The sequence below is a fragment of the Mirounga angustirostris genome, unplaced genomic scaffold (assembly GCF_029215605.1).
Source record: "Mirounga angustirostris isolate CCGP_5_RB_7025 unplaced genomic scaffold, mMirAng1.0.hap1 SCAF_2, whole genome shotgun sequence".
NCBI lineage: Eukaryota > Metazoa > Chordata > Mammalia > Carnivora > Phocidae > Mirounga > Mirounga angustirostris.
In genome coordinates, this window is record NW_026991710.1 from 104,295,846 (window position 1) to 104,367,934 (window position 72,089).

Below are 72,089 nucleotides of genomic sequence, written 5' to 3' on the forward strand. Positions count from 1 at the left end.
AGAGCTAATACCTAACAAAGGATTTCAATCTAGGTGTCTCATCTCTTTTGCCAAGTAGTGTAAACATCCCTTAACAAATAACTCCAAATGCTGGTATGGGTCCATGGGAGCCCCAGCTTGAGGAGTTGGATCTTCTAGCCATTTGGAATGACCTGTTCCAGTTGCAGACTGTTTCAGGTCTGTAACAACTTTAGCAAAAAATGTATAGTCAGGGCAACTGTGAAAACATAGCTTCCTTGCAGGCTCAGTTTTAGCTTCTAAGACAGAATCAGAGTTTTGCTGATCTGCCAGAGTCATGTGCTTCTATTTAAGGAGGCTTGGATTTAGCTGAAGAGTAAAGTGGTATGCATGGGGCAGAGGAGGTAGTTAGAAATGTCCCTTTAGCCCCCTTTCAAAGCACACCATTCTGCCCAGATAAGGTCTCTGCAGTTAGAGGGACCAAACCAGAACAGACCACCAAATTCTCACCATCGTTTTATGTAACATAGACAATTGGGGGAGGGGGTTAACTAATTGAAGTTGGCATAAATCACAATCACATGCATATTGAGACTAGTGGAAAAAAAGATTACATTATTTACATTCTGACTTTGCATCTTTACTACTGACATTTTATCACAAAATTCAGTGCTATTCTCAAATCCAGTCTTCTATTGCCACTAAAATGAGTTTCTTTAATGCAACTTGTGAATTCTATTATCTATCATAAAAATACTTCTGAAACAATTGTTTTAAACATACAACTTGGGAACTATTTTGCATTTCATTTTTAACTCTGAAATTGGTCACCATTTTTAGAAACTCTCAACGCAGAGGCCCATATAATCAAGCGGTGCTTATGCTTTCTCTGTAATCTTATAGCAGTTGGTAGTTGTAAGTTAAATTGGTAGATACAAACTATAAACTCAAAAATTTTGATAATTTAAAAAATATCTTTTCTGTAATCAACCACAAAGGAGATTAATGTACAAGTATAAGTGGTGGCTAACAGAATTTGGATATTGTTTTGTAGTGAGTGCACTTCGCATATCTCTTTATCTCTGATACTATGTGTTACAATTAAGGAAGGAGATTTGGTGACACTTAAGTTCACTGTATCTGATCCTCAGTTTTTGGGGTGAGAGACTAAAATCTGTAGTGTAATCAGAGTTTACCTGGATTTCACATCCTAAATAATTCTAACCAAACTCAATCATGACTGATTCATGTAGCAAAATGCCAGTAAAATTTGTACCTCAAATTTTTGACAAGGGTTACATGCTTGTATGTACAACATTCATGCCATCCCCTTCTTGGTGTCAGGCTATCTGGAAAGCAAACTAGGAATTAAAAGACAGCTGGGTAGCAGCAGGGAGAAAAGGAGAGAGTGAAATGGCTTTGCACAATAAATAAATAGAAATTTAATGGGAACAAGCGTGAAAGCTAGGGTGTTTAAGGATGTTGGGGTTATTGAAATCAATGGCATTGATTGTATAAATTCTCCTGTATTGTTGATTAACTAGAATCTCCTAGTCTACTGTAAGTATCTCTAATTTACTTTTTTGTCTTTTACACAAGGCAATGTGTTTGGATCTAAGTAAACAATGAATACAACCTGTTCACACATCGTGGACTCTTGTCTCGTGAGAGCTTCAGTTGTCCTTTGTCCATTTTGTATCCTGTGTCTTGTTTATTTTAATAATGAAATAGAATAACCCAAATCTAAAATTAGACTAAAGAAGAAATTGTTCTATGGACATTTATTAAAAAATGAGATAATCTTATTTAAATTAGAGATCACTTTACATGACCAGATTCTCCTCACTTATCTTTTTTTCATTCTTTGCTATTGCCTTATCATTTTCCCCCTTGTTTCAGCTTGTTTTGATTTAATCATGAATATTACTAAAGATTCTTCATTATTTGCAATTAATGTTTATATTTATTTTTCTGTTCTAAAGATGCATCTAACTTAAAACCAAGCATGTGAGTTACCTAGACTCCAAACTGCCTTCTTAGAAATACCCCTATTTTCTAATAAGATGCTACACTAAATAGGTTATTTGCTCCACTGCTTAGCTGCATTAAGCAGTAAAGAGCATTTGATTCACAAAGGCAGCTGGTGATACGACAGCAATGTAAACCACTATCATGACTATAAAAAAAGACAGATTAAGTTCATAACTGTGGCCATAACCTTGGTCTAATAAAATAAACCAAAATAAGGCCCATTGTAGTGTTTTTATTGCCATCTGTTACTAAATACTTCTTTTAGATGATTCTGGAACAGGTTTGTAGCTTTCACACTGAGCCGGCTGTCTATGAAATGCAAAACTCAGAGGAATTAGAGAAACATTAAATGAATTCACATAACAAATGCAAATCCTCTGTGTTCAGACATGCTATACTCTCAATTTATACTCTCTGCATTTGCTCTGAATGTGATTGCTATCCTGGTAAGAAGCCAGCAAGAGTCTGTGGATGATCATTTGCTATACTCTACATTTATATGGGACTTATGACCTTTATATAATTTAAACATAGCTATTCTTCATCACTCATCTTTGAAGAAGCCACCCCTCTAGTTTATGGAGGATTAAATTGAAACACAAGAACTATGCAATATATTATAGCTTTGAGCTAGAACAGACCAAAATAATTGTATCTTCATGGTGCTAGGAATAATGGTTCACCAACAGGGCAAGAGTAGACTCAACACAATTATAACCCACTCACAGGAGAGCCTGTGAACATTGATGAGAGACAGGACTATTGAATTTTGTCCAGTCATTTGAAGAGTGGTAGAGATGGAATGAAGGAGAGAAACTAATTTCTTTCCACAGCAAATTTGTATACTTCCCCCCTGCCCTTGCTCTGTACCCCTGGCAGTGGACCTTGTCCATTTTCCTAACACTGCAAAATGCATGAGTAAAGCAAGCATATAAATTCCTATCCAAAATAGGACACTTTCAAGAGTTAAAAGATGGGCATTATTAATAATTATACTATGACAGCAAGACTATTGGTGCTATCGATATAAGATGGGTGGCATTCTGTTTTAAATTATTTTAGATTTCATCTTTCTTTATGCTTAGTATGTATCTACTTTACCTCCTAGCCAGCTTCCATTTATCATTCTTTTCAAAATATAAACTATGCTAAAATATTTATGATTTTTTTGTTCCAAAGAATATTATCTATTAAATACCCCAGAATTTAAGAAGAGTGAAAAAAAATCAATGATCATCACGTTTAGTTTTATTTAAATTTCTGATTAATATAAATATACATATGTGTATGTCTATGCATGTATATTTCTATATGTGTGTATATGCATGTATACACATATATATGTGTGTACATACTTAATTTTTCTGTCTTGCATAGATGTCATTGCTTAACAAAATATATTTTGTCATTTACTAAATGATCTTTTACACTCAGTATTAACCTTTTCAAAAATCATACTCTCAAACAAAATAATTTATTTAAACTCAGGAGTCATCTGGGATATCTTCACAGAAAGAGATACAAAATATTTGTTTTTTAATTAGAACATGTGGTTTGAAATGGGGCAAAAAAATCAAATTACTGACTCTAGAATCTCATGGGGAAACAAACAAAACCAAAAACAAACAAAATAAATAGACCCTTTTGCTAAACCTGGAAACATGGCAGGAGAGGAATTGGATAAAATTGAATTCAATTCTGAGCCACCTGACTTTAAAAATTAATACATATTTCATTTCTCCTGATTAAGTACACAGTTGGTCCCCATACCTAAGACAGATCCATTTGTAGAGGTAAGTCAATGACTATGGCTTTGGAGAGAGGATGCTATAGGGCCTGATGACAGCAAGGTTAGCCTAATCATCTATTATGCATTGTCAAATTTAAATCTGTTTGCCAATTTTGCTTTATTCACAATTTTTTTGAAATTTATTATTTTAAAGCTATATTGGTAATCATTCATTTGCCCATTATAAAAAATAAGGATTATGATGTATTTATTTTTACTTCCTTGTGCTGTATATTGTAATTTTTTCCCCAGCTTGTCATTTTCCTTACTCTTTATCATACTTTTTTCATAGAAAATTAAATTTTTTCCTGTATTCAGTAAGTTGTTTTCTTCGTGAGTTTTACTTTGATAGAAAAATCTGTCCACAAAAAAAGTAAAAAAAGAAAAACCTGTGTTCAATATTATAAACATTTGCTTTCATTTAGATATGTTAAATATTTTTAACATTCACATATTTACCATTTAAATATCATTTGAAATTGATTTTATATAAGAAATGATAAAGGATTATACCTTTTTTCAAACTGGAAAGAAATTAGGACTATGGATTAACAAGATTAAAGGTGTTGACTAATAAGATTAAAGTGCAAATATCCATTCATGCTTGAAATAGTTAAACTGAATTAAGACATGTTTGACATTAAAATTTATTCTTATTTTAAAATTTTAAGCTAAAGAATGAGTAACAAAAATAATTATTGACTATGATGTGATTCTTGATGAAAGTAGTTGGTCCTACAGAGTAGGGGTTCATTACAAAATTATCTACTCTGCATGTAAAATACTCTTTTCCCTGTAGCTTAGAGAGCCTCTAAAGGGATTTAGTACTTTTGCAATCTTGTTACTGTTTTTTTTTTTTTTTAACGTTTTATTTATTTTTTTGATCGAGAGAGCACAAGCTCTCAGGGGGAGGGGCAGAAGGAGAAGGAGAAGCAGACTCCTGGCTGAGCAGTGAGCCTGATGTGGGGCTTGATCCCAGGACCCTGGGATCATGACCTGAGCCGAAGGCAGATGCTTAACGACTGAGCCACCCAGGCATCCCCGCAATCTTGTTACTATTAAAAATAAATGGAACAGAACAAAATAGGTTGCTAGAAGTCCATTTAAGAACTTATCCTAGTAGATCGTTTAGAGAGAAGAGGATAGCTTGGGCAAGACTGGTGGTGGTGCTGATGGAGAGGAATAGAGAGTTTTATAAATTGAAAACCTAGAGTTTCTATTAATTGATTGAAAAAGGTGAAGGAGAAATAAAAATAGAAAGGTGTCAAGGATAACCAAACGACGTATCTATACTGACGTTTTTTGACATGCATCTGTTGTATGTCATATGTTATATCAATGGTGAAGAATTGACAAAGAACAAAGAGAAGATTTACATGTAGAAAGAGCTGAAGAAATCTCCAGGCAGATATGATATGGCAAAGTGCAAGTGTAATGATATATAGTACATGAAGATTATCTTAAGAGATGCTCTTCCAATTGAACTATATCGTTTCTGAAATGCTACTTATACACTTCATATGTTTTCAGAAATTGTCCTTTAGAATGTGAAAAATTTCACAAAGACTAAAATATTAGTTGGTAGCAACTAATATTTGATTTTCTAGTAAGAATTATTTTTTACATGGTAGAAAGAAAGTGTGTCAATAAAGCACTCAATTAACTAAGAGCTTTCTCTAAGAATAAAGCCTAAGACATGGACATTTTAATTGGTTTGTACTTAAGGAAGAAATTTCTTCATATATGATTTGTCTTATAGGACTTTGGCCTTTTAATAGGACACTGATCCATGTAGCAGGAGAAAAAGATAACACAAGTAGATAAAGGAAAGAGAATTAGGATAAAGGAAAGAGAATTGAAGAAAATGTCACTTGCATCATATTTTTCCCAAGTCTGACACTGATTCTATATTTACGTTGTTGTATTACAATTAATTATTGAATTATTAAATAAATTATTGAAATAATTAAAATCATATTTTACCAAGTATGAAATTATAAACTGTAGCAATAAAAGTGGGTTTAACCAATATTTAATGTTTTCATTTTCATGCATTTGACTCAATACCATTTCTACCTATCACAGAAGCAGACTGACCACGCAAGCAGTTTACAGCTCATGCTGTGACAGACACATGGAGAAGATTGAGCTGTCAAACTCCTTCACAGAGATCACTGAGTTGAGAGGGAAAAAAAAGTACTGGAAGACATCTCTGAGATTTTTTTTCAAGTGCTTAATTTTAGTACTAGCTAGAATAAAAATAATAGTACAAAGTGTTACTAAAATTTTGATTTTGTATATATCTTCTATATTCAAAGTATAAGAAAATGCTTTAAAAGTAAATTGTGTCAGAGAAAGACAAATACCATCTGATCTCATTCATATGTGGAATTTAAGAAACAAAACAAACAAGCAAAGAAAAAAAAATGACACAGAGAGAGAGAGAGAGAGACCAAGAAACAGACTCTTAACTGTAGAGAACAAACTGATGGTCACCAGAGAGGGGGGTTGATGGGTGGTTGGATGAAATAGATCACCAGAGGGGAGGTGGGTGGGAGGATGGGTGGGAGGATGGGGATTAAAGAGTACACATATCATGATGAAAAAAATAAATACATAAAATAAAAAACAATAAATAAAATTGCAGTTTCCTTAATAGTTCAAAAAATTATGTATATTGGAGCAATGTCCATTCTGCATACATATATTCACAAACTGGAAGAAAATAAGTGGAAAAAAATGTTTTAACTACTCTAAAAAACAAAAAAACCCACCCTAAATTAATTCTAAAAGTGAGCAGGGAGCAGCTGCTTTTCCTAGTCAGTCCACTGAAGATGGGTATTTCAAAATCAATGGTGCTTTTTTTGCATTATTTATTTAAAAAAACAAACAAACAAACTTAAGTTTTCATAAATATTTACCAGTGACTATAGAATGCTTAAAAGCAAAGAGTAAATACTTAGCACTGCCATGGAAAATGAGCATTTCCATTTATTTATTCATTCACTCATTCATTCATTCAATATCATTTTTTCCTAGAGAAGTCCATCACTCACTCATATGCATAATTACCATGATAATAGCTAACACATGTACCATGTGTTACAAACTATTAATGTATAACTTTAATGTATAAATATATGTAAAATATATATTTAAATATTATATTTATAAAAATAAAATAAGTAAAATTAAATTAATAAAAAATACAAGCATTGCAACAAATATTGTCCACAATTTTTAACAACCAAAGTACACCCTAATACCTCATGGTCATCTTTAAGAAATGTTTTGATGAATAATAATTTTTCTTTCATGTAGATTTAGAGTTTTAAACTTAAAGATTCTAGGATTACTGTAGAGGTGACAAGGTGGCACAATTGGATGGGGGCCCAACTCTTGGTTTCAGCTTGGATTATAGTCTTGGGATCATGGGATCAGTGCCTTGCTGGGCTCCGCATTCAGCTCGGAATCTGCTTGAGACTCTGTCTCCCTCTGTCCCTCTCCCACCCTCAAATAAATAAATGAATCTTAAAATAATATTCTAGGATTACTCTATAATTATCACTTTATATTTATAGGAAATGTCAATGTCATCTAATCTGGTTTATTTCTCAACATCAATGAAAGTGATGTTTATTTACCAGGGCTGTTGTTACTGAGTTTATATTTCGTTCTCAATAATATAACAATAGGGGTGCCTGGGTGGCTCAGTTGTTAAGCATTTGCCTTTGGCTCAGGTCATGATCCCAGGGTCTTGGGATCGAGCCCCGTATCACGCTGCCTGCTGGGCTGGGAGCCTGCTTCTCACTCTCCCTCCGCAACCTCCCCACCCCCCGCCTCCTGCTTGTGATCTCTCTCTCTCTCTCATTCTGTGTCAAATAAATAAATAAAATCTTTAAAAATAAATATAACAATAAATATGAAATTCACACTTACCTCCCCAAAGCATACACACATACACATATACTCACAATGATTCAGAGTATAGAGACTATTATCCTAAGTTTTTGTGTGATAACAGTGCTCTTGGAAGCTAAATTAAGAGGTAGAAAGAATACAAACTGTTTTTTTAAAGAATTTATTTATTTATTTGAGAGAGAGCAAGCTAGAGAGAGAGCACAAGCAGGGGAGTGGGAGAGGGAGAAGCAGGCCTCCCGCTGAGCAGGGAGCCTGATGTGGGGCTTGATCCCAGGACCCTGGGATCGTAACCTGAGCCAAAGGCAGATGCTTAACCATCTGAGCCACCCAGGTGCCCTGAGAATACAAACTGTTTTGTATTGTTGAGAGTACTACAGCTAAAGATCTAAATAAAACTAAAGTCAGGAAACACTGAAAGACATCTAGAATGTATTGACATTCTAGAAATTGGTGGTGTCACCAAACACCTGATAAGGAGTCTGACAAATACATCATTTGTATGTAAGATAAAAGAAAAGCATGTTTACGGAGTTGGTTTAGTTTTGTTGTAGTGGGAGGTAATTTTTATGAATACAACAAGATATGGCATCAAACTCCAAAGAATATATAGTTGGCCATTGTCCAGGTATCTACATAGATTATACTGAGTATATCACAGATGTTTAAGGATTAAAGAACATTTTATTGGGAAAGGGCTTATAATCCTATATCTACCACTAATTTGACTGGGTTCAGGTACTAGACACTTAAGCCCTCTGGAACAAGAAGGCCTTTGACTGGTATGATCTCTTCTCTCTCAAAATTGTTATGATGTAGAGCAATCACTATCTGAGTCATAAGATGGGCTCCACTTGAAAGAGTTTCTTCACAGTTGGTTTTCAAGCAGTCTATTCACTGCATCACTCTCCTGCCAGGCTGAACATGAAAGGGAAACAGGTAATAGTGGGCAGGACCAGAAAGGTTTTATACCCCATCTTTCTGATAGTCTATGAATATTTTTGAAGGACCCTGAGTGTACCTGAAGACAGTGAAGGAACACTAGGCTACTGGCTTCTAATGGCCCTAGGCAATTCAGCCCTAACCCCAACTTGCAAATCTCACAGTAGTGCTGTTCATTTGAAAAATGCAGGTCCTACTGGCAGGGAATTCTAGAAACGAAGCTCCAAGTTTTCCTCTGCAATCAAGGAAGCATCATTCCAATGGCTCTTGGGGAAGGAAATAAAGCTGGGGGGAAGAAAAGGCAGTGAAAGAAGAGCTCTGTCTCTAAGAGGTTTTACCCTTGGTGGAAAACAAGTGATTGACCAGCTACCAGTTTTAAGCAAGTCTCTGGGTAATCTGATCCTCTAACTAAAGGGCTTGTCAAGGTTTTCCTTCCAATTCGGTGCTCTTGCACACTTCTGGGGAGGAGTTCTGGTAAATACAACTTTCTCTTTCGAAATACATTCCTTCAAGATTGCTGCCTCCAGGCGTCTGCCTTACTGACCCACTCCTTAATCCATATCTGCTGACAGAAAATCAAAGCAGCTCACAGGAATTAAGTTGAAGGAGAGAGGGAGAGAGAAAGGGCAGACATATGTTCTAATGACATAGAATCAGGGATGAAGTGAGGTAGCATGCCTGGGTTCAGGGAAGAAAAGCAGTCGCGAACAACTCACAAAGCAGTAATGGAATTGATCTATTTGAATGGAAATCTTGTGCAATCTTTGAAGTAGAGTCCAAGGGAAACTGATGGAAGACAAGGGGACTCTCACTCCAGAGTATTGAGCCTTAGCTGAATCCACTAATGGAACCATTAGTTAATGGCGTCAGCACTGACAGGATGGACAATAAAATAAGGTTAAATTAACAGGCATTGTGATCTTTCACCTGAAAATATATACGTACATATATTTTGATGTCTGCTTTCTGTTTTGTCAAGAATAAATGTACCATTAGGACAACGGAAGAAAGAAAGGCTAAAGGGAATTCAGTTACCTCTACACTGAGTGTTACTTTAGAATCTGGAAGAGCACCTTTTGACACAAATTCAAATAATAATAGCCTGTATACTTTGCAAAACAATCAGCTTTTTACATTATCCTTGAGATTCTGCATAGGTGGTGCTAAACTTTTATAATGTTTTACTGATCTAATCTCTTAAGTGCAATTCTGTTTATTCTTCTTCTCAGTATTCATTTCCAAACTACCCTGAAACGTGACACTTTCTTCCAGCACTTGATCTTTCTAATACCAGTTCTGTCAGTCTCAAAGGCAGCAAAATGTAACAGCAGTTTACAATTCTTAGTGACATATTGAGAAGATTAAGCTGTCATACTTTTAATGCTTTTTTGGATAGCTCTTTTCTTTTGGGAAATTTCAAAATAGAAATTCAGATTTTAGTAAGTAAATTAATTATAGCCCTTCAGTTAAAGGAAGTATTGTTGACACAAGTTTGTTCAGTTTATATTAACTATTTGTGTAATTTAATTCTGAGTAAAAGAATATTATTTTAGACAGGTAGATTTTACAGCATAAAGAATGTTACAACAGAGGTAGACTATAAAACCACATTGAGATATTGAGCTTTCTTATTTCAGACTTATCAAAAAAAAAAGGAGTGACTTCAAGTTGAGAATTAGAATTTAAATATTCTAGAGACGTCTTGTAGTTGTGATCTTCAATGCTAGTTTCAAAGATTTGGCCAAGGAATAAATCTATTTTATTTTAAATAGTGTTATAAGTTTAATTTAAAAATATATGCTAAGGGGCGCCTGGGTGGCTCAGTCAGTTAAGCGTCTGACTCTTGGTTTCAGCTCAGGTCATGATCTCAGGGTCCTGAGGTTGAGCCCCACATTAGGCTCCGAGCTCGGCGTGGAGCAAGCCTGACAGGGGGCGTGGAGCAAGCCTGACAGGGATTCTCTCTCTCCCACTCCTTCTGCCCTTCCTACACCCATTTGCATGCTCTCTCTCTCTCTTTAAAAAAAAATAAATGAAAAATAACTAATAAAATTATATACTAAAAACTATTTATCTAGTACTGAAATGGAATACCTAGTTTGTACTTTATATGTGATATGCTCCATGCATTGCTTCAGATTATTAAGTAGGTAATGCAGTGCAGAGAAGAAGCCAACACAGAGGAGACATTCTCAGTGACCTCTCTGCTGTAAGATTTCACTTGGAAGCCATTAGCAAAACCCCTACCTACTGTCTATTCATTCTCACATTTCTACCCTGAAGTACTCAGATTGGTCTCCTCTTCCACCTTGTAAGTCTCTCAATAGGGCCACTAACTGGAAGAATGGGAGTCCTACCGGAAAGGGATTCTAGAAATGAGGGTCCAGCTTTTTCCTCTGCGGCTCAAGGGAGCACCATTTCTAGTGGCTCTTGTGGAACGAAATTGGCTGAATTGGCAGCAGTCTAGCACGATTGTGCTGGCAGTTTTACGTTATGCTAGGGTGATTAAAATTTAAGTTAGAAATGATAAGGAACAACCCATTCCATATTCTTTTTAAGTGTTAGAATGACAAATAGATTTGTTTTCCAGGAAGTCAGGATTTTTCCTTCCAGTGGTCGGTTCTGCTCATCACTTTAGAGATAGAGGTCAAAAGCCTCTTCTTTCCTGATGACTCCAATCTTTTTCTGATGAGCTTTTCATTCTGCTCATTCAGAGTTTTATATTCAGTTCGGTCTATCTCCTATGTGTCAATTAATTAATTGAAAGATAATTCTCTTCAATAAGTACATGTAAATCTCCTACCATGGAATTTACACTTGCATAAACTCAAAACAGTAGATAATCCTAAAAATATTTTAAAAATATATGATCTTGAGTCTTTTAAGATAGATTAGATTTGCAAAGATGGAATAATTATATATGAAATCCTTTTATTCGAAGAATATAAATTAAGTAATAAATTAAATCACCTCATCAATCCTCTAGCCCTCTGGAGAACAAAAGTCATGCTAGCCCTGATCTTTTTTTTTGCTTTGCATTTAGCATCTTCTAATTAAGCCATTTAAAGTTTTCTTTTGGTGGGGTAAGAGAGAGTGGTATATGAACTTTCAATTCACTATAAATGTAAACAAACCAGTTATAAAGAACGATTAAGGCAATAAATAAGAATATGGTATAAAATTGTAGATTGTACTTCCACAAACTTCTATTCAGAGTCCTAATTTCCAGGTGTTGCTAGTTTTAATCATTGCACATTTGCATAATTCTGCTGGATTTTCTGTTGCTCCAAGTCCATTTCTTGTTTTATTATTTTAAAATCATATCTTTTGATTTTCTATCATGGAAAATCAGGAGTATATCCAACATCTCTCTATTCTAATGTCTTTTCCCCTCTTCCTTCAATATTTTTATTTTGTTTTGCCATTCATAAACTTCATAACTGAAATCTCTCTTGATTCATCAAATTCTGAAAGTTCTTATTATCCCTCTATTAAATGCAATGACGAAATTATTCTGCCTTCAATTCTCTACCTAACTTAAACACTTAGTTCTATGTCATCGTTATTTGTTACATTGTGAAAATTATGTGATTTATGTTCTAATCTATAATCTTATTAAACCATCCATCACCCATTTATAGTTAATTCTAAACTTATAACGTTGAAAATGCATTTGAAATATTATGACTGTTGGAAGATTAATCTTTAAAGAAATAAGTCATGTGATAAAGGTCTTAAGATACCACTAGTGTGGGTAATGTAATGAATAATGTAACAATATGGAGGTAAAAATATGAATGTTTTCTCCAAATTCTATCAGTTATGTAAAATAATGCCAAATTTTCGCTAGCTTCACATTTTGCACATTTTGTTCATGGTTTCTCCATCATTTGTTTACTTTGAAATTTCTAATCATGTTCAATTTTGTTGACAAGAATTGTCTATGTGCTCTGTGCTTACTTTATTACTCAAATTACTTTTTGCTCAGTTGAATTAAGTTTTTTCTTGAGGTATTATTCTTGGAGCTTGTTGAATTATTGTTCTAATTTACATCAGTTTATTTCTTGGATTATCAGATGGCATATCATCTTGGGATGTTTTTCATAGTACTTATAGGTGAGGTCCACTGTTTCTTGAAATCTGTGATATCTACTGAATTGTAACCTTTTATAATTTTTGTGTTCTATAGGAACCCATCCTTCAGTAACATTTTAAAAAGAGGTCAAGAAAGGAAAACTTAACTGATTAATTACATGTCTGAAAAATATCTTTAATTTGTCTTTTACTTGTTAAATAATTTTGCTAGGCATCGGCATCTTTTTTCTCCCCTGTCAATTACTAATTAGAATTCTGAAGTCATTCTTGTTCTCTACACTCTGTGCTGATCTCTTTTTTTGTTCTTACATATTTTTTTTCTATATCCTCTCTTACTCTTGAAGTTTCTGTGATTTCATCTGCTTGGAGGTGGCTTTTTCAGCCATTGAGTGGGTATTCATTCAGTGTGATATTCCCACCTTAAAGCTTATATCTTGCATTCTTCTTCCAGTAATTTCCCCCTCCATTTTGTTTATTCTATCTAGGATTTTGCTTAAATGGATATGACACTGATTTCTTAGGTCCTCATGATAGCTTACCTTTTCTCTGTTATTCTTAGTGTCTGTAGTATGGCTAGTTTCCAGGTCTTTACATTTTAGTTTTCTTGTTTAAAATTTTACAGTTAAATTCTGTAACCTATTTAAGGTCTTTTTCAGTGATTTTTTTTTTTTTTTTTTTTTTTTTTTTTACTGTCAGAGAATCCATTTCTTATTTTATGGGTATATCTTCTCAAATTACTGAGAGAAATTTGCTCTCTTAAGTAATTTCTATTCCATTATTTTGGTCTTTCTGTTTTATAATGATAGTTTTCTGATTTGTAGGATAAACATTCTGTGACCCTTTCACAATTAAAAATAATTAATGGAATAGCTGCTAAAAATTTCCTCTGTCCTTCAGTTATATAGAATATCTGATACAGAGCTCTGTGTATGTGAACAGCGTCTATTAAATACACACTTTAGAGTAAGCATGTGTGAAACTACTTACCAGAAAAGGAAGAGGACTTAGTCCCTGGGACATTATGGTAGGCAGAATTATGGCTGCTCACAGATACCCAAGTTTTGATCCCTGGAAACTAAATATGTTACTTTTTTTTTTTTTAAGATTTTATTTATTTATTTGAGATAGAGAGTGAGAGAGAAAGAGAGTGCATGCACGCACACGAATGGGGGAAGGGCAGAGGGAGAGGGAGCAGGCTCTCCACTGAGCAGGGTGCCAGGTGCGGGTCTTGATCCCAGGACCCTGGGAGCCAAAAGCAGTTGCATAACAGACTGAACCACCCAGGCATCCCAACAAATATGTTACTTTACACAGCAAAAGAGACTTTGAAGAAGTGATTAAGTTTAGGTTCTTGGGACCCCTGAGCGGCTCAATTGGCTGAGCGTCTGACTCTTGATTTCTGCGTGGGTCATGATCTCAGGGTCATGAGATCAAGCCCCAAGTGGGGCTCCACGCTCAGCATGGAGTCTGCTTGAGATTCTCTTTTTCTCTCCCTCTTCCCCCGCTTGCTCTCTCTCTAAAATAAATAAATATAAATATACATAAATAAATATCTAAAAAAGGTTAAGCTCTTGAGATAGGGAGATTGTCCTGGTTGACAATAATGCATTCAATGAAATTACAAGGTCCTTATTGTGAAAGAGAAAGGCAGGAGTGTCAGAAATAGAGGTGGAGGTGTGATGACAGCAGGAGAGATCAAAGTAATGTAACTGATGGTTTTAAAGATGGAAGGAGACCATGAGGTAAGGAATGTGGGTAGTTCTAGAAGCTGGAAAACAGAAGGAAACCTATTCTCTCCCAGAGCCTCCAGAAAGAAACACAGTTTCATCAAACCCTTGATTTTAGCCCAGCGAGACCTCTTTTAGACTTCTGACCTCCAGAACTATAAGATTTGTATTATTTTAAGTCAGTAAGTGTGTGGCAATTTGTTATGGCAACAATCAGAAACAAATACTGATTTGGGGGCGCCTGGGTGGCTCAGTTGGTTAAGCGACTGCCTTCGGCTCAGGTCATGATCCTGGAGTCCCGGGATCGAGTCCTGCATCGGGCTCCCTGCTCGGCAGGGAGTCTGCTTCTCCCTCTGACCCTCCTCCCTCTCATGCTCTCTGTCTCTCATTCTCTCTGTCTGAAATAAATAAATAAAATCTTTAAAAAAAAAAAATTAATTAGAAACAAATACTGATTTTGATACCTGGAAGTAGGTTGCTGCTGTGTAACAAATAACAAAAAAATGTAGAAGCAGTTTGGGATTGAGCGTAGGGCAACACTTCAGTTAATGCGGTTGTTGCCATTGATATAAAGAAAAATATAATTCCTTACTTTTTTTTAAAGATTTATTTATTTATGTATTTATTTAAGAGAGAGAGAGACAGAGTTAGCGACAGAGATAGCAAGAGAGAGCACAACAAGTGGGGAGGAGAGGGAGAAGCAGGCTCCCTGCTGAGCACAGACCCTGGAATCATGACCTGAGCCAAGATAGACGCTTAACCAACTGAGCCACCCAGGCGTCCCTATAATTTCTCATCTTAAATAAAGTATCTATGAGAAAAAAAAAGAGGGTACTTTCATCAGATTCATTTTTGAGGCTAATTTAACTTTGAAGCAAAAAACATGGAAGACTAATATGATAAAACAAAATTACCAACCAGTCTTCTTAATAACATAGGACCAACAATTCTACACAAAATACTAATAAAACAAATATATGGCTATCAAGTAGAATTTATACTAGATATACATAGTTGTTTAATCCTCAAAAATCAATGTGAGTCATGACATTAACAAATTAAAGCAGAAAAAAGAATATGATTATTTTAGAAGATGCAGAAAAAGGGATAGCTAAACTTTAACATTTTTTCATCCTCCCCCCCCACCCCCCCACCCCCCCGTAAAAAAATCTCTTCAATCATGAAGTATTTACAAGGATAGTGTGGTGCATTCCAATGAGGCGGGGGCCTTCAGCCTGGGCAGTGAATGAATTCGCCCAAGGTGGAACAAAGGAGATAGAAAGTTTATTGACTACGCTGCAAGAGAGCCGCAGGCAGGACAGCAAAGGAGAGACTATCAGTCAGGGGTGGTGGTGAGGGGCTATGGTTATAAAGTAGAGTGAAGAAGTATGGGAACATAGGGGATTTTCCCTTCCTTTGTAACTGTGCCTGGTTGTAAGCAGCCCATTGGTTAGTTAGGGCCTGTGGCCATTTCAAGGTGGATCACCTCTGTAGATAGCTCTTTAGCTGTTACAAAAACTATCTACCTTAAAAAAATCATAATAATGATCCATTGAAAATCTTACCTTTCAGGTAGGGAATAAAACAAATGTGTTCATTACTGACTCTTTCACTTAATTAACTTTTTATTAGAGGTTTATGCCAGTGTGTTAATATAAGTAAAAAAAAAAAAAATTTGACACGTGTAAAGATTATTAAAAAAAAGCATTCTTTATTCACCATTAATGTCTATGTAGATAAAAATTTTTAAAAATTTATGAATAAATTAGAACGAGGATTTACAAAGATCCTGAACAGAAAAATCACTCTCTTTCTGAAAAATCTATTGTATTTATATTCTAGAAATCCACAGTTAAAAATCAAGCTTCATGGGTGCGTGGGTGGCTGAGTTGGTTGGGCATCTGACTATTGGTTTCAGCTATGTCATGATCTCAGGGGGTTGTGAGATGGAGCCCCATGTTGGGCTCCGTGCTCAGCATGGAGTCTGTTTGAGATTCTCTCCCCCTCCCTCTTTTCCTCTGCTTCTGCCCCTCCACCACCACCACCACCCTTCCCAACCCCACCCTACCGCTGCCCGCTCACATGCACATGTGTGTGAGTGTGCACTTTCTTTCTCTCTAAAATAAATAAATTAATAAAATCTTTAAAAAAATCAAGCTTCCTAAAAAGTATATTAACATCATGGAACCATACCATAAGAAAAATCAAAATATATGTAATTTGTTTATGAATAAATATGAATATTTAATAAAGGAAATTATGACTCAAAGAGATGGAGAAATATACAAAATTCATGCACTGAAACACTCAATATTGTAAAAATATAAATTACATATATTTATATATAAATATAAATAACTTATAGTTATTACATAATCCAATCAAAATACTTTGTTTTTCTTTTTATTTCTATTTTATTTTTTTCCTTATTTTTTAGAACTTGAAAGGCTGATTCTAAAATTTCTTTGCAAATGGAAATGCTAAGAATATAATGAGGTATTCTTGAGGAAAACAAAAGTTAGAATACTTGTTCTTCCAGATAACATGACTTATTAAAAAGCTTTGATAATCACTCCTCAGTATATACCCAGGAGAAATGAAAGCAAATAGTCACATAAAGACTTGTACACATTTTCATAAAAGCATTATTTATAATAGCCAAAAGTTGGAATCAACATGTTATAAGTTGAATTGTGTTTTTTCAAAATTCATTTTTTGTAGTACTAATGTCCAGTACCTAGGAATATGACCTTATTTGGAAATAGGGTCATTGCAATGTAATTAGTTAGGATGAGGTCATATTGGAGTAGGGTGGGACCCTCATCCAATATACTGATATCTTTATAAATAAGGGAAATTTTAATCACAAACATACCCACAGGGAGAATGCCCTACAAACATGAAGGCAGAGACTGTGGTGATGTGCTTACAAGCCAAGGAATGACAAAGATTCTAAGCAAACTAGGCATAGAACTTCAGATTCTCCCTCACAGCTGCAGAATGAATCAACCCAGCCAACACCTTGATTTTGGACTTCTAGCCTCCAGAACTGTGAGACAATCAATTTCTGTTTTTTAAGCCATGCAGTTTGTGACATTTTGTTATGGCAGTCCTAAAAACTAATATACAATTGGTAAATAATTAAACACATCACACTATATTCCTCTAATGGAATACTACTCAGCAATGTAAAGAATGAAGTATTAATATCCACAACTACCTGAACACACCTGAAAAACATTATGCTAAGTGAAGGAAGTCTGACATAAAATACTGTGTAGTTCTATTTAAATGAAACTCTTAAAAATTTAAAATTCTAGTAACTGGGGGAACTTGACTGGCTCAATCAGAAGAGCATGTGACTGTTGATCTCAGGATCATGAGTTTGAGTCCCATGTTGGGTGCAGAGATTACTAAAAAAAAAAAAAAAAGGAAGAAGAAAGAAAGAAACTTTAAAAAAATAAGTAAATAAAATTCTAACAACTGGAAGCAAATCAATGGATTTCTAAGGTTGAAATTCTGGTATGGGAATGACTCAAAGGGGCATGAGGAAGCTTTTTTGTACTGATATAAACATTCTATATCTTGATTTTCGTAGTAATAACATGGCTAATATAATTGTGTAATCTCATCAAGTTATACACTAAAAATTGGTAAAGTTTACTGCGTGTATACTGTATTTCAATAAAAGGGGTGTTTTGTCACAGAGATAGACAAATATACCAAGGAAATATAATAGATTTTCCCAAGACAAACCCACCCATACATGGATAATTTGACTATGACTGAGGTATTATAGTAGTATGGTGAAAGAAAGGGTAGTAAAAAAAAATGCTACTGGGTAAAATGGATATCCACATGGGGGAAAAAATGGGCCCTGTTGAAGACAGCTATATTTCATCCCTTCTCACAATTCTCTCTCTTTCTCTCTCCAACCTGGTCACAGCTTCCATGTGGACAGAATATATATATGAAGTTATTTTTTTAGAGAGGGGGAGGGGCAGCAAGAGAGGGAGAAAGCAGACTCGATGCTCAGCTCATAGCCCGACATGGGGTTTGATCTCATGACCCTGAGATTATAACCTGAGCTGAAATCAAGAGTCAGTTGCTTAACCGACTGAGTCACCCAAAAGCCCCAGAATATATATTCATGACCAAAATATTTTCATTTTGACCATGTAGTTTGCCTTACTGAATGGAATGTGGGCTCTGTCAGCCTGAGTGTAGGATGAAGGTCATATGAAACAGAACTGAACCAAATCTTAAGTCTGGAGCTAAACCAGTTAAGCCACTGCTAAACCACACACAGCCAGAATGAAGCCACAAAGTGTGAATGAAAAATAAACCTTGCTGTGGGAAGGCACTGAAATTTTGGTGTTGTGTGTTACTCAGAAAAATGTATTAATATAGACCCCTACCTCACGACACACACACACACACAAATACACACACACTATCTCCGTGTGGGTTTATAGGTAGGATGACCATATAATTTATTATCCAAACTGGGATGTTGTTGAGAGAGAAAAAAAGGTGCAATTAAGTACCCCGGACTGTAGGTATAAAATAGGAATGTTCAAGGCAAAAAAGATGGTCATCCTAATTATTGACCTAAATGTGTAATTCCAAGGTATCCTTTGGAAGATTAGGTAAGAGAGTGTCTTCATGATCTTATGGTAGGAAGTTTTTAAGTCTTAAACACAAATTTAAAAAGATAATTATCTACTGTATTAAAAATATAAGCTCTGTTTGATCAACAGATACAGTAAATAAAAAAAGGAACATGAATTGGAAAAACCGTATTAGAGAACATATAGAGAACAATGGACTCATATTTAGAATACTTAGAGTTCTATATCCCAGTATGAAAACAGACCACCTATAGAATAATCAGAAGGCTTGGATAAGCACTTCACAAAAAAAGAAATATGTAACCAAAATAAGATATAAAAAGTAATATAAATTTAGTAGTAAGAAGACACAGCTAGATGCCAATCTACATTCACCATGTTGGCAAGGATGTGGGTTGAAAAGAACTCTTATGCACTGTTGGTGGCAGTGTGGATTGGTATTACCTTGGAGAACAGTTGGTGAAGTTGAATCATACTCTTTGATCCAGCAACTCTACCTCTGGGCATTTACTATAAATAAATATATGTACATTAGGAGGTACAAATTTAAAATCTAAAACTATGATGAAGGTGCAAATTCTAGTCACTGAAGCTGTCATGCAGGGATAGTATATATAGTGAGATACAAAGTATTTTTTTAAAGTTCTATCTGTTTCTAAATGTGGAATTCAGATGAAGAAAATCGTCAGTCATGAAAATGCTTATTGTGCAAAGTAAAACGTGTTTAAACATTAAATAGATATGGTGATATATAGACATATTAGTGGAACTTCCTATGTGCCTCAGATTCAGGTCTACCTCTTCAATTTATGATCATGTTGACCAACTGATATGGGCTAAATCTCTCTCATTCTTATGAATAAGTGAGAGGCAGATGTTATTACTGTCTCTAAATATCAAGACTGTAAGAGGATTTTTGTGCATCATAGTCACAAATAACATTTTTAGAAGAGTTCTTGACAATAGTTCTTGACATTCCTTTAGTAGAATTACAAATGAAAGAGACCTTGGTTTACTGGGTTCTAAAATAGAACATTCAATATAAATAATAACATGAAGTACTTTTAGACCTACAAATATACAAATGTAATGACCTGGGAGCCCATTTTAGTACTTACTCACCCAAGACAATTTTCTGTATTAATTTCTGGAAGACACTCAGTGGAATCTTAAGTTCAATATCAATAACTATGCTTCCTACCAATATGAAAGACATGTATCCAGATCTTTTTTTCGATATTTTATTTCATTTATTTATTTATCTTTAAAGACTTTATTTATTTGAGAGAGAGAGAGCACAAGCTGAGGGAGAGGCAGAGGGAGAGGGAGAAGCAGGGTCCCCACGGAGCAGGGAGACCACCGTGGGGCTCGATCCCAGGACCCTGGGATCATGACCTGAGCAAAAGGCAGATGCTTACCCAACTGAGTCACCCAGGTGCCTCTTTTATTTTTGATATTATAAATAGGATGATGTGCAAGGTTTTATAATTTACTCAGTAGGTTAGGCAACTCTGCCTCATAAGAGCTCATCAAGTTAGAGATTACAGAAAAACTGGCCAACATTCAATTTGGCTAAAAGACACTTCATATGTGTGTGGAAAGAGCTGAGGGCCAAGAAGCAGAAGACAGTACAAGATAAATAATTTTGCTTGAGTTCTTGTTTTCTTATCCATAAACAGATGGTGAAAACACATGTTATTTCTACTACTCAGGATTTTTGTAAAATCAAGTGAAATAATGTGAGAACTTTTTTTTTTAAAGATTTTATTTATTTATTTGAGAGAGAGAGACTGTGAGAGAGAGAGAGAGAGATCATGAGCAGGGAGGAGGGGTAGAGGGAGAAGGAGACTCCCTGCTGAGCAGGAAGCCCAATACAGGACTTGATCCCAGGATCCTGGGATCATGACCTGAACCAAAGGCAGATGCTTAGCCAACTGAGCCACCCAGGCACCCAACGTGAGAACATTTTTAAAGCTATTCATGAAAGACTTCTCATTATTGATACTTTATGATTAATATGTTGTAGAAAGAGCACATTTTGTTGTTGACACACGCAGCCCATCATTTGTTAAGTTATGCAGGTCTTTGACTTATGCCTAACTTCAATATTCAGTTAAAAATATACGTGTTTTGTTTGCTAATAAAATAACATGTTATGTGGATAGTGATAATAGACCATGCTACAAGAAGTTATTATGCTGGTATATGTATATATTTATGCTTTTTATGTACTTAACATTTGTGTGGATATATTTAAGATTAGATTTATATATAGATTTGGAGATAAAAACTGAACACTGCTTCGACATAGTAACAGAAGGCAAATGTGGGAAAAGGATGAGACATTGGAAAATTAAATTGTCATTAAACAAAGAAAATGTCAAGTACTACAGTACTTAATTTTTGAGATCTTTCCAAAAAAAGCAACTCGTCTTTAGTTAAATGGTGACTTTTAAATATTTAGAGCGATCACTTTGTAACTTCTGACCTCAAGTTTCATTTTCTCTTCTGCAATATGGAAATCAAAATAATTATTCCTTAATCACTTTATATAATGTAATTCCACTTTTTGAAACAACCTGTATTTTATGCGGAATATTTATGAAAGAATTGACTATTCAGATTAGTGTAGTCTGAATCAAGTCAACTTTTCTTAAAAAGGTCAGGCTATGGGGCGCCTGGGTGGCTCAGATGGTTAAGCGTCTGCCTTCGGCTCAGGTCATGATCTCAGGGTCCTGGGATCGAGTCCCGCATCAGGCTTCCTGCTCCTTGGGAACCTGCTTCTCCCTCTGCCTCTCTCTCTCTCTCTCTCTCTGTCTCTCATGCATAAATAAGTAAAATCTTTAAAAAAAAAAAAAAGGTCAGGCTATGAAGAAGCAAAAATGGTATTAAGTATGGTGATTAACATAACATAATAAAAAGTAAAGAATGAAAATATATTATCCATAGTATTGTGTCCTTCCATAAGCAAACCGTACACATTGTTTTTTTTGTTATTAATATACTTGGTTAAGCATTTGAAAACTAGTTTTAAGTTTTTTCAGTATTGTGACAATCTTTCACATGATTATAGGTCTTACTTCTGAAACTCTGAATGGTGTTTCCCCTTTAAAAAGGAACAGTATAAAATAGTCCGTGGGCAGACTTTTGGCGGTTAATGAGATGTGGAATTGAATCTGGCTCCTTTTTCTAACTCTTTTGGGACAAGTTACTTGACCTTTCCAAATCTCAATTTCCTTACCTGAAAAATGAGAGTGATGACATCTACCTTTATACATTTGTTATAAATTATGCATTAAAAATATGTAAATTGTGCAGGCCATTTTCTGGCTCATAGCAAGCACTCAGAAACTGGTAGGTATTGCTCTTGAAATTGAAGAAAAGAGTATCTTTTTTGCAGTTCACTACTATATAATCAATAGATGAATATAATGGAGAGATACTGTTTAAAATGCTCTCCTTAGCTAATCTGAAGTAACTTTTTTTTTCTGAGTTTAGAAAAATGTTTGAACTTGATAGTTAATATTTAAAAAGTTATCCATTCTCACCTAATTTACATTATCAGTTTTCCATGATGATGAAATCTGAAGACTTCTAAAAAATAGGGGTAAAATTTAAATATGAACATTTCATTCTGCATCAACAGGAATTTTGCCAACCTCATAATAACTACATAGACTAGAAAACAAAAATCTATCTTTGAGAAAGTCATGGATGTAGCTGAAATACAACCAGAATTGTGATATCAAAAAGTCAACCATGAAGACACATTTCTAAATTTATATTCTTATGATAGCATTCTGGCACCAGAGGAAAACACAGCATTATGAAAAATATTTGTCTATACAGGATCATGCAGTGACACAGTTTACATTAGATTTTTATGGAGTAGTACAAATACAAAATATTTATCAAAATGCCTCAGCGACAGTCCCTCATCCGCTTGCCTAAGGGTGAATCTTAGATGATGCAGTTACTAAAACCTACACCAAAGCAATGCTGACAGATCGATTCTCACTCCTGTGGATGGTGTTATCTACTCCTTTGAATCCTGGGGGAAATAAGAAATGAGGCAAAAGCACTTCTTAGCATTTTATGGCATTCTGCACATAGAGATACTAATTATATCGTCCTTGACTTATTATATCGCTTAGCCATAAAAATTGCAGAGAACAGAGACTAAACCTTATAAATGATTTTAAAGTGTGTAGTATGCTGTTAGAAATGGATTAATCATTATGAAAAATTATGAAATCAAATTGGTAGCCTCCATAGTTCTCACTCCTCCAACCCTTACCCGCACCCGCCCCTCCCCCCAATCTGCCAAACCTTTATTTGCTATTTGATTCGGCAGATAAGTAAATGCATTCTTTTCCTCAGGCTGGTTGAGACAGAAATTTAAGTAATGCTCTGCCCTGAAGACATCATCCACGTAGGGAGGGCTGACAAGTTGTTTTCTGCCTAACCTTTCTCTTTGGGCATAATGTAAACATGTGACTTTGTTACCGTAGATTTAAAAAAAAATTTTTTTCACTTTGCCTATAATACAGAAGTCAATCTATCCGCTGATCTTATTATACTAGCAGCTCAAGGAACTGTTATTGTATGATAAACAAAAAAGATTCATAAGATATAAGGTTGAAAAAGTGATTTTAAATATTAATAGTGTATAACCAAAAGTATCTCTTCAAGTATAAATTTAAATAAAATACTAAGAAATACACTTTTAATCACACTTTATGACTCTTTTGTTCCAGGTTTGCTGTCCTCTATTCATCCAGCAGTCATTAATCACAAATGGCAACCAAACAACAGAGAAACAGTTGTCTTTCATGGCAGAGCTGTCATATTTTTAAAATTGTGGCCTCATTTCAAGAAAGAGGACTAGTAGAGCTTTAATATGTGATTATGATTATGAATATGATTATGACTGACTCTTTTTAAACAAAGGGCATTTCAGAGATGAAATAGGATGTAACAACACAATAAATACACATATTTTTCTAATATTTGTCATAGGTTTTAAAACAAATATGGCAAATGGAAAGTTTATTGCTTACCTCTTATTTACTACAATATTAAAAGTAGATAAATGAAAATGATGGTAATGATTGTTTTGAGTATCAGTCTTTATAGCAATTAAGATTATCCCACTTGATCGTTCTTTCTTTTATGTTACTCCGGTTTGGGCGTTCTTCTTATACTAGTTGCTTTCCCTCTGTTCTTGGGACACGCATGCCTGCTACAGGTGTTTCAGTGTTTACAGTCTGGAACCTGCTCCCTACCTTCTGCTATTCCCTTAATGCGTCCAAGCCCTGGGTCATCTTTGTGGTTCAAAAATAAAGTTTCTGGCTACTTTTCCGTCTTCTACTCCAAAAGCTTTTAGGTAACAACTATTTCCATTTTTCTAAGTAATTCACCAATTTTCTCCCAACTACCAGTATTCCAAAGATTTATTAAAATTTCTTATGTCATTTCTTTCCTCTCTGTCCTTGTGGGTTTACACTTTTTTTTTTTTATCACTTTCTTTTTATGAGCTTTTGAGAAGGAGATGTGATAATTCTCTGTAGTAAATCTGCCACATTTATCTGATCTCTATTAGAACTTTTGGGTGACTAATTTCACGGCAAATCACCTCATGTTCTCAGATCCTAAATATTTAATAGTATCTTTGAACCTGTACATAAATGTGAATTAGCAAGATTCTAGGGGTCAGGACTTAGAAGAGAGGGATGAAGAATCATATGCTGTCATTAAGAGACCCTTTAGCAGTATTAAGAGACCCTTAAGCAGTATTTTAATGAGTTGTCTCTGACCTTGTGAATGCCTTACAGAGACTCAGCTCACACACTCATCTATTTACCTCCTATCTTCAGGGTATCAGTGGGATAATTTCTGAATGTTAATGAGACTTCATCCACAAAAAGGCATCTTTGAAAAAGGTGAGCTGAAGATGGGGCAATTATATTTTCAGTACAATTTCATAATCTAAGAAACTCCCCTATTGAAAAAGCGTATAGCTATTTTGAGTGAATTTGACTAAAAAAAGTGAGTTTATGAGCCATTTAAAGAAAGAAAAATGTGAGGTTCTTATTTTCTTGGTTGCTTGTATGTTTCTTCACCTTTAAAGGGCAGATAAGATCAGAAGTGAAATAGAATGGCTGCTTTTGTTATGACAGTAATGGGCTAGAATGGGACCAGATAAAAAAGACTGTAGATATGGGGTCACAGAGCGGTGAGAATTCATGAATTTATTCATTGAAATGTGGCCATGTCTTCATAAAATAAGATGTCATCATTACAAGTGTGAATTGCTTTGTTGCACAATACTGCTGAGTCTGCTGTAGGGGAGGAATCCGAAACTGGCTTATATATTTAACTAAAAATAAGAAAATTATTAAAATTTCAAGAGACAAAAATCACAGGGTTATTTCTCAGATTCAATGTTTTGCTTTTTGATAATGTTATAATAAGTGTGTATGTTTCTGAAAAAGAAATATGGAATGAGATTTTCATAAATAAAATGTTAAGTTTTGAGTTATTCTAGGAGAACAAATAAGTTTGTTTTAATCTGAAGAAAGTTAAGTTCCATGGAGCTTTAAAGCTATTTCAGATGGAATTGCATATTTTTAAAAAGTTGCAATGTTTTGATGTCTCCAAGTATATGCTATTTTCATTCATATATTCATTCCTTTGGTAATCTCTAGCATGTTCAGGTTCTTATTTCCTATAGTCCAGCCTCACAGTTCACCAAATAAAAATAATAATAATAGCTAAGGGTAAACAGATTGGAAATATATGGAAATTAATTTTCACAAATGCTTCAAACTTAAAAAACAAAAACAAAAACACAGTAATTTTGAAGACTGCTATGACATTAGATTTCCTCAACTCCTCTGCTTATTATTTAATTTCTCTGAAAGAATATTATTTAGGCCTTTGTTTCTTCTTTCCAACTTAGAATTTTTTTTCATGTGATAGAACTAGAGGACAAATCGTTTTTAAAATATATATATATATATTGGGGCGCCTGGGTGGCTGAGTAGTTCAGTGTCTGCCTTCAGCTCAGGTCATGATCTCAGGGTCCTGGGATCGAACCCCACATCGGGGTCCCTGCCCGGCAGGAAGCCTGCTTCTCCCTCCTCCACTCCCCCTGCTTGTGTTCCCTCTCTCACTGTCTCTCTCTCTCTCTCTCTCTGTCAAATAAATAAACAAACAAACAAACAAACACATATATATGAACACTGTAAAAACTACATATTCTGTTGGATCTTCTTTTAAAATACATGTACATAATTTTTGTTATACATATTCAGGTCATCTAGAAAAATACAAAAAATTACATGACAAATATTCACAAAAGCACCATACTTGCTTTAGTCATTCAAAAAAATTACAGATGTACTTAAAGCCCAGTTAATATCATGTTCTAATGCAATTCTCCTGTATAACTCTGTAAAAGTAACAAAAAACCTAATATTGGTTTGTAATCTGCTTGATAGTCCTTTTCAAAGATCTAGCTACTTATCTCTGTTTTATTTATTTTCTATTTCAATGAATTCTGTTCTTATCTTTATCATATTCTTTTAGTCTTTTTCAGTTTTATTAGTTTTATATGTATTTGTTACTTTACCTAATGATTAACATATTTACTCTCAATATGTATTTAATCACATTTAAAACAACAACAACAAAAGGATGCACACTTTCATCACTGCTAGTCAACATTTTACTGGAACGTCCAACCATAGCAATCAGAGAAGAAAAGGAAATAAAAGGCACCCACACTGGGAAGGAAAAAGTAAAACTGCTCACAGATGACATAATCATACACGTAGAAAATTCCAAAGAATCTACAAGAAAGATATAAGATCTAATAAAAAAATGTTCACCAAGTTTCAAGGTACATGATTAACAGAGGAAAAGTAGTTCTGTTTCTATACACATGCAATAAACAGCACAAAAATAAAATTTTATAATAGCATCAAATCCCATTTATAATAGCATCAAAAAGAAAAACTATACAGGAATAAATTTAACCAAGGAGGTGAAAGGCTTTTTGCACTGAAAACTACAAACCATTGCTGAAAGAAATTAAAGAAGACATAAATAAATGGAGAGGAATACCATGCTTATGTACCAGTAGATTTAGTATTGTCAAGAAATCAATATCCCCAAAAGTGATCTACAAATTCACCACAATTACTATCAAAATTCCAATAGGCTCTGTTGCAGAAATTGAAAATCTGACCCTCAAATTCATACTGAATTCTGAAGGGTCCAAAATAGTCAAAACAATCTTGAAAAAGAAGACTAAAATTAGAGGACTCACATTTCATGATTTAAAACATTCCTGAAAAACTACAGTAAGCAAAACAATTTGGTACTGGCATAAGCATTGATATGAAATAAAATTGACAGTCCAGAGATAAATCATAAATCTGTGGCCAACTGATTTTTTACAATGGTGCAAAATTAATTCATAGGGGAAAGAGGAACCTCTCCTACAAATGGTTCTGGAAGAACTGGATTTTCAAGGTAAAGAATGTAGTTGAACACCTGCCTCACATCATATAGAAAATTAATTTAAAATGTATCAGTAACCCAAAAATAAGAACTAAAGCCACAAAACCCCTCAAAGAAAACATAGAAATAAGTCTTCATAACTAGATGAAAAACACATTCACCACAGTGTTAATTCAGTGAGGGAAAGAAACACCCATTTTGTAATGATTATAAGGAACTTTTTAGAACAATTCGGCAATAAATGTCTCACAAGCTAGATGAAAGACACATTTAGCACAATAACTGTGCTAAATGGACAGCACTTTGATTAATGCATGGAAGAAAGCTCAAAGCAGAGATTTGGCTTAGCCAAGCCCTGATTTTATTTTATTTTATTTATTTATTTAAAGATTTTTATTTATTTGAGAGAGAGAGAATGAAAGACAGAGAGCACGAGAGGGAAGAGGGTCAGAGGGAGAAGCAGACGCCCCGTTGAGCAGGGGGCCCGATGTGGGACTCGATCCCGGGATTCCAGGATCGTGACCTGAGCCGAAGGCAGTCGCTTAACCAACTGAGCCACACAGGCGCCTGCCAAGCCCTGATTTTAGACCTACAGAAACTGTAACATTAAAATATATATATATATAGTTTTAAGTCACCAAGTTCTTGGGTAATCTGTTACACAACAATAAATAATAAATATACATTGAATATCTCCTCACTTTATCCTTATCATGTTATCTGTAGTTTAGATGTATCTTTGAAAACAGAAAAAAAATGAAATCAATATTTGTTTCACTCTTTTAAAATCAATATCAATAGCTAATTTAGAAACTTTTTTTTTATCAATTTTGTTTTCATTTGTGACTTTCATCTTTTTGTTTTGTTCATCCTGTTCATTTCCTCTGAGTTAATTTCTTTTCTGGTTGAAATACATGCTTGGAAATTCCTACTGTTGAATCTGGGAATACTAAACTCCCAAATGTCTTAAGATGTCCTTATCTCCTTTTAGATGATGACTTAGCTGAGTATAGAAATACAGTTTAAAATCTTTCCTTTGTGTTTTGAAAACATACATTGGCATTATCGTTACTATGGAGAAATCTGTCAGCAATCCAATTTCCATCTAGTGATCTTTACCCTCAAGTAGCTATTACAGGTTTTCCCTTTATTTTTGATTTTCTACAGTTTTATTGTGATGAATCTAGGTAACAATTAAAAACTTATCCTGGTCAATAATCATGATGTATTTTTTTATTTTCCTTTCCAAGTTTTTATTTAAATTCCAGTTAGTTAACATACAGTGTATTATTAGTTTCAGGTGTAGCATTTAGTGATTCAATCATTATGTTTTTTCAATATGAAAACTCAATTCTGGAAGATTTTCAGCTATTAACTCCTTGAGTTTTACTTTTCTGCCACCTCTCCATTGTGTTTTTGATTTACTTCAAATGAGACTTTATATCATTCATATTTCTTATCTCTTTACCTCTGAGAACTCTTTAAAATCATTCCTCCCTATTGTCTTTCGATTCACTACTTTTTTTTTTTTTTAACCACTGTGGAAACTCTACTTCATTATAGAGTTAATTCCTTTAACAGATTATTTTTAATTTCAGTGATTATTTTTTAAAAATATATTTTTATTTTTTAAAAATATTTTAAAATTGTGTTATGTTTTTTATCTTTCTGGACTCAGAATCTAGCAGATCTGCAGCTTCAGTGTTTGTCAGTTCTAAGCATTCATTTTCCATTTTTGCTTCATGGAACTAATTACATTGTTTTGAGCATGAGAGAGGTTTAGAATTTGTAATGCAATCTTAGCTAGAAGTGTGAAGAATTTTTGGAATTCTTTATGAAAGAATGGAAAGGGAAGACACAGAGAGGTGAAAAATCTGAAGTTTAACAAACTTCTATGGTAATATGTTTTAAAGATAATTTTCAGATAATATTATTATTTTGTTCCTTTTAGGTAATATAAATATTCTTTTCCGTTTATTAAACATCTTTCCTGGCTTTTTTGATGAGCAATTCTTTACTGTTGTATCATGTGCATTATAATGTGATAATGCCATGAAATTGTTGGCTCATTTTTTCATAACAATTTATGAATATAACATTTTAAGGAAAATTAGTCGAGATAATGAGCACAGTTTGTTTAAAAAAAAAAAAGAAAAGAAAAATTCCTTGAAAACTGTAGACTTTCCTTGTTTACTCTCCACAGGTGACATTTCTGCTTGGAGGACACAGAACAAAGGCTCATGTGTTTCTTTTAGATGTGAAGTGGCTGTCTGACTCTATTAAATGCTGTAATCAACATGAATTCTCTTTTGGCAGCAATACTGGCTCAATAGTTGCCATGATTTGGAATAGATTATGAACCATTAAGGAAAGATTGCTTATTTTGTTCTTTCTGTATTAGTGGAACTGATACAAATAAAACTAGAACTTCGCTTAAAATCATGAAGAGTAATGGTTTTTTAGTTATGCATGTAAAATTTGGAATCATTTCAATATTATTTATAAAGTTACTTAAAAAAATACAATATTGATAAATGCAACACTATTAGGTTTTCTTATCTATATATTAGAATTTCAAGCTAAAGAGAGCACTAAAAATATATTCAGAATCTATAGCCACATAGTCAAATCATGATTTCCAGAACAATGCTCTAGCGTTGTGAAAAGAATGTAGAATGAGAGAAAATGTGACTTTATTCTGTGAATCAATTGGATCCAATATTTAAGTAATTTTTTTTTAAAGATTTTATTTATTTATTTGACAGAGAGATAGCGAGAGCAGGAACACAAGCAGGGGGAGTGGGAGAGAGAGAAGCAGGCTTCCTGCTGAGCAGGGAGCCCGATGTGGGGCTCGATCCCAGGACCCTGGGATCATGACCTGAGCCGAAGGCAGACGCTTAACGACTGAGCCACCCAGGCGCCCCCAATATTTAAGTAATTTAATCGTCTCTGTGTTCTCCTGTTTTTCACTAGTCTTTCTGACAGAACTATTGATGCTTTCAATCTCTCCACTAGAATTGTGTAAGAAAGACTTGCTTTTCTTAATCATCTGGGGGAAAAATAAGAGTCTTTGATTTTATCACACATGGAAGCATTTACTGTTCAGCTAGCTGATGTTGAGAGGTTGATTTCTCAAAAGATTTAGCTTTTAGTCAAATGTGCCTGGAACGAACACTCTTGCACACCAGCATGCAGGAAAGGATGATACTTGATACTACGTTAGTGAGTGTTTTCCCCCAATGTTCTTTTGATTTTATTACTCCCACCTAAAAGTAACTCAAAGTATTTGAAAATCCACTAAATACTGATTTAGACTTAAAGATGAACTCACAATGAATGCAAAGCCTTCTGCATGAAATAAAAAGAGCAATGTATTTTCGTCATGTTTTCTGACAGAATGATTCAAATGCAGGGTAAGAATGACCAAATAGGAAATCCTTTTTGGTGGCAAATTAATTAAAGTCACTCTTCATAGCTGACTTTTATGACATACTTAATATATGGATTAATGGACCTATAACAGTCCCTTTCTGGGCAGGGTGTGGGGGGAGAATTTTTTGAGGCTTTCTGGGCTATTTAATAAAATAAATCTAATTATGGTTACATTTTAAAATGCAATCTTTTTAGACAAAGCTTTCCACAAGAAGATTTAGTAAAGTTACATCTGTTTTAGATAGAGATCTTTAAGCATCAGGCGTCAAAAGCTATTTTGATAACAAGCAAACACACAAGACTGAAAGACCTCAAAAGCTTCTGATTTCCTACCACAATTGGCTTCAATCAAAATGATTGTTTTTCATATCTTGCAGAACTCATTTTATTTAGCTAAAAGTCAAATGCTACTGAAAATCAGTTTCGAATGGGATAGCCATCCAATGTTTAAAAAAGGAAAACATCTTTTGAGTCAAAATAAATGTTCCCCAAATATCTAAAGTACTCAAACGAAGAATGTGCTTTGAGCCAGGAGCCCATCCTGGGTGCTGATGGTGGGTGATTATCATTGTACTTGTTTCTCACTTTGTATGCCTCAAAGCAACAGAAAACTTAGCATTTTTAAATGATGCCATACGATATGTGCAGAAGTTCCTTAAAGACAAGGGAACTGTGTTTTAACTTTGTCTACATGCTCACTGTCTTTTTAAGGGATCTCCACTAAACTCAATGAATTATAGTGACCTGGATTTTTGAAGTACCATGTGTTCTAGAAAAGTTCTACCTTTTGTTAATTAATTAATTTATCATCTCTAAATGTTTTTCTATAAATGAAAAAGGGGGAGATTTTTCTTTTTAATGGATAAGCTAGTAAGATTAATTTCTTACTTCTACAATTATATTCCCCTCCCCCAAAGGCACTCATTACCTTCTGTATCTAACCCACCCCCTAACAAGAATGTAAGCTTCAAAAAGAGATGTTTGTTTTGTTGGTTGATATAACCCCAGAATCTAGAATAATTATGCATAGCGCATAGTTAACATTCCATAAATAGCCACTGAATGAATTAGTTAGCAATGATCCCACATTTTGGGACAGTTTAATATAATAGTTTGAATGAGAGCTCCTAAAGGGATTATGAGGAGCAGAAGCAAAGATGGATAGCAAGACCTTGATAAATACTAGGAATTATAAATGTCAGGTGTTTATGGCCCCCAGTTTTGCTGATGAAAGATGACTTAAGAATCTCAATATCAGGAAGAGATAAGGTGAGGTAAGTTCCACCTGACAAACATTATAATGGAAAATATGCTCAAATACTATTTGTTTCAAAAGGGCCTATTTATTTTTATCAAGTATGTGAAGTCCTTTAAACAAAACAATGATTATAACATCTCGGATGCAAGCAACATGAAGATATGTAGATGGATGGATATACATTTACACACATACAATGCCTTATACATATATATATATCTGTCAGTATCTATATCTATACATCATATATACATACATATACATATATATGTATACAAATGGATATATATAGATAGAGATAGATATGTACGTATGTACTGTATGCATTTTTACCATTGTGGGAATTTTTTTATCTGGTTCTTGTTAAACTTAATCATCTAAGAGTCCACAACAAATTATTTTCCAGTGGGTTCCCAAATTAAGGACAATTATTTTAAGTGAACTCCCAAAAGAATGAGGAATACAATACACACCTCACTTCATAGATTTACTCTGAGAAAGCTAACAGAGTCATACCAAGTTGATTTGCTTGTCATTTTATTTTCCACTCTACCTATGATCAGCCTTCCTTTTCATTTTAGTTGTTAAAGCAGGAAGCTATGCTTTGATCTTTGGTCAATCATTCCAGACCAGTGATTAACACTTCCATTATATTTGTTTAATCAAAATGTTTTTTAACATACTCTTATTTTGGAATAAAAATATCTCCTTTACAGGGCGCCTGGGTGGCTCAGGTGGTTGGGCGACTGCCTTCGGCTCAGGTCATGATCCTGGAGTCCCGGGATCGAGTCCCGCATCGGGCTCTCTGCTCGGCAGGGAGTCTGCTTCTCCCTCTGACCCTCCTCCCTCTCATGCTCTCTGTCTCTCATTCTCTCTCTCTCAAAAAAAAAAAAAAAAAAGTTAAAAAAAAATGTATCTCCTTTATAGTTCAATTTCAGCTTTGCAAAAGACATTCTAAAATTGAAGGAAGAGTAGTAAGTAAATAAATATTGCTGTTCTACCTGAGACACTAACCAGTAATTTTAAGTAATCCAGTGTTTTAGTAGAATATATTAGCAACTTATATGCCATTGATCATAGTAAGGAACATAGTAGGGGATATAGTGAATCAGCACAAGCCATTTCCTATAATTGGAGCTATTAAATACACATATAATACAAATAACAGAAATAAAGTTTCCTTACCAGTTTTTCTGTCACCTCCAGGATAGCTTAGTAGTCTATAAATTAAGTGCACCCCAACAAAATCTATATTCTTGCATTAGTAATTTTAATAAAAGTAGCAGTAAATAAATGAATAAACAAAATTGCATAAATGAGTAAACAAAATAGCACAATGATTTCAAATTCTTTCTTATAAAAATAGTTGCAAGTGCTCAAAACAAGAGACAAATAATAGAAATAAAGTTTCCTTACCAGTTTTTCTGTCACCTCCAGGATGCAACATCAGAGATAATCCTCATAAAGGGATAAAGTCGTCTAAGGATTTCCCCCCTAAAAATGATTTGAAATAATCTTCTGAGTCATAGCCAAAATTCCTAAATAAGGGCTGTGTGGGAATGTTGATTTTGGGAATTGTAAGTTGTGAAGGATTTACAGCAATAATGCCTTAACTGATCTCTAACATGCGTGATGTGAAGTGCATGATAATTAAAAACAAATGTCAAATCTATTTGTTTCTTATTCTAAGCAAAGGGAGAATAAATACTTAAGATGGAACCAAATTATTTCCATGTAGTTTAGTTGCATGTAGCCCTAGTACATTTTTTTACATTACTATTCAGTCTTCTAATACATGAATACACAATTTACTTATTCCTTCTAGTATTGATAGCCGTTTAGATTTTTCCAGTGTTTGAGTATTATAGATAATGTGGTTATGAACATTCCTGTACATATCCATTTGTGCACAGATAGACACAGCTTTCTTGGGAAAATACCGTATGGGTAAAAGTGTCAGTATGCGTATGTTGAGTTTGGGTAGACAGCGCAAATAATGAGTCCAACTGATTGTATCAAATCACATTCCCACCAGCAGCTTGAGACTGATTTGCATCTCATTTCACCTATATGACCTATTTTTGGTTTTTTGTTTTAACTTTAGCCATTCTGGAGATTGTGCAGTGATATCTCAGTGGTTTGCTTTCCATTCCCTTGAAGAATGATGAAAATGATCACCTTTTCATTTCCTTCATGGCCATTTATACATAATCTGTGTATGTATCAGTTCATATCTTGCCTGTATTCAGTTGGATTGTCTATCATTTTTCACTGATTTGTAGCAGTTGTTTGTATATCCTGATACACATCCCGCATTAGATATGTTTGCAAATTTTCTCCCACTTTGACTTACCTTTTCACTTTCCTAATATGTTGATGAACAGATTTTTAATTTAAGTGAAACGTATTTAACAATGCCATATTCTTATGCTAATGGAGTGTGTTTTCTATTTCAGAAATTAAAGAAAACCTTATTTTACTAGCCAGTACAGAAGTTGTGACAGCAGCATCTTTTCATATTTCACCACAAGCAAAATATTACATATTAGTGTTTTGTATCAAGCCTTAATTTAATTAAGGGAGTTGCTATCATGTGCTGGCTAAGAGGTTTTCATGAAAGGTTGCAGAAATTTATTAAAGGATTTTTCCGAGACCATTGCTATGGATTCAATTTGTCTCATACATACAGAACAGTTGAACTATTTAAGGTTTCTATTTGTTGGCAGCCAGATGTTTCTGCGCATCTTGCAGGTAGCTGCACCAGTGCCTTTGTTCTGGATGAACTTCACAGATGTTTAGACAGTGAACAGCCCTATAAGAGAGAGATACTAAAGGGCATGTTTTACTGTCTAGTATAGTAAAAATGTCTCCTTTCAGGTAAAAGTTTCAACAGGTGTGCTTTCAGCTCATTATAAAATATTTGATTCTCTAAATTTGTGGTTCTTTGGCAAGGTTGCTTTCTGGGGATCTAGTCACATTTATTAGAAATTTTTACTCTGTGACCGCCATGTCTCTGATATTACTTCCCTACTTTCTTTCTTCATGTATATTTGTTTTGGTTTGAATATTTCTGATCCAACTTTTAACTCACTATTACTCTTATTTCCTGGGTTTAATCTGCTTTAATCCATCTACTGAATTCCTTTTTTTTCTCCACATTTTAAACTTTTTATTTGCAAAATTTAAAATTTGGGCCTTCCAATAATTAAAATTATTTGAAGAAAAAAAAAACGGCATTCTGTTTGACTGTATTTTACAGCCTGCAGGACACCTTGGACCAACTTAGTTTTTACTGGTTGTTCCCACTCAGCTTCTTCCTTCACCAACATGACCGTTCTTTTCCTTCCCTGCCAGCCAGCCAGGCAGATTGGAGAGGAGGCTCTGCATTTATGGACAGTAGTTCAGATTCTTCTTCTTCCTCTTTTTTTTTTTTTTTAACATTTTATTTATTTATTTGAGAGAGAGAGAGTGAGAGCACGAGTGAGGGGTGGGCAGCAAGAAAAGGAGAAGCAGACTCCCCACTGAACAAGGAGCCCATCTGGGTGGGTGAGCTTGATCCCAGGACTCTGGAATCATGACCTGAGCTGAAGGTAATGCTTAACCAACTGAACCACCTAGGCGCTCCCAGATTCTTTAATGAGAAAAGGGGCAACAGTCATTTAAACTTGATCTAACCTCTTTGCATCTTACAAAGTTAAACAGCTTAGAGAAGTAAGGTAAGAAGGCAATGCTTGTGAAATTCACAGTGCATATTGGTGGTGCACGCCTCATTACCATTCACCTGCTTGCTTCTCCTGTTCAATCATTTCTTTTGAAGGCAGTGGATTTTTCTCTTATGTTTCTGTCTTCTACAATTTTGACTTACTCAATTTCTCAATTTCAGCCATATCATGTTTGTCAGACTTGGTTGCAGAGGAAGTGGATTGAGGCATCTGGAGGAGCAAAGTCTGGTCTGTGCAGTGGCCACACCGAGTCCATCTACTGAATTCTTAATTAGTTGTTGATTCTTGTTCTATTTCTGTGTATTTCTTTTCTAGACTATATTTTGTCAAATATTTTCTTAAGTATATTATTCATAGCTATTTCAGTGTTTCATAATTGTAATATCCAGATAACCTGTGGGTCTCTTTTAATGATCTGGTTTTTCTCTTGGTTATTTTTTTGAATAGACTTTTTACTGAATGCTGAAAATTATATATGAAATAACTTGTCTCCATCCTTTTAATCTATAAACTTTTTTTCTGGTTAAAGTTTTAAGCTCTATTCTGATAATTAAATTACAACTGCCTAATATTACACTATCATGATTCTAGCTTTCTTTAAGGATTCTTCAAACCAAATGATATATTTTCAAGGGCAAAAATTGAATTAGCATTCTATATCCAGAGAAAATATCTTTCAGGAATGAAGGGGAAATTTGGCATTTTCATAAAGAAAAATTGAAAGAATTTTTGGCATTGGACTTACTAGAAAAACTATTAAAGTAAGTTTTTCCAACAAAGGGAAGTGATAGCAGAAGCAAACCTGGAATATCAGGGATGATAAGGCCAAGTGATGGCTAAGATTTGCAACAGCTGGAACTCTCATTCATTGTGGATAGGAGTGCAAAATGTCATAGCATTTCTGGAAGAAGGTTTGACAATTCTTGCAAAGTTAAACATATACTTGCTATATGACCCAGCAATCTTACTCTTGGGTTATATTCCAAAACAACAACAACAACAACAACAACAACAACAACAACAACAACAACAAAACGACCTGTTCATTAATATTTATTGCAGCTCTATTCGTAACTGCAAAAGCTGAAAACAACCCAAATATTCTTTTATGGGTGAATGGATAAACAAATTCTGGTATATCTGCACAACAGAGTAATAATTAGAAAGGGACAAACTTTTCCTTTTTTTTTTTTTTAAAGATTTTATTTATTTGACAGAGAGAGACACAGTGAGAGAAGGAACACAAGCAGAGGGAGTGGGTAAGGGAAAAGCAGGCTTCCCGCCGAGCAGGGAGCCCGATGCGGGCTGGATCCCAGGACTCTAGGATCATGACCTGAGCCGAAGGCAGACACTTAATGACTGAACCACCCAGGCGCCCCACAGACTTTTCCTTTTAACTTTGATTGTCATAGAGGTTAAACAAATCTATAGATATATTAAAATTTATTTGTACGCCATTTCTTTGGTACCCCACCAAAAAATAATCATTTTTATTGTTATTTTTTTTAAGATTTATTTATTTATTTGAGAGAGAGAGTGAGAGAGTGTGCATACATGTGAGCGGTGGGGACAGGCAGAGGGAGAGGGAGAGAGAATCTCAAGCACACTCCGTGCTAAGCATGGAGCCTGATGTAGGGCTCAATCCCAGGACCCAGAGATCATGACCTGAGCTGAAACCAAGAGTCTGAGGCTTCACCAACTGAGCCACCCAGGTACCCCAACAAAGTCATTTTTAAGTGAGAATTTTAAAATAGAATTTTTAAAATGGAAATAAATTTTACTTACCTTAATTTTAGCCAGAGACATTGTCCTTAATTTTTTTAGATGACAATTTAAAACTATCACTAATTATTATTTTACTATTGAAACTAAAAGCAATTTAGTTTCTAATTAAACTTAAACCAATGCCTAGAAATATTTTAATAGTTTTAGCACTTAGTGAAACCAGTGACTTAGGAAACAAAAATTAAGATTTATTTTAATAGATTAAATGAATGTTCAACTTGTCTAGAGTTGGTATTTCGCTACATTTTGAAATTTGTCATTGTAAAGGATCCCATTTATTTACTAGACTGTAGGAGCAGAAATGAGGAACAGAGGGAAGTTAAAACATTCAAAGATTTTTGGAGAAAAGAAGAAGAGTTGTTCTCATTTGGGGAATTCCAAAAGAAGGAGAGTGAAATTTCAGCTGTAATTACTTGGATGCAAGGTGGTGCCACTTTCTGAGGTCCGAGAAGTTGGAGAGGAGACCATCTTAGATGTGCCAGTAGAGATATTTCACTTTGTTATGTACTCAGGGTGACACCCCAATATGATGTTAAGTTGAATAAACAGTCTTAAAACTAACCATATGGATCAAGAAAAAGTAATTTCTGTCTCTGTGTTAGATTGTTTTAGGATTAGTATTATGAGATTCTTAGTCATGTAGATCTTTAAATCTCAGCTCTGCCACTTAGTAGCTGTGTAAGCTAGAGCAAGTTGCTAAGTCTTAAGAACCACTGTTTATTCAGTCAAACTATGAGAATATCACTAGTGTTTCATAGTTACTGAGAAATTTTAATGAAACAAAAAATATAAGCACATGATACAGAGGCTACTACGTCAATTATATATAGATATATGTATACCATTTTCCCTTCCTTTGTGGAATCTGAATTCTGTGGGTTACAAACAAACAAATTTTTTTTTGTTTTGAGTTAAACTCAGCACCAGTTTCCAGGCATGATACATTTTTGTAAAATAGTTTTCATCGTAAATGTGTTGACTTTAAATGATATGTCACCACAGCTAGCATGGGATATTCAGACTATAATTTTACTTTTTATTGATCAAAGTTATCAGATAATTGATAAATGCTTTTTTTTTTTTTGGCTTTTGACTAATAAGAGAAAAAATAAGATAAACTGTTCTCAAAATATTCAGCTGGGGAAATGAGAAAATGTAGTTTTTAAAAATTTTAAATTCATATTCTTTGTGTGCAACTGTACAGAAAACTCAGGGAAAGCTGAAGTGCTGGAGCTTTAGAATAAAAATCTATCCAAGACCAAACAGCATGACTTCCGCTACTGGACCTCATTTGTTGATGTCTAATTAAAAGAATCATTTGCATTTGTTAATGAATGTGTTTAGCTTTTACTCAAATAATTATTGAACAAGCGTGTGATTTATTTTAATCTCAATTCCCCAGTGGCTCCCTTTTCATGCTTACTTAAATATTACCTTTCAAAATAAGTGTTATTAATGTGTGAGGCGCTGTGCATTATCTTTTCATCATAATTTATGTTATTGATTTTTTCCCTCCCCTTTCTCTGTTTCCCTATTCCAGTATTTATTTAACACACTAACTCTGGATGAGCTTATATTCTGGAGAGGAATGCATCAAATTCCAGAGAATCAAGCTTCTTTTTCCAAAATTGGGTGAGCTCCCAGAAGACATTTAATGCTTCATAGTTTTATAGTTTAAACAATAGGGAGAGGAAACTAATTCCCTCTCCATTCTCATGCCCTCCCTCTAAATATAATTGAAACAGAGCCTTCTGTATTCTTGGTGATTTGTTTTGACATCCTTGAACAATCTTGCTGAGATGCATTTTTTTATTCTTTCCTCTGCTATATCCATTATTGATTTTATTAATCTTCTATCCTATATTATACAGCATGAATAAGAAGTTATGCAGCTGTTAGGCCAAATCAATAAATATTCAGATGAGAAGCAAGTAATTGATTACAAAGAGTATAAAGAATTCCTGTGATTAAGAACCTTCTATAAGAACAATGCTTCTTGTTTGTAAATTATTTCATCTTCATGAGTATGCTGAAAGTTTGAACATGTAATTTTTTATACCAGAGAAATCCATTTGACAGATAAAAAAGCACCAGTAATATAGCAATATATTTTATTTTGATTATTTCTGAAATCTACATTTCTCAAATTGCTATTAAGCATGGAAAATGACTCACTTTTGGATATTTATTTTCTTTGGGGGCCCAGTTTATATTTCTATGAAACTAATGATTCATTATATGGAATGATCTTAATAAAATTACACATTTGGCCAACTAATGTGGCATGTGTCAATAGTTAGAACACCAATAATGATTTTCACAGACTGTAGCTTGGGTTTTGCTACTACAACTTTTTCCCATTAATTTTATTTCACTTCATAAAAGTTGGAAAATATGCAGTTTAAAGCAAGATGCACAATTCCTAGATCCAAGAAAAGAAGGAAGGGAAAAATGTTTCAATTTCATTTTCATACTTTTGTATTATCAGTATTCTATTTTCCCTACAGAAACAATCTGTGATTACTTGAAGCAAATAATGGAAATCCTCAAATGATTATTTGAACGTTTTCCCTTAACTCATGAGAACAAGAGAGAAATCACAGTAACTACATTTATGGTAATTTATAAAAGGTAAATCCAGATTATATGATCTATACTGGTTAATTTTATCTTTTTCACCTTCTAGATTTACTACCTACTATGGAATTTGATCACAATAGCTAAAAAATGTTTTAGAAGTCATCGAGTACATCAAATTACTATTTTCTTTTGTTGAGACACTCAAAGTGCTAAATAAACAAGAAAGATTAAATTAAATTCAATATGCAGGATTTTAAAGTAGGAGAATAAATTTTGGCATTTTAAAGGTTTTAAATTGCTTGCATACTTTTTATAATGTATTTTATACAAATATGTTGTGTGTTGATTGGGGGAAATCTTGAAGATTCAGATGTAGATAAAGAAGGAGAAATTGGGGGGCACATGGCTGGCTCAGTAGGTAGAGCATGCAACTCTTAATCTCAGAGTTGTGAGTTCAAGCCCCACACTGAGTCTAAAGACTACTAAGAAAGGAAGAAAGGAAGATTATTTTTTTTACTACCCACACATAAATTATTCTTTAACTACTTACACATAAAATATAATAACATATTGATGTTCACTACTTCTGCTCCTTATATATTTATTCAATCAATGGCTATTAACTGAGCATCTGTTATATGCAAACACTGTTCTTTTTTTAAAAATATTTTATTTATTTATTTGACAGAGAGAAACACGAGAGAGGGAACACAAGCAGGGGGAATGGGAGAAGGAGAAGCAGGCTTCCTGTAGAGCAGGGAGCCCGATTGGGGCTCAATCCCAGGACCCTGAGATCATGACCAGAGCTGAAGGCAGACACTTAACGACTGAGTCACCCAGGCAAACACTATTCTAGACAGTCAAACTTCTGCTTTTGGAGCCTACATTACAGTAGAAAGGACAATAAAAATAAATCATTTAAGAACAACAAAATGTCTGATAATTGTAATAGGAAGAAAAAAAACAGGACAACATAAAGCATGACAGGAGAAGGGCATAGGGCATGGAATTTAACTGGGGGATCAGGAAAAGAGGAGGATATGCTGTTCGGACTACAGCCGGGATAATAAGATGTAGTCATCCATGAAAGAAAATTTCCAGGAAGCATTAAAAAAAAAAAAAAAAAAAAAGCAAACCCCTAAAGCGGGAATAAGCTTCAGGGTAATGGAACAGAAAAAACAAAAAAACAAAAAACACATCAGAAATTATGGAAAATATTGAGCAAGGGAGAATTGATAATGAGGTGAAAATGGAAAAGCAATTGGACCAGATTGTGTAGGCCATGGTGAGAAGTTTGGATTTTATTTTACTAAAATTTTTTTTTTCATTGTGGTAAGAACACTTAGCATGAGATCTATCCTTTTAACAAAATTTTAAGTGCACAATACAGTATCATTGGGGGTAATGTCTGTAGAATATACTTGTCTTGCCTAACAAAGTTTATACCCATTGAACAGCAGCAACTCTCCATTTCCCTTTTTCCCCAGTACCTGGTAACCACTATTCTACTTTCAGTTTCTATGAGTTTGAATATTTTGAATACTTATATAAGTGGAATCATGCAGTATTTGTTTTTCTGTGACTGGCCTATTTCACTCAGCATAATACCATCCTGGTTTATCATGTTGTCGCATATTGGTGGGATTTCCTCTTTTTGTGGTTGAATAATATCCCATTGTATGTATATTTACCTCATTTTCTTTATTCATTTGCCAAAGGACATTTAGGTTGTTTTCATGTCTTGGCTGTTGTGATAGTGCTACCATAAACATGAGAGCACAGATATCTCTTGGAAATCCTGATTTCAACTTTTTTAGATATATACTCAGAGGTGGGATTGGGGATTTACTTACTTCATATGGTTTGCTTTTCATTTAAAGAAAAGGTAATTAAAGAGTTATTAAGGAGAAGAGTGCTATGTCTGATTACCTTCATAAAAAATGTACCTTCTTGGGCGCCTGGGTGGCTCAGTTGGTTAAGCGACTGCCTTCGGCTCAGGTCATGGTCCCAGAGTCCTGGGATCGAGTCCCACAGCAGGCTCCCGGCTCAGCGGGGAGCCTGCTTCTCCCTCTGACCCTCTCCCCTCTCATGCTGTTTCTCTCTCTCTCTCTCTCTCTCTCAAATAAATTAAAAAAAAAAATCTTAAAAAAAAAATGTACTTTCTGGGTGGAGAATGGAACATGGTGGGCGGAGAGAGAAGCAGAGGCAGAGCATTGAAGTGTGGGCTATTCTTTAGTTCAGATGAAAGAAGAAGGTGGCTTGGATTAGAAGAATATCAGTGAAGGTAAAGAAAAGGATGTAAGAATACGTTTTTAGAGGTAGAGTCACAGGACTTAAGGATGGAATGGATGACAGGTGAGGATTAAGAAAAGAGGATGTATCTAGATCGCCACCTGGGTCAAGTGGATGGTGGTGTCATCTATAGAGAGGAGGTAAGATAGAAGAAAAATATGAGGAGGGAAAGAATTCTGTCCAAAATGGTTTTTTGTTTGTTTAAAACACTACATTCAAAAGATGTTTGTTAGGGGCGCCTGGGTGGCTCAGTCGTTAAGCATCTGCCTTCGGCTCAGGTCATGATCCCAGGGTCCTGGGATTGAGTCCCACATTGGGCTCCCTGCTCGGCAGGAAGCCTGCTTCTCCCTCTCCCACTCCCCCTGCTTGTGTTCCCTCTCCGGCTGTGTCTCTCTGTGAAATAAATAAATAAAATCCTAAAGAAAAAAAAAATGTTTGTTAGATGTTCAAATGGTGGTATCAAATAGATCTTTAAGTTATCTATATATAGACACACACGCACACACACTATGTATGTGTATACATGTATATATACATACACACACCATGTTTGTATAACGTGTTTGTGCTTAGTCATAATTATATAACTTATTTCTGAAATATAATTTTAATGACTACATAGATGTACACTATATAGATGTAGCATAATTTATATGCAATCATTCATGTATACTGGGCATGTCATTGTTCCTCTGTTCCTGGATTTTGTTTTTATTATTTATAACTCTATGTTGGTCATCCTTGAAAATAAATAATTATGCATATCTATTTAATTTCCTTCAGTAAAATTTTCAAAGATGAAATTGCCAGATCACAGAGTTTTTATACTTTTAAAGATTTTGACACTTAGTTGCAAACTGCTCCCCAAAGTGTGTACCATCACAACTTCCATCGGTAGTTTACAAGAATGTCATTTCTCAAGATGAGCACCTGACCTAAATTTTATATTTTTTGTTTATCTGTGCCATTTTTCCAGAAGAAAAATATCATATCTAATTTGTAGTCTTTTAAAAAACATTTCTTTGATGCAGTTGGGGTTTGTGTGTGTGTGTGTGTGTGTGTATTTAGATTTGAATTTCTTCTTTTATGAATTAGCTATATATGGTCTTTGACTATTTTTCTTTAGCAATTTTCATCTTTTTTTTTTTTAAAGATTTTATTTATTTATTTGTCAGAGAAAGACACAGCGAGAGAGGGAACACAAACGGGGAGTGGGAGAGGGAGAAGCAGACCCCCTGCCGAGCAGGGAGCCCGATGCGGGACTCGATCCCGAGACTCCAGGATCATGACCTGAGCCGAAGGCAGTCGCTTAACCAACTGAGCCACCCAGGCGCCCAATTTTCATCTTTTTTATATCCGTTTGTCAGGAATCTTTGTTATTAACATTTTAATAAACATTGAAAATATGCCACAGTTTTTAATACCAATCATTTCAATTATGGAGGGTTTTGATGTTTTTTGAATATTACAAAACTATCTATCAATGATTTTTTTTTTTTTTTTGATATCTATGTTTGGATGAGTACTTAATACAATAAGGATTCTGGATTCCGTTTTTTGGTGTTTGGCTTAGAATAAATTTTAAGCTTCAGATCTCATTCTTTTCCTTCCATACATCTGGGTAAAAAGCCTGGGCGCTTCCTCCTTTGGTGCTTGGCAGGGAAGACTCAAACTCTGCAAGCCTCTTTTTGCACATGGGAACCCAAGCCCCACTCCCTAACCATAATAAAAACCCCAAGCCAATCTCATTTTCTTGCTCTCTCAAGCTGTTTTCAGATCAGCTTGGGAAGTTTGTCCTGCCCTTCCCCAAAAGCCTCATTATGTGAGTAATAAATATTTTCGTATCCTCTTGGTATGTGTGTGGCATCATCTGTCTTGACATCTGAACTAAATTATGGTTTAGGGTCCATTTTGTTTCTTCAGATTAGCCACAACACTTAGAGTACCTTTACAACCATAAGTCTGATAACTATTTGCCAATATTTTCTTTTATTCCTTAAACTTTGTGTTTACATATTTAATTCCTTTGAAGATTAAATTATTTTGAATTGTGGCATGAGGTAGGGATTTTTATTTTTCTGAACATTAACTCAGTTGTTTCAACACTTCCTGGAAGCTATTAGGAGGAAGACAAATGATGTAGAAAGAAAAATAATACTTTCTTTAATGCCTTTTTAGATATTCATAGGCATGACCATTATTTTATTTTTTATTTTTTTAAAGATTTTATTTATTTATTTGACAGAGAGAGCACAAGTAGGCAGAGTGGCAGGCAGAGGGAGAGGGAGAAGCAGGCTCCTCACTGAGCAGAGAGCCCAACGCTGGGCCTGACCCCAGGGCCCTGGGATCATGACATGAGCCAAAGACAGATGCTTAACTGACTGAGCCACGCAGGTGCCCCTCATTTTTAGAACTTTATGAAATTTTAGAAAAATCATAGATACAAATTTGATAGTCACTTCAACATTAAGAATTCAGAGTAATAATAACAATGCAATTTAATTCTATTTTGCTATCATAAATGGTTAAAATAAAAACTATATGGATTAAAAGGAATCTTCTGTTAATGAAAGATGACTGACAACATGAAAAGTGGTGAATACCTTCCTTGTTTATAGCCCTGCCAAAATACCGAAGAAGCTGAAAGAATTTCTGAGATTAAAAATGTGAAAGACAAATGACAATGTTCAAAGACAATTAAGAAGGCACTTATCTATTTTCCCATTTCTGAGACAATATAATTGGGTAGAAGTTTTTGATTCTTTACTGTGGATCTGATACCACACTACATACTTCATTTATCTTATTTAATACTTAGATCTCATATGTATGCATGAACTGTGTATGTATTCTCCCTCTTTACACATGAGGAAACCAGAGCTTAGAAAGATTACATAAATTGACTACAGTCAGGTTTGTAAGCCATAGGATAAAATCAGCACTCAGGTTATATTGAGTACAGACATTCTAGAAATACATTTCCTTGAAATTATTTCATACATTCTTTCTGTAAAAATCTGTTGTTCACTTAAGAAAAGGCAGCTAAAGGAAATGCCAAATAATGTTATCCTCATTGCAAGTCCTGAGCAATCTCCAAGTTTGAAGTTATTTTAACCAGTAAGTTTTCATGGGAATTGAGATTATACATTATCTTTTTTCCCTCTAATTCTCATTATTTTTTTATTTTCTGGCAGAAACTAGATAAAGGTATTTGCTGCAGGCACATATTGACTTCTCTGACTATACATAAAGAAGGAACCAATACAAGGAAAAAGGAAGGGCATTATGAGATATCAACTGTACACCTGCTAATCGAAGGACTTGAGTAAGCGTTGGCACACCTGAAATGGCAAGACTCTATGAAGTTCACATAAAACATAGGTCCGTCAAGAATAGTTAAATGAGATACCTCAAGATAAATCCATATTTCAAGTGCCACATTTGTCACTCCACGTCATTACACTGTTGTCACATATCACAGTGGCTACTTTAGACAAGTTTCTAAGCTTTGGTTTTCTACTTCATAATTCAACTTTATGAATGTTTAAACTTCCAGACGTCAATGTTTTCCTTCGAGTAGTATGCAACGATAAGTGTGTCATTTACCAATGTATTATTTGGCATTTTATTGCTTGAAAAATGTCTCATGTATATATTTCATCGACTGGATTATAGTGAGTTCTTTGTTTTCTTATCATAAAACTGTACTTACATAAGGGAAGTTGTGTTTGTAATCAAAACCTTATTTCAAGTATCACTGTAAGTACACTATAGATAAGAATTATTTTTGAGGTAAGAGTTCATAGTAATAAGTTTTCTGAACTAGAAAAGGAAATGTTTATCATCCGTCCAGAAGTTCTATTTATTTTTATTCTTAATTTACATTTGTAGGATTATATTCTTCCCCAACATCTTTCTTTTTATATCACTATACTCCACGTGCTTAATATAGAATAGATAATTGAATATTTAGGGTTTATTACTTTTTCCTGGAAATTTTTAATAGTACCTTTATTATGTTGTCAGGATAGGTAAAAACATACCTTTTCCTTTAAAGCAAAATATATGCTGATTTTATGAAATATATACATTATCATGATATGAACTCTTGAGAGTTCAATAAAAATGTATTGACTGACTCATTTTAAGTAATGATGAGCCTTAAAATGGCACTTATACATATATACATTCATGCATGGACACAGTTGTATACATGTATACACACATGCACACACACGTATATTTCCACTTAGGAATACGAAAGAGACATGGAATAAATAAAACGGTTTCTATGACAAAAACGTTTCATTATAATGGCTATAATTATATACGTACAACTATATATAACTAAGTATACTATAACTATATTATAATTACATATATAAAGCTGTATATAAACTAAAATATCTATAAACCATATACATATAACTATAATAAAGTACGTATTAAAACTATATACATAACTATGTAAATTATAACTAATATATATAACTATATATAATATATAAAAACTATATATAGATATATGTATTTCTATCTATATGCAAATATAAATGTATATAAATTGGAACTATATAAAACAGCTGTATATATTATCTAATAATTATAATAACTTTATCCATTTCCCGAAATGCAATTTTCCTCTACAGTTCTATTCAGTAGAAGAATGTCAATGACTACCAAAAGGAAAAAAAGAAAAGATAATCTATAAATCATATATGACTCAGGTTAAGAAATAAGCATTGCAGTCACTTGGAACCACTTAGCGTGTCCTATTCCACAGCATTTCCTTATATACTGCCACTATTGTGATTTTTAAGATGATTATTCTCACAATTTTATTTTGTGGTTTTTAAACCTATGTATGAATCCATCAAGTATACTAAATTTTTATATTTAAAAATTTTTATTTGAACTGACACACACTTTTTTTTTATTCTTCTGTGATGGTTTTTATACTCAACATTTTCTTTGTGAGATTTATCTGTCATGACTGATCTTTCTGTAGTTTGATCATTTTCACTGTTGTATACTAAGTATGCTGATGAATAGATATACCACAGCTTATTAACCTAATACAGTATCAACAGGCCTCTTGTCGGATTCCAGTGTTTGCTATTATGAACAGTGCTGCTGTGAACATTCCACTATATATATTTCCTGCTGCATACGTGTAAGAGTGTATACTTAGAGTATATACTTAGCAGGAAAATTGATTAGATATTGGATATATGGATTTTCAACTTTGTTGGGTAATAAATAAAAGATAATTCTTTTCCAAAGATGTAGCAATTTACACACTCACCAACATTAAAGAAAATTCTCATTTCTTGGAACTTTCTTCTTAATACACAATAGTGTCAGAGTTCTAAATTTTTGCCAATCTAGTAAAAGATGCATACTAGTATCTTTTTTGTAATTTTAATTTGCATTCCCCTGATTTTAATGATATTATACATCCTTTTTGGTTTATTGTCATTTAGACTATCTTCTTTTGGGTTGTTTCACTTTCTCCTTTGTAATAGTTATATAAAATATCTCTAAAATTTCTGATTACTAGTATTTCCTCAGTTATAGGTGTTTTCAATAATTATTGTTACAATAATGCTGCATAACAGATAAACATCAGTGCTTAGTGGCATACAAAATAGATATATTTACCCCACCAGTTTGTGACATTAGGCTTGCTAACAGGTTTTTGTGGTCTTGTCTGGGCTCATCCACACATGGAACAGTCTGATGGGATTTGGCTGATCTATTAATTATAAAATAGTCCATACAAATTTATTAATTAATCACTCCTCTTATTGGATACTTAGTTTATTTTCTACTTGTTGACTATTATTACCATATCTGTAAGGAATATTCTAATAGAGAAAAATTTTTGCATGTCTGAATACTAAGTTCTTTAGGACAGATTCTTTTTTTTTTTTTTTTAAGATTTTATTTAGTTATTTGACAGAGAAATAGAAAGAGAGCACAAGTAGGCAGAGCAGCAGGCAGAGGGAGAGGGAGAAGCAGGCTCTCCACTGAGCAGGGAGCCTGACCTGGGGCTCAATCCCAGGACCCTGGGATCATGACCTGAGCTGAAGGCAGCCGCTTAACCAACTGAGCCACCCAGGCGCCCCTTTAGGACAGATTCTTAACATGGAATCACTGCAGCAACACAGAGGTAAATTTTCACAATTTATCCATTCTGTCAAATTGCCCACAAAAGGATTCTACCAATTCATTCTTCCACAAAATGCTGTATGAAAAAAATCCTTTTCCATTACTAACACTCAATACTATCAATTTTGAGTATTTTTGCCCAAATAATTAGTTCCAAAATATCTCATTTTTAAATCCTTTTTATTGCCAACAGAGTTAATCATTTTTCCAGTTTCAACATCTTTTATAATTACTTTTTCATAACTTTTTCAAATTTATCTATTAAGTTACTTGTCTTTTTCATGTTGATTTGTAGGAGTTTCAAATTTCTTTCAAACTATGGCTTTATTTGGACTTTGATCATGATGAATTTTGACATGCACAAGACTTTTTTATTCAGCTAAATTTGCTAGTCTTTTTTCCTTGGAGCTCTTTTCCCTTCCTTTTTAGAAAGGCCCTCCACATCCAAAGTCCGTTTATAAAGATAGATTTATTTTTTCATTTGAAAGTTTTTCACCATGCAAAGAACAAAGTCTCTTTTGTTTTTGTTTGTATCTTTGCTTTTAGTATATTTTTTAGTGAGATCTCATATTTACCCAGATTTATTTACCCATATTTATTGTTATGCATAGGTATGAATTGGAAATGTACATTTCTTTTGTCCCAATTATTAAAACAAATCTTATGGTAAATTTTTTTTTCAAAATTTTTATTTAGATTTTAGTTAGTAACATACAGTACAGTATTGGTTTCAGGAGTAGAATTAGTGGTTCATCACTTACATACAACACCCAGTGCTCGTCAAACAAGTACCCTCCTTAATACCCATCACCTGTCTAGCCCATTTCCCACCCAGCCCCCTCCGTCAATCCTTAGTTTGTTCTCTATCCTTAAGAGTCTCTTACAGTTTGTTCCCTTGTCTCTCTTTTTCCCACTCCTCCCATATGTTCACCTGTTCTGTTTCTTAAATTCCATTTATGAATAAAATCATACGGTATTTGTCTTTTTCCAACTGACTTATTTTGCTGACATCTCTGACTGACATCTTTATCCATTCATCAGTTGATGGACATTTGGACTCTTTCCATAGTTTGGCTATTGTTGATAATGCTGCTGTAAACCTCAGGGAGCATGTATCCCTTCAAATCTGTATTTTTGTATCTTCTGGGTAATACCTAGTAGTGCAATTGATGGATTGTAGAGTAGTACTATTTTTGGCAAATTTTAATTTATGCGTAAGAACGGTTATGAAGTTTCCATTCTATATACTCTCATATAATTAAAAATAATACTCTCAAACCAATTTTGCATCTTGGTTTCATTAGAATTGATTATCAGTATAACCTACGCTCATTTTTATTTACCTTCTCAGAAATTCTTCTTCCTTTTATCTGCTAAAGGCTACCTTCCACATTTCCTAATATTGCAAAAGATTTATTTTCAATTTTATGTTTCTTCTCTCTTTCAATGTGATTTTGAAAGAGAGGAGAGATTCACAAAATTTGCATTTATTCAGCCCTTGTGAAGCAAAAGGATATTTAACTTATATTTTGTATTTGAACTTTTAAAATATTTATATATTACTTTATATATTCATAAATTATTTTTGAAAAGCAGTAGTCATGCTATAATCCATTTTTATAAAAGGATGTATGCACTTATTAAATATCTATCAAATGGCTAGAGTTATTAAATACACATCTATTAATCCAAATGATTTTACAAGGTGTTTATTAGCCTTGTGGAAAGTAGTTTGTGTATATGTGTGTGTTGTAGTTGTTGTTTTTGTTGCTATTCATCCAATAGCCATCTCCAGATACATACTTAATAAATAGAATTCTAATTTTCTTTGCTCTACTTTTAAGTGAAATGGCTTAAAATATTCCCAGATTCAGGGTGTAAGCTTTTATGTATTTGAGCTTTTTATTCCTTTTGTCTCATGAATTGTGCAGGTCTGAGCTTCTACCCGACTTGCTGGCTAAAAAGTTAGCCTACTACAGTCGCACAGTTTCTGGTAGAAGACATGTTCCTTCTGAGTCAGATGAAGCACAGTTTAAAACCCACCACATTATCAGTAGCCAGAAGAGCAGCAGCTTTTGCACCAGTTCTCTGAGCCCTGATCCCCACAGAATGAGGCAAAAAGGGCCAGCTCACCCCTGCGCACACAGTGAGCACAACACAGAGGAGAAAACTGAAACTTAAGGAACCGCAGTCTTTTATCATGTTCAATAAGCAGACCTGTCTTTAATCCCAAAGAAGACACTTTGTTTGCCAAGAGTATAAGTAAACTTACTCTCTGCTCCAGAAGGACACACTATTTCTATCTTTCAAGGCTTTTTCATTATGCAAACATCCTTCAAAAGATGGTCCAGAACAGAGAGCACTCAGTACATCTGCTTGCAATACATGCAGAAACATGAGACCACCATGGAGAATTGTCTCCCAACTGCCATGTGATTAGTGTAGATGTGAGCATATATAGAATCCTGGCAATGGAAAGTGAGGAAATGTTTGCTGCAGGATATTTGGGATTTTCTTCAGAGTAAAAAAAGTGGACACAAAGCAGATATATTCTTTGTTTGGATATTATCCTTTGCACATGGGCCCCTTGAACTGTGAGGAGGAGCCAAACCAACATACAGGCTACGTTACATCCAGGCTGAGAATGGCTGAGCAAGAAGACAGAGAAATATGGCACATTAACTCTAAGTTGCTGCATTTATCAACTCTTGAGGTTCTCTCTCCTCCAGACTTCATGTTATGAGAGATGGTAAATACGCTATTTATTGTTTGAGTCTGTCACTTGCAGCCATAACATGAGCTGCAGTAAACTCCTGCTTTCAGATAAGTTCCCTGACACTCAAAGAGTTTTAATAATTCGTCAAGATTGAGACAGATAAAATTACTATTAGAGATAATAAATCATGCAAATTCTCATATGTAGAATGACTTTGACTCCATGTGTCAAAACCCATCCTATCGTTCTGGAAGCTATATTTTGCATTACATTTTGCCTGTACTCAACAGTAAACTTGTGCTTTCATAAAAGCTCACATTTAAATACAGCGTCTTTTGAAAGTTCAATTATTTTCATATGAAAATTAACTTCCTAAGAGCCCAGCTTCCTATGGTCTATGATTATGCTTCCGATGATTAATACTCATCATATATTTTTCTACACTTAATATATCCTACATACAATGTGTAGTAGATGTTCTTTATGGCTACTCATTACTTTCTTTAAATGCATTAAGTTCCAAATGTCAACATGTTCATCTTTGGGCCCAAGAGTTTGGGTTTTTTTTTTTTTTAATTGAAACTATTAAAAGATGTAACATTCATCATGGAACCCACTATCATCACTACCACCAGCAACTGTCAATGAATTATTGTCAGGAGATGATATATAAATACTCTAGTTCCATTATTCTTTGGGTAGAATAATTTTTAGATATGTTATTCATCTTTCTTCAGAATTGCACTATGCTCTAGATTCATATTAAATAGCTCTGAAGCACATTTAATAGCTCACCATTTATTGACAGATTTCCCTTCCTGTATTATGTCCCCCACTTCTAAAACCACGTTTCCTGCTCTTCCAAGTAATTACTTACATTCAAATTCTTGTCTTTGGATCTGCTTTTGAAAAACCCACACTAAGACAGTTTATCAGAAGTGGTCCCAAGAACAAGTTCCTGGATTGTTATAGTCAAATGACAACAAGAAACCCATTGGTTGTTCTGGTAGAGGAAGCATAACCCCTGGAATGCTATAGTGTTACAATTATTAAGTCTCACCTGTACTGAATTGGGATAGGATAGAGATAAAGGGGGATGCATTGATCATGTAATTTTCAACATTTGGCTTATATGATAATAATGGGAATTTCAAGAAATATGGAGTTGGTTGGTTCTCATTAAATGCCAATGATGCAAGAAAGAAAGGAAAGGACAGGTTTAGTTTTGCCAACCACCAATTCAGACCACAATAGAAGAGTCAGAAGTTTTTATGTGGAGCCAAAGACTCTCACCTCCTGTAGCTGGCTAAAAACAAGGCCCAGGATAAGATTGTGAATGAAGCAAATTGCAATTTTTGTTTTGCCCTTTTTTCTCCCTTTCAGTCACTGGAGGCCTTTGTTATAGAGTAAGGATTATGATGCAGAAGTATTGGGACCTTGAAATTTAAATGACAACATCTGTGTGAATGTACTAAGCAACCTTGAACCTCCACATTTCATGAATGCCCTGGGACTGTAGAAGTGGTTTACTGCCCCTTGCTCAAGGACAGAAAATTGTCCTTGTCTGAGGACCATGCAGAGGACTTACATGAGGCAGATGCCTCAAAAAATAATAATTGTTCTCTGAGATTTGACCCCATCTTCCCTTGCACATTCTAGGCAAATAACTAAGATCATATTTCAGCATAGCCCAAGCGAAGTATTTCTTCTGCTTTAGAAGATAAATGTTTATCACTAATAGACCTGCAAGACATAACTAATATATCTACTGCCAAGAAACATTAGAAGTTTCCTGGGTATAGATCATAAGGATGCTTGACTAGGGTGCCTTGATAGAATATTGAGGAAAGTACAAGAGGAGAAGAGTGAAAGTGCTTATTCCCAAAGATCCAATGATATAACAGCTGTTTATATTCCCTAATAGACCCCAGAAACATCGACTTTGTTATAACAGTAACAATGGTGGGAAGGGAACTAGCATCATTAAGAAGCTCACTGTTGGTTGTTCTTTGTAAATCAAGATTGACGGTAGGGTAAATCTCTATGGTATTGAGCTCTCTAGGGTCAAAGGAGATAATACAATTCTGAGATAATAAGGATCATGTAGAAACATTTAATTGTCAGAAGCAAAGTAGATGTCATCTAAGGGGACTTGACTTGCAATAATCTATAGTAATATCTAACATACCATGATATTCCAAGAGGTGAGATAGAGAAAAAGATGACAAGTGCCTTCCTTGACCGATGTGACCAGAAAAGATCAAGAATGAGAGAACTAAAGAGTCACATCAGTGGCCACAATGGAAAACCATGATGTCTCATCTAGTTTCTACATATGAGGCAATTCTATGACCCAGAGCTCATTGTTCAAGGTGGAAGCTGGGTCATTTTGCAAAAGAACCCAAAGCAGCAAAATATATTGAGTAATGATTTTCCTCCATATTCTCCAAAGTTACCTTTAGTCACTTACTAAAATATTTGTACAATGGGAAAATGGGTCTACGAAAATTTTTAGGATATTTGAATACAGAATGTAAAATGACAATGATACTTGAAGACTCAAATGCCATCAAGACCCTACTGTTAGATTGGGACATTTAAAGGCCAGGTGATAACTGGGATCCTAACTAAAGCCCATCTCACAATGCACCCAATTATTTTCCAGGCCTACTTCTCCTGGATGGAGATAATTTGTTGTTGTCTTGATTCACACATTGGTTTCTTGTCATCTGGGGTAAAAGCCATAATGATAGGAAAGGTCAAGAGGAAGCCTTCACACTACACTCTTTTCCCTGACCGATACAAGTAAATCAGAACTAATGCTCTACTCTGGATAAAATGGTAAATATTAGTGCTACTCTCAATAACTTAAAGGATCCAGGGGCACCACTTATATCCCTGTTTACTAGTCTGGTCCCTAAAAAAGCCACATGGATTACAGCAATGACAGACTACCATAAGTTATTCAAGTGGTAGTCCTAATCACAGCTATTGTGTTGCAGGTGGTATGTAAGATTTTACATAAATTCTAGGACTTGGTATTTAGCTACTGATTTAGCTAATACATTCCTTTAATCCCTGTCATGGAGAATCAGAATCATTCACATTCACTTGGAATAAATAGCAGTATAGATTCAGTTTTGTCATTGGATGAGGTTGACTCTCTTCATCACAAGAAAGTCAGACAGGACCTTGATCATCAGGACATTATACATTACATCACACTGATCTACTACATTGAGGGCACCATATTAATTTTACCTAAAGAAAGTAGGCATGTGCACTGGATGCCCTCATAAAACCATATGTATCACGGGGTAGAAGATAAATCATTAACAGTTTCCAGAATGAAGAAGATGAATTGTCTACGAAAGGTTGGTAGCACCACTAAATTTAGCACACCAGCATGAAAGTTATGGCTACACCCGATTGGCTGGTAGATTAGTAGGCAAAAAGTCGTTCTTATGCCAGAATAGAAAATTGATCCTGATTATTATGGGGTGCTAAGACTGCTGCTCTATAATGTGGAGAAGGAGACTCACTTGAACAGCCCTTTTGTGATTCTGTGTCTAGTAGTAATGGTAAATGGGCACCTGCAGCCACTTTAGTCTGCCAAGGACATGATAGCAAGGGGCCCCAATTCATCAAGAATGAGGTCTGCATTATGCCATCAGCCAAACGTTCCAAAACAGAAGTGCTGGCCGAGAGTGAGGGGAATCTAGAATGGGTAGAAGAGGGGAAAAATGATGGATATTAATTGCAGTAGTGAAAACTGTAATTTATTCCACTAACCCTCTCCTTTATGATGTCTCTCTCCTCCCTAGAAATTGTGACTGGCAACCATACTAAAGAAGCAGGAATGAGAGGGAGGAAATTTAACACGAGGCATGAGTAAATCAGAACAGTACAAAATGCAGACCTTAACATCCGCTATGTATTTCACATCCCTTGATACTCTTGATGCGTTCAGGTAGGCTTCCAAGTGTCAATATCTATAGGCATGTGCCCAAGGGTTTTTTTTTTTCTTTAAACTCCAGAAAGCTGTGGTGCTCATGATTGTAAAGCAGCAGTCTGGAAGTGCCAAGGAATGAATAGCCCTCAATCAATTCCTCTCAGTAGTTGGTATTCAGTTACCCAACTCCCTCTGTCCTCAGGAAGGATAAATCTGAGGACTAGATTTTGGACCATTTTCTCGTTTCCCCTGACATTTAATATACTTAATAGTTCACCAGTTAATAATTTTCTCTGTTCTGTATTGCTTGCCCCATTTTCATGCCAGGGTTCTCTGCCCTTCCCAAATAAACTCCGCATTTGAATCCTTGAATCAGAGTTCACTTTTGGGAAAACCCCAAATAATATACTACACTAGACAGGGTGATAAATGAATAGAAGACTGTATCCATGTCTGGAGAAATTTATATTTTGGAATTTAATACTGAGTCATAAGAAAATAAACATAGTATTATGGTAAGGACAATAATAGAATTAAGAACAAGATGCCAGGAGAGATCAAAGAGGAAAATATCCAACATCATCTGAGAAGGTGAAAGAATGAGGACCATTGTGGAGGACTCGACATCCCTCTAGAGTCCTGAAGAAATGAAGAGTAGATAAGACAAGGTATATAGCTCAATGGGAAACTCATTGTAGGATAGGATCAAATAAATCCAGGTACTTATTATTCATTATAACTGTTCAACCTTTTGAGGTAACCTAAACCAAACTTTGAGAGTTTCTAATGTGACTCATTTCTTGCCCTTGTGGAAAATTTTCTAAATAACATACCTGCCCCCTTAGATAGCTAATCAGTCAAAGAACCCTTTGCATCTATGCTTCTTGAGCTTATGCAACTGCCACTCAGATGGACGTTAGTTTTCTTCCCTTACTTCTGAAGAGAGGTTAATGGATATCTTTTGCATGCTTTTTATGAGCAGATTTCTGGAAAATGAAATTTCCCAGTTCTACAGTTCATCACACTCATAGCTGATTGCAAAAATTAGTGATTAGAAATGGGAATATGAAGTGAACAAAATGTAATTTCCTCCCATCTTTGAAAACTGCTTTGAGATAGAAAACATTTGCTGTTTCATGTTCTGATGTCTTCTCATATAATACGCTGTCAGTAGTAATGAGTTGAGTGAAGGTAATTTATTTTCTCTCATATAAAGAAGTGATGTGCAATATTCACAGGTTAAAAGTTATCTTCAAAACAAAATATATATTTCAGTATTTTCTTGATTGATTAATGTACCAGACACCTAAAATTCTTTTCTCTCCCCTTTCTAAACTTACCAAAAAAAAAAAAAAAAAGTGTAGTTTTCTCTATGGACTTGCTACTCACCACTAGTCATTTGTTCCCAATGCGTACTAGACTACATGACATTGCTTATTTCTTTCACAAATGACTTGCTTGGTCCAGTACAAAATGATTGTGTATAATGTTTCAATAGCTATTTTTAGGTGAATAAAAGGATGATCCAATTAAGATTGTTAAATGGTGCACTAGCCAAATGCAAATCAAGACTCTGTAAAGAAAGACAATGAGGGAAAATTATTTACGTCTTACTTTCTATTATAAAAGAAGCAATTCTGGAAGACAAACTAACCATGGTTTCTTTTATAATTGAGTAGATCCAGGGAGCTTATAAAGTTACTAGGAAAATTCATTCATGTACTAAAGCCCAAGCACTGCCTAGCCCCTGACAAGAGTAATTTTCACCCTTATTTTTAAACTCTAAGACTATTGTTAATGAATTTGCATGGTCTAGCAATGTGATATATTTAAAATGTATAGGGAAGAAATGAAGCCTCAGTATTTGGATATATGATAATGGAGCCTCATATGTTTATATGGTTCTTCAAACATTTTTGAAGCATTTGTCATTTATATTTTTTGTAATCTTTTTCATAAAGTGCTTTCTATGTGCCCAAGTTGAAAGAATGAACACGAAGAATACATAAGTGAAAAATAACCTTCACAGTGATATAAGAAGGGATATTCAATTAAGAAAAACTTTAAAAGTAAGGTAAATATACTGAGTAGGGTGTGAAAATGTTGATGTATACAAAAAATGTTCAATAAATCATATACATTCAATGTCCCTAAATGTATGCCAGTTGTGACCAAAAATATGCATATAATTAAGCAATTAACATCAAATAAAAGTTGAATGTCACAGCATTAAGGAGTTCAATCCCAGTATCAGTACCATTAACACAAGAACGCTTTACCTTTCATTGCTAAAAATTAGTTTTTTTTCAGTAGGTAGGAATAAATAATGTTAGTAACAGTCCATAATTTGCAGCTGCATACAATCTGTGATTTTCATATGTATCTCACAGAATCCACTGCATTAGTATCATTCCACTCTATTATGTGGTGGAGATGATCAAGAGATGGCGGAGTCCCACCAAGATTGGGAGAACCACTGAAACACTCATATGTGGGATTTAAGAGACAAGACAAATGAATAAACAATAAAAGAGACCAAACAACAGATGCAAATACAGAAAACAAGCTGCTGGTTGCCAGAGGGGAGGTGGTTGGGGAATGGGTGAAATAGATAAAGGGGATTAAGAGTACATTTATCGTGATAAACACTGAGAAATATATCTAATTTGTTGAATCATTACATTGTATACTTGAAACTAATATAACACTGTATGTTAATTATACTTGAATAAAAAGGAAAGAAAGTGGTTAAGACTTGGCATTTTATAACTTCGAACACCTGTTTATACTATAGTATGTTAATATTTTAAATATAATTTTAAAAAGGATACTAGTTTGAAAATGCAGACAGATATAACAACAACTGCTCTACAAAGAATATGGCAAGACCAACAGTACTGGGACATGTAGAGAATTTAAAACCTAAAGTAACTCATGCTCAATGAGAGCAAGAACTGTATCTGTTTCTTAGTGAAAGGCACAGTGCTGGACACAAAGCAAGTGCTCAGTAAATATCACTGAAATAGGAGAAATAAAAGAGTAATAATAATGACCAACAATCCTAAACATAGTTTCTTTCTAAAATATTTTGCTTCTTTCTAAGATGAACCTAGATGCATTCAGATCAACAATAAAAATAAATAAAATATAACACATGTACATGCATACACAGAATGGAATGACATGATAAATAGCTATCAAAAGAGACTATTTTTGCATTTACAAAATTGTATATTCTTTATTACATATCAGTATTATATAGAGTTATGACTTCTAAAGACTATTATTCAAAGTGGTAGCTTTACCAATTACTAGTTGTATGACATTGGGTAAATGTATTAACTTCTTTTTTTTAAGAATTTAAAAAATTTTTTGTTTATTTGACGGGGAGAGTGAGATAGTGAGAGAGAGAGCACAAGGAGGGGGAGAAGGAGGCGGAGGGAGAGGGAGAAGCAGGCTCCCTGCTGAGCAAGGACTGCCCCCCCCCCCCATGCAGGACTCGATCCCAGGACCCTGGGATCATGACCTGAGCTGAAGGCAGACTCAACCTACTGAGCCACCCAGCCAACTAAATCTATTAACTTCTATAAAATCATAGCTACTCATAAATGAGCTCTGAGGATTAAATGAATTATCTCATGTAAGTGCTTAGAGAAGTGTTTGGTACATTGTTAGTGCTATATTCATTTTAGCTATTATTGTTTATTATATCATAAGAAATAGAAATAACATTATACCCTTATTTTATCTCATCTGACCTATTATAGTATCCTCCCCATCACTATTTTTTTCCTTTCTAAGTCATCCTATATAAATTCCATTCAGAAAAATCTTTCTAAAACATGTTCTTGTTATATCAAGAACAAGTTTTATGTTTTGACGTAAAAAAACATGTTTATTATGTCTTGTTACCTTACAAAGAAAACAATGTTCAGGATTGTTGGCCAGACCTATACACAAAAATGTCCACTGCCCCCCCATTATATATGAAATTATATATTTTTATATATATATGAAATTCTTAGCCTGGCATTCAAAGCTTCTCCCAACCTAATTTTACAATCTTATTTTTTACTGTTCCCTTTTACTTATCTTTCCTATAAATTAAACTGAATTACTCATTTTCTGAAATGACCCTGCACTTTCCCTTCTATGATTGGCTGTCCTGACATTTCTTTTTGCTTACAATGTTGATTCTCCTCATCCTCTATGAATCTTAGAGTCCAGTAGTTTGAATTAGTATATTATAAAGATATTATAAATATAAGGATGTGTACATGAATACGGATGGTCTCTTGCTACTGAAACTACTCGTCCATCAATTTTGTGTATCACAGCAGGATTAGTGCTTATGGTATGCATTTTTTAAAACCATCTAGTATTTCTTGGCTTATTCACTAAGACTCTCCATCTCTTCCTAGACTTATGGGTGACAAATTCTATTTCATCACCTTGGAGACCTTGTGCCACTATAGTACATTGTTTACATCACCTGCAAGGTGACATCTTACATTATTGAATAGTCTTGCTGAGGGATACCTTATCTTTGACGACAACCCAAGACCAGCATGCAAGTTTCATTTTATGTGATGGTTGATCCAATTTTACCTCAGTTTTTGTTAACTCATAAAATTTGGTTGATGTTTTGATTCTCATAAGTAATTTGCCATATGATTATGGTAGGCCAATTCTTTTGATAAAATGTTCTCTGTAAACTGGAGAATAAAAAAAGAAGAGATGAGTTAAATATATCCAGCTCAGTGAGAGAAACAAAGTAGATTTTTATTCAGATTATGAGAAGAGGAGTAGATTTTTAATTGAAAGTCTTGGATTTGGGCTCTTGTTTGATTGGTTTGTAGCGTAGGGCCGTTGACTTACCTTTAGTTTGTGTAGCATTGTTCTGTGGGGGTACTGGTGTCTAAACAGCCTACCCAACAAAGTTGTGACGAGCAAATGAGACCCTGTGCCTCTGAAAACTTGGAAATTTTGTGCTACACCAATGGAGGGGATTATTGTTGAAAAAGAATGAGATAATTTTTAAGCTTCTTTTGTATGTTTAAGTGTAATGATATTATGACTTCAGTTAAAATGTCGGTAGTTTTAATACTTGTTTACTTATTAATTATAATATGAATATAGATAATCTGATAATAGATTGGCTATTTTCTGCCCACCACTAAGCCGGGTTCATCATAACTGTAGAAGAAAAGTCTCTGCCTTCTCAGAGCCTTGGAGGAGGGAGGGCCACTTGCTTTTGAGGAAGGAAGCATGAATACATGGGCACCAACTGCTGCCCTCTTATAAGGATGTCTCTGATTATATTGGGCCCACCTGGATAATCTCATCTACTCTCTAAAAATACTTAATTTAAACACACCTTCAAAGCTCCTTTCCTATGTAAGGTAACCATTACAGGTTCCAGGGATAGGAAGTGGATAGCTTTGGGTGTGGGGGCTTATTCAGCTTACCACAGAAAGGGAGCTTTCCACTTTCAAAACAGTCCATATATTATGGACTACTAACCCCCCTAAATTACTGAATTTTATGGTTTCAAGACAGTGACTACTAATTAAAACAGAGGCAAAAATGTGAATTGAATATAGAAATTACTTCTCTAATTTCAATACTTCTTCCCTATGTTTTGTGACTAGAAGTTCCTAATTAAAGCAATACTTATATAGGTGACCAGCCTCTTCTTTCTTAGTATATTCTGATGGACTTTTAAAATAGGCTTACCCATTTTACTTTGTCTTCACTTTGAGCAAAACTGCTTTAATGATCTTACCATGTTCTGTCCCAAATGCCCACTTAGATAACATTAATTTGAGGACTTATTTATTTATGAGAGAGAAAGAGAGAAAGAATGAGCAGGAGAGGCAGAGGGAGAGGGAGAGAGAATCTCATGCCAACTCCACACTGAGGATGGAGCCTGAGGTGGGACTCAATCTCACAACTCTGAGATCATGACCTAAGCCAAAACCAAAGCCAGGTTCTCAACTAACTGCACCACCCAGGCACCCTGAAATTAATTTTGAATCAGAATGTCAATGGTCGAAAGCTTTCAACTGGGAAAACTGAAATGAGATCAAGTGTTGGCTGTAAGTCTCTATTACAATGTTGCCTGGCAACATAGTTGCAGGTTTCCATTATAAAGAATGATACTACTACACAAAAGTATCTTAGGAAAGAAAGGAATGATAGGGAGTTCTAAGCTTACAAAGAAGCTATCATTTCAGATTTAGGAAAATAAAGTCATTGAGCCATCCAGTGGAGGTCATAGAACTAAAAGGATAAATTATGATTTAAGTCTATAAAAATTCTAAAGTTAGTGTTTCCTTATTTCCTATTATTTACATTCCAGTGCTTTTCAGTTCTTTCTAGCCTATTATCTTGGAAAAGCAAAAACCCAAAAATCATTAAACAATATTAAAAATCATTAAATCAGGGCGCCTGGGTGGCTCAGTTGGTTAGGCGACTGCCTTCGGCTCAGGTCATGATCCTGGAGTCCCGGGATCGAGTCCCGCATCGGGCTCCCTGCTCGGCGGGGAGTCTGCTTCTCCCTCTGACCCTCCTCCCTCTCATGCTCTCTGTCTCTCATTCTCTCTCTCGCAAATAAATAAAATCTTAAAAAAAAAAATCATTAAATCAAAAAATAACATACAAGTATCATGAAATACTAATCCCCAGATGTACAGTAATACTGAGGACTTTTTAAATATTTTGACATTTATTTATGTGAGCTTCAGAATGTTACAATTTTTTTTTACATTGATAAATAGAGCTAAAGTGTTACTTAAAGCTCATTTTGAGTTGAATGAAATATGACATAGGTAATAGTAGGGGTCTATTGGTTTAAGAAAAGCTGTAAAACATAAAGTCATGCCAAATAATGTAAAGAGTCAAATTTCTTCAGATGTTTTATCTATGGTAATATATTAATATGAAGTGTCATTCATAATAGAAAGAACAAGAAGTTCAGGTACATTGGCATGTTGGTTTAATTTTTAACAGGACGTCAATTTAAGTATTGATGACATTTGTTTATATTACCCCTCAAAATTTAACAGTAGACATCATTTTAAGGGTACCTACTAAATTCAGGGTAAAAGTCTCTATCTACCTTTATGTAAATCCTGTATTAACATTCTTCTAATAGGCTTGCCAGTTCAACAGGGACCTTCAAGGCTTCCAACTGAAACGTATATTGGTCAGCACGCTGCCCTAGAGAGTGGAGTTCCATGAGTGGGTGTTTCCTACGCCAACAAGGCTGGAACCCAGTTGCAAATGCAAGTCTTCTAAATCAATTAGGGGGTCCCTGTCAACTCCCAACTCCTTTTTTACTATGAAAGTATCAGAGGCTCTGGGTCCCTCTCCTGAAACACTACTCGTTTGCTTTCTACATGTGGAGATCAAAGACCCCTCTCCAAGTGTTGGATAGAGTCCAGGGGACTGAGCATTCCATGAGCCCTATACCTAAAAGTTGTCCTAATAAATAAACTCTAAGTCTACACCATTTGTCATTTCTGGTTTTATTTGCACCCATCATTCAACCCTTCATTATTCAGATGAAATTGTTGTGCTTTAAAAGTTTTAATTGGTTTTCTTGTGGACATGAGGACTCCAGAGATATTACACAAGCCAGGGCCTGTTTGCCCAAAAGATGTTTCAACTATAAAATGAAAAATCATAACAAGATGATAAGAACAACAGGCATGTATAAGTATCTTACTTTTTGAATGTTTGTAGTGGTCAAAAATTATTTAAAACTAAAATATTATCATCAAAGACCTTTCTGGATCATTTCACACCTAAAATAATTTGTCTAAGTGGCCTGTAGATGGCTATATTAATTTCCTAGGGATCCCATATCAAATTACCACAAAGTGGGTGGCTTAAAACAGAAACTTGTTCTCCCACAGGTCTGGAGGCCAGAAGTCCAAAGTCAAATGTCAGAAGGCCCAACTTCCCTATAAAGGTTCTAGGGGAGAATCCTTCTTTGCTTCTTCTAGTTCCTGGTGGTTCCTGGCTTTCTTTGGCTTGTGCAATTGTAAATCTAATCTTTGCTTTAGTCTTTCCATGGTTTTCCTCCCTATATCTCTGTGTCCTTTTCTATATCTTATCAGGACATTTTCTTTGGATGTAGGGCCTACTCAACTCTAATATAATCTCTCCTCAATCCTTACCTTAATTAAATATGAAAAGACTCTATTTCCAAGTCAAGTCACACTCTGAGGTTCCGAGTAGACATGAATTTTTGAGGGACACTGTTCAATTCACTATGATGGTATATGATAAATGTTTATATAGGTAATTTCTAAGGAAAAGAAAAGCTTTGATTTACATTTTAGGAGAGTTCCTAATCTATTACATACCATGGTTGGCCAAACATTCAATAGAAGCATCTAGTATGGTTCTGGTATCTTTTTGCAGAGTTTCATCCAATGTTCCAAAAGTCCCAGAGCTAGTGAAAGAATAAGATGGGGAGAGGGAGATAATTTATCCCTAAACACCCTAGCCACACAGGTAGATTATATTAAGCATTCCTAGCACTTACTTCAGTAGGGACAGGGGAGGAAGTAACCAAAGAAGACCGAGTCACTGACTATCTGCTCCCTCTAATCGTTTGTTCTATTTTCTGAAGCAAGGATTCTCTCAAGATCCCATGGTGCCCTCTGGTGAAATAGTTGCAACTCTCCTGAGACTGATTAGCTTTTCCTGGTCTTCCTTTTTGTTGTTGTTCATAAGGACCTATAACCAGGTTCCTTTTCTCCTAGGGACAGAAGAAACATACTGATGACTGGTCCATCCTCACCAAAGTTTCTATGTAAAAGTCAAAATCAAAGACTCCTTTCTCATTAGTATATAGAGCTAAGTGCCAAGAACCTTATCTGTTTTTCCACCTTTATTGCTTCTACAGTATGTGCAATACCAAAAATTAATGGAATTGTATAATAAATAGTTACTGACAAGAATGCAAAGCTTTTGCTTTCTTTTGTTGAAGTACATAAATATGATCACTCTTCCTCTCCTTCCCTCATCTATCAATATAAAATAATCACAAATTGCAAATTTAAGAAAGCACTTTAATAGCCAACAAGATAATTGAATGGATCTTTGTACATGTATTTGCTTAAAATATTTGGAACAACATCATAGCCCATGTGATTGCTTCATATTTTTATTTTTTTATTTTATTTATTTTATTTTTTTAAAGATTTTATTTATTTGAGAGAGAGAGAGAATGAGAAAGAGAGCCCAAGAGGGGGTAGGGTCAGAGGGAGAAGCAGACTCCCCACTGAGCAGGGAGCCCGATGCGGGACTCGATCCTGGGACTCCGGGATCATGACCTGAGCCGAAGACAGTCGCCTAACCAACTGAGCCACCCAGACGCCCTGCTTCATATTTTTAAAAATAGGAACAAGTAGAAATTATAAGGGAAAAATTAATATGTACTTTAAAATGAATATACATTATTTGAAGTCTATTGCCTTCCCGATTGTCTAACTTTTCCCAATATGACCATGTTGCTATACGTAAATTTTTTATTAAAAAAAGGCACTGGCCTCCTTGTGACTCATTTCATAACATTTCTTTTTAAAAAGAAATATAAGGTGAATTACAGAGAAGTGTATAATACAACAAGATAAAAAAAATTAAATGAATTTGTAAATAAGGGTGAATGGAAATAAATTTTAATACTGTATTGCATTATTCCAGGAATGCAATAATTAGACACACTCGATAAAATCAGGCTCTGTCCAGTTGTTGGAGGAGGATTATAGATTGACTGCATGGTTCCTACCAGCGAGGGTATTCAAAGAATCTTGAGACCTTAAACTCCATTATGTTCATAAATTGAAATACACCAGTGAAAATATGAACAGCTTTTCTTTGATATTAAATAATGAAAGACGCATCTCATGTGGCTTCTCATAAAAGGGATTTTGGGTTATGTGCTGGGATAAGTCCTCATTTATAGCCCCAGAATTAATACAATAATGAATTGTAGGCTGATGTTTGTATTAAAATGTCTTGGGGCGTCTGGGTGGCTCAGTCATTAAGCGTCTGCCGTCGGCTCAGGTCATGATCCCAGGGTCCTGGGATCGAGGCCCGCATCGGGCTCCCTGCTCGGTGGGAAGCCTGCTTCTCCCCCTCCCACTCCCCCTGCTCGTGTTCCCTCTCTCACTGTGTCTCTTTCTGTCAAATAAATAAAATCTTAAATAAAAAAATAAATAAATAAATAAATAAATATATAAATAAATATATAAATAAATAAAATGTCTCAATAGAGGCCACAATGCAAAAGAGCAGTTCAGTGGAAACCAGTTCTAAGAGGTTTGGAACCAATTTAGAAACACACGCAGCAGCTACAGAAGAACCATCAAATTAGAACGATCCTGGCTCAGAAGATCAATGTGAAAGCATATCTCAAAATGTGAAAATTATCAAAATTTGCTTCATGCCAGCTGCAAGTCTGTTTAAGTAACAGTTTATATTCTTAAATTATTCTTGAGTTAATGAGCTTTCAATAAAATATATCAGTTAGAAATATCATATATATATAATTTCATAAAAAAACTTTAGAAATTCATCTAATATGTTTAGTAACATTCAATTTCGTGTTCATTTTATAAAACTAATAGTAGGAACAGCAAGTGAAAGATGACTCAGGAATGTTAAAGCATTATTACAGGAAAAATGAGAAAGCATAAAAAAAATAGAGCATTATTTTCATAGTATACATGGATAAGCCTCAGTTATTAAGGTTGATCTTATGCTTGAATCCATCATAAAATGAGAAGATGGAAGACTGAAGTTGTATTTCTGGCAGAGAAGAGCATCTTTGGTAATAATGTAAATGAACAATGGATTTGTAAGTGTTCCTTAAATCTTAAGATACTTGAGGGTAGAAAACAGATGATACTAATAATTTGTATGATGATTTTTAAAATGTTACATTTTGGAGCTCCTGGGTGGCTCAGTCGTTAAGCGTCTGCCTTCGGCTCAGGTCATGATCTCAGGGTCTTGAGATCGAGCCCCACATTGGGCTCTCTGCTCAGTGGAGAGCATGCTTCTCCCTCTCCCACTCCCCCTGCTTATGTTCCCTCTCTCGCTGTGTCTCTCTCTGTCAAACAAATAAAATCTTTAAAAAATAAAAATAAAAAAATAAAAAATAAAATGTTACATTTTATAACTTACTTGAAAACTGACATGGTAAGATAATGAAATCTCTTGAAATCATAGGAAAAGAATGATGATCTCAGCACACAACCATGAACAGCACAAAAATCAGGTAGGCAGTATGGATTTTGAATATTTAAGAATATAAAATTATTATTAGTTAAATAATTTTATATCATATTTTAGACAGATGTTTTATTATAAAAATAACACATAGAACTTACGGAAAAATCATAAGTATTAAAATATAAAAGAAGTAAATAAAATCCCTGTAACTTCTCCTACCAGAAAAAGCCACTGTTAATATTTTTTGGTTGTGAGGGTTTTGTTCTGTTTTTCACTTATCTACATATCAGTCAGTATTATAGAAATGATCTAAGAGAGCAAACAAAATAGTATTTACTACTTATATTGTTGGAAATAACTAAAAGCAAAACTCATGACAGAGACAAATCTAAATTTCCTATAACTATTATTTGTTTTCAATTACATATTTCTTTTTCTAGGATTTGAAAATATTAACTCAAACACCGGGGTTTATGTCTCTTTTTCAAGATCTTCAGAAGTACTATTAAAATTATTAACACTTTATAGCCCTTCAAAATTCACAAACCACTTTAAAAATTTTATTTATCATATATAATCTCAAATGGCACCTGTGACATTTAAATGTTACCTACAGAGTACTCAGCAAGGTAGAGCTGCACACAAGGTCTTGCAACTTTTGTGTTGAGACAGCTTTTTACCAGGAAAACAGAGAACCTTCTAATGCAAACTGCTCATTGTTCCAACTGCCCAATCTTGTTTGTTATAATATATCGATCATATAGCAGGGCACCTGGGTAGCTTAGTCAGTTAAGTGACCAACTTGTGATTTCAGCTCAGGTCATGATCTCATCGTTCCTGAGATCCAGCCTGCACCTGGCTCCTTGCTCAGCAGGGAGTCTGCTTGACATTCTCTTCCTCTGCCCCTCCTCCCACTCACACGCTCATGCTCTCTCTCTCTCAAATAAATAAATAAATAAATAAATAAATAAATAAATAAATATCATTAATAAAAATATATTGCTCATATAGAGAATTTCACCTTAATACAGAACACCATGGCATTTTTATCTGATTTTGTACTATTGCTTTGTGGCCAGTGGTTCTTGTAATTTTTTGTCCCTCCAAGGTCATTGGAGGATGTATGTTCACAGGACACTTTCAAGAATGGTAGGATTTTCTTCTCACTAGACTGAAAGACTAGTAGTAGTGAACAAGGAAACTAAGAGACTTTAAGAGCATATGATCACCACCCACTCTGCTGCGGAGACCAGTAACACTGTCTGCTCAACCACCCTGAAAGTCCTCCATGGTCTATCTGAGTACCCCCAGCTGTAGGGACTGCACCTGTTCTCAGAATCTTATGGGGCTAGAGCACAAGTTTTCCAACTTCTGGGCAGCTGGCAGCATTCTTCTCAACTATTGGCACCAAAATCCATTCTTCTTGGCTCTTGACCCCCAAATATTTATCACCCCTCTCACAAATCCATTCTTTTGCCTGTTCATAAAAGGGAAAGCCACAGAAGATTGGGAATCTATCTCCTGGAGAGACCCCAAGGGAACCTTTCTGGAGCCTGCGCAAGCATGGCACTCTGCAAGGTGGTGAGAAACCAGAGACCCCTCCCTGCTATCTCTGTCGTCTGTGACTTCTAGCCTGCAACAACTGATGCCCCAAGCCTCTACAAACTCATATATATAAATATAAGGCCTTTTATATAGTTGGGGCCAAAGAAAATATTTAAAGGAATTATACTTAGGAGAAGGATAGGTAAGAGTAGCAAAATATAAGAAACTGATACTAAAGACACTATACTCAACTGTCATGTTTTTCAGCATTAAATAAACAGATATATGAAGATCTTCAGATATTCATTCTTCTTTGGAAAACATTTAAAAATAATATTGTTGCCATTTAATGGGTGCCAACTAAGCAGCAGACACCATATACGTTAAGAACTAATAAATTACCTCTAATCGTCATGAGAACTTTATTTGATGGACATTATCATACATATTCTCATTTTACAGAAAACTGAAACTGGACAGTTTAAGTAACACAACAGTTTGAGTAGATGAGTAAGGGCTGAAACTCAGGTCTGTGGCTACCAAGTCCCACAAAGTTCTAGTGCATCACTCTGACTTAAACTGATGTCTATGTTTTCTAGTGGGAAAAAAATTTATTTAATATCATAGCTGCTCATAGAAAATTAAGAATTTTATATTCAATGATACTATTGGCATAGGAAATATATGCAAAGTTGGGAGAATGACTAGAAGCCAGAGTGTACCTGATTAGAAGAAGCATATTTAATTATAAATGCTATGTTAGCCAGTTGAAGAGAGATTTATGTTGAAACAGTCCTAACCATAGCAGAAAGTTCCAGTTTACACATACCTCTTATAAAGCACAATTGTCCTTTAAAAATATAGTCCACCTTAAAAATTCGTTAGGAGGGGCACCTGGGTGGCTCAGTTGGTTAAGCATCCAACTCTTGATTTCAGCTCAGGTCATGATCTCAGTGTTGTGAGATTGAGCCCCACACTGGGCTCTTGCTGAGCACGGAGGCTGCTCAGGATTCTCTCTCTCCCTCTTCCTCTGCCCTCCCCCTTGTAAAAAAAATAAGAATAAAAAAACAAATTCACTAGGAAATTACTACTAATTCAATGTGAATTGCCTTTCAGTGCCAAAGTAAAGATGGGCAACAAGTTTATTTTCACTGTCATGTCAAAGCCCAGCAATTAGGAAAATTAAAAGAAAAGAAAAAAAGCTAATCTGTGGAAAACAGACTTTTCTGCAGTTAATTTCATATTTGCTAGTGGGTAAAAAACCTGCAGATATAAAATTTAGGTACTTCACTGGAAGTTTATTACTTTTTCAAATTTTTTTCCTGACTAAAATGTCATCAAGCTGTGGTGAAATTTCCTCATCTTCTCTGATGAGAAAAGTTAAAAAGAATTTAGTTGAGTTAAAAGAATTAGGTCTGGAGGTGGCCATGAATCCTCAAATAAGACACCCTGGTTTAGAAATAATATCTCTTCTTTCTTTAATATCACTACTCTAAGTTAGCTCTTCTACTCCCACTTGGAATTTATTATATTGATATATAATATATGTGAATTTATTTGATATTACATGTTATAGATATGAAAATACCTATAATTTTGCTTAATAACTACATTTATAGTAATACATATGTTTTTGAAAAACAGTTTAAAATTATAATGGTAGCTATTTGTCTTTTACTATATGCTCTTTTTAATTCCTTTGGCCCTATAATTTTTTTTAAAGTTTTTATTGTTTCCTTTATTTGCTTGCAATTAGGAAAGGTTGTTTAAGAGATGCAAAATAATTTTATAGCTGAAACTTGCTCACCTCTAATCATGCCAAGTAACTGGTATCTCTAGAACTAAAAGCTATTATAATGCCCCACAGCATTTACTACTTTAATGGCCATTAAGGACTCTGAGAGGAATTAAAATAGTTAAGCTTGACACAAATTATTGTTATGACCAAAATACATACACTAGCCATCAAGATAAAGAGGCACCAAGATATGTGTGAAGGATGCTATGTCTCCTAAATGGTTCAGGATGTGTTTTCTGGTTTTATGTTATGCGGCAGTTCACATACAGAAATAAACACAATAAAACCATAAAAAGAAAAAAAATCCTCCGAGTTTGGCCATAAATATGTTCATATTTTATACTTGCCTTAGTGAGGAGGTTACAAATCAAATTTGCTTTTCTCTAATTCTTTAAATATTCTGGATTGTTTAAACAGTTTGATTCTCTCAATTCTTAACACATTCTGGTGGATTGTTTTTATTTCTCTTTTCCACTGCTTAGACCATACAACTCAAGCAGTGTGAATAAACTTCTGTGAATTCTGCTAAAAGGCTCGCTGCAAATATTACTTGGAAGAGTTTGGAAGCATCCTTTGTCATGACTGTTTTAAACCCAGTCTCAGTATAGTGCCTTTAACTTTTAATGCTGCCAATTGGAAAAATATAACAAGACAAAGCTGGAGAATTTGGTAATAACAAATGTGGTGAATGTCTAAGAAAAGGACAATAGGGAAGTCATTATTTTCCCATCTCATGTGAAATCTATTGTCAATATTTCTAATGTACTTCTATCATCTATCTTAAGTACAGATGGGTCCCATACTCTTTATTATAATTTAATTGCTTTGATCCTGATTATGTCTAGTTTTAACTTCACTGAAATGTTGCCAAGTTTCTAATTATGCAAGTGTTTTATTGCAGACATATGGTTTAAAACTAAGATATTTCTTCATAACTTTCTATTTTATAAAGGAACTATTGACACTTGGGCACAGAGCATAATATTAAAGTTTTAAAATCACAAACAGGCTTTATGACATTAGCTCACTGGCCCATATTTATTGTCATTCTATTTTGGACTAAACATTTAATATGCAAATAGAAAAATGGATATAAGATTTAAGATAAGGTAGGGGGGAAAAGTGAAAAAGTGCCAAAGAAAACCTGTATAAGCAAATCAAATACTGATTTTAAATGTATGTAGTCTTTTTACATAAATATTCTTGTATTTGATATACTTAATATATTCTGAACAAAAATCATATTGATTTTAGTAGAAAAACAAGAAATGAAACAGTTTTTGATTTCATGCCAACATTTAAGTAGCTGACATTTAATTCATGCTGTTTAAAATTTCTGAGATGATAGAACTCAGATCATCATTTTATCTTATGTTTCTGATTTGAAAAAACACACCTGAAATTTTGTGTAATTATTTTTGAGAATAAAAAAATCTACTAAAATTTAGATAGTGATATTACCTTATCTATAAATTTTAGTTGTTTAGCTACAGATCAATAGGTTTCACAGTATAATTAATTATAAAATAAGTTTTTAATTGACATTTCAGATTGCTTAGCTTATTGATTTTTCAGAAGAACTCCCTCCCAAAGTTCTGTTAAAAAAATTCATAAGGCTTTTTTTCTCTAAATAGGTTACGAGTACAGACATTTTGCTTTTTTAGCTTACTGATGAAATTATGTGTAAATGTTCAGAATGTCATTGGAGCCTTTGTTGGTATCATTATCCAGAATACTCAGTCTCCTTCTCTCTTGCAAGCTTTTTGCTCTACATTTCTGATGCTTTATTCATACTTTCTGTATGCTTCACAGACCTGGGAGACTCTTTTTTGTTGAAAATACATTGTTGGATATCTTCAAAATTTTTCCTGGGTAGGTGAAGGATTTGCCTAAAATTCACCAGCTGGTCATAATTCTAGTATTCTTGTTTTTGTTTGTTTTATATCTGACTTTGATAAAAATAAATCCCCCTTTGAA